The sequence below is a fragment of the Papilio xuthus genome, unplaced genomic scaffold (genome assembly GCF_000836235.2).
Source record: "Papilio xuthus unplaced genomic scaffold, Pxut_1.1 DF829758.1, whole genome shotgun sequence".
NCBI lineage: Eukaryota > Metazoa > Arthropoda > Insecta > Lepidoptera > Papilionidae > Papilio > Papilio xuthus.
In genome coordinates this window covers 1,205,042-1,277,130 of record NW_013528891.1, presented here as the reverse complement: position 1 = coordinate 1,277,130, position 72,089 = coordinate 1,205,042, and the positions used below count along the sequence as shown (strand labels likewise).

Here is a 72,089-nt window from a genome sequence, read left to right as displayed (position 1 = left end):
AAATGAAAACTTTTTTTATAATATAGGGGGCAAACGAGAAAAGGGAACACCGAGGTGTTCAACGACACCCATGAACATCAGTAATACCAAAGGAACCGCAGATGCGTTGCCAGATTTTGAGATGGTGATATGCTGAAGGTGATACGGTGACTAAGTCGTAACTTAAGCTTATAAAAATCACGGCTTCTCTTACATATACAGCGGTGTAGGGACTGACTAGTTTCAGACCCGTGAAGGTCTTTAATTTTTTTTTTAATTACCGTATAAATAAAAAAACAAATGAAATAAAGTGTACCGCGACTTTATTGCAGAAAGACTTGTAGAAAAATGTCATCACATTCTTCACTCCAGGAACAAGTTTTTGTATTTCGGTGACAACTATCCGTGCTTTGATTACAAATCTATTCACTTAGTTCAAGTGATTGAAAACTGTAATTACCTTTAAAGTACAGTCAGCGTCATAAATATGTACACATTTAACAATACGCCTTCAGTTTCAAAAATAGGTATACACGTATTCATTACTATGTATTCATGATCGGAAGCACACTTACGAAAATAAATTTCTAAATACGATGCCGTATGCAAGTTTCTAAAGCGTTATAAATGTATACATATTTATGCAGCTGACTGTACACTTCAGTAACACGCCAGCGTTGCTTTCTTGAAACTTTAACGAGATTCCGATACATGTGGTCAGGCAATATTGCCAACGCTTGGTAACTTTCAAACTATACTTAACCACCATGAGACATACATACAACTAAAAGTCTTCTTAGTTTTAACAACATTAAACGTTCTCTTCTCAATAGTTGACATTCTTTCTTGTTACTTCTATCTCCTGACTGTTCGTCCAGACTGATGAACAACTCGAATTCCTGCCACGATTGAGTGGCGATGGAATTAACAGCACCGACTAACAGTGTTTCGGTCAGGTCCACTCAACTATTTATGAAAAATAAATCTATACGACAATAATTATATCTTAGTCAAGTGTGTATAAAATGGCATATACCTTCCTAATATTAAAATGTGAAAGTTAAGATGGATGTTTGTTTGAAGGTATCTCCGGCAGAGCTCAATGAATCTTGATGAAATTGACACAGATGTAGAACACAGTCTGGAAGAACACATAGGCTACTTTTTACGTTTATTTAATGCCACGCGGACAGAGTTGCTTTCATTAGTCGAATAAACTTGAAATATTCCTGTTCAGTTAAGGCTTTCTTTTTTAGTTTGCAAAAGTTTGACTTAATTTTTTAACAAGAATTCGTAAGAACAACATAATAAATGTTTTAGCTCCAGAACTTAATGTTTTATTGTAATGAATCCTCTGACTAGAAAAGTTTACCTCCTTTCAATTTTACTTAACTTTCTAAAAAAGCTGGACACTTAAACAGCCTTCAGTAAGTTTATAAGATACTTACTCAAATCTGGAACCAATAAGAGGCTCAGAGCCTACCCAAGTGAGGGGTGACTATGCCATAGTAAACCACGTTGGCCGAGCATGGGTTGACTTTACACATAGCTTTGAATTTCTTTATAGATATGTGCAGGCACGTATAGTGAGCTGATGATGATGAAATGGCGGGGATTAAACCCGGACGTAAAGATTGTAGTCCGGTTCAATCAAGCGCTAACAACTGCACTACCGACGCTTCATACACATATAAACTCAATAAAATAAGAAGTATAGTCTTAGGCTAAGAGCCATCTGCACCCGGCCACATCAATCATGATAAAGGTATAAATGCCTCTTCAAGACAAACAAGTAAATATAAAGTCACAAAAAAACATCATAGTCTTTATTGATATAATCAACACATGATTGTTACAAAACACAAAGTTAGTTAATTAGACACAAACAACATTTATCGTGGGTTTCTGAGACCAAAATCTCCGTCTAAAACATATATTTTGTTCTCAGAAACCAACTGTTAATCAAACTTAACAATTATAATAACTACTGCTACAAACTAAAGACAAGAAAAGTATTTCACAAACATCAAACATTAATACAGAAACTTTACAACGGCCCGTATATAAACGTTAAAAACTCATAGAAAAACCAATCGAAAATAACCGTTAAATTGAAACGATGATGAAGGGAATGCAAAGAAACAATGAAACGACAAAAAAAAATAGTATTGACATCATCGTTATTGGAAAAGCAAGGAAATGTGATGATACTGGTGATGATGATAATAAAGATGAGGAAATGGTTAAAGATGATGGTGATGATGATGAAGATAAAAATTTCATCATCAAAACAACGTTAGACGTACAGTCCGACAAAGTTATCTGACCCAGTAGGCATAAGTTAAACTAAATTAAGACAGCACACTAGCGCCCCTCTGTCAATATCTAAAAATGTCACAAGATCTTTGTACTGTAGCTGGTCTTATTTTTTCCTATAGTTTTCTGTACCTATTTAGGTTTACAGATAAGATTGTCGATCTATAGCCTTCGTTTCTCATATCTTGAAACACACGAAACACATAAAGCGTCAAACTAACAATTAAAGCGCGGCTTGGGCCTGACTTTTACTTTATCAAAATACTTTCTTTGTCATACGTGACCGTGAGTAGTTTAACAGCATGACGAGGAATTTTAAAACTTGTCATGAGGGCGCCACAGTCGCCTTTGATATGGCAACACTTTACACCTACGTCAATAAGTATCTGACAGCTCTGACAGCACAATGGTAATCAATTATGTTTTTCTTACTTGAAATATCATAGATTTTCCACAATATGACAAGGTTTTTTATTTTCCTTGTCAGGCTATATTCTCGGTCACGTCTAACCCAAACCAAGTATAAGTTTTTAAAGTTAATACATACATTTCGCACGTACTGATCAAAGTTCCTCACCGCAGTTCTTCCCAGTAGCAATGCGTCCATTTCACTCTCCGGCACTGGGACAACGGCCACCGTTGGTGCCGGCCCCCCCCTTACTGGCACATTCATTGTCACTTATCACTAAATCACATCAACTATCATTTTATCTATCATTGTCTCTGCTTTCATGTCACTAGTTCTATATTCTTTGTTTTATGCATTTTTATGTCTGTTCATTTCACTTTCTTATTTTTCTACTTCTTCTCTTTCATTTTTAATTGTGTTTTGTTAATATTTAAATTTTTATATAATTAATTACACATTTTTCAATATTGTTCAAAATTTAGTCGCTAATACAAATTTTAAATACATGGGAATGTTTTTATAATGGCAATTTAATATACATCTAAAAGATCTATTCACTATTTTGATTGATTTTTTTAAATAACACTTCTAAAAGTTTTTACCTCTACAACTAGACACATTTTGACTTCATTAAATAATTTAAGAAAACACACCAGTGATATGCATTTAAGAGTTTGTATATTTTTTTGAGGTTAATATAATTTTTAAGCACACAATCACAATGTACACTTGCACAATCAGATTAAATCAGATTTATTGTATCTTTAGTTTCCACTGAATTCATTTGACTTTTATCTGGAGTGTCTTTGTTCCGCGCAATCTCGTGTTTCTCTTTTCAGTCTTTATTGTTCCAACTCAATGTTTGCTCGTACGATATATGTTGTTAATCTAATTCGTTATTTGGACCACGATATATATGTTCTACTTTTGTACAGATTGCAGAAGCTATTATGGAATTGTTATCTTTAATTATTTTACTGTTTGTTTTATTTCTTTTCTTATTTAATGGTGATATTTGTAAATATAATTTTTAATGAACACTAAAATCGAACAAATGCCTATTTAAGATGCCTTTGATTATTGTTTACTTGATTAACTACAGTCGAACTTGGATAAGGGAGAGTTCAAAGAGAGCGATATTTTTTGTTAACCAAACCGTTGGTTTCAGAGACCAAAATGTGTGTATCGTAATTAACTTGGACAAAACAGAGATAACACTATATTTTAAACGGTTATTTTGGTCTCAAAAACCCACGGTAAATTGCATTTCTCGCGTAAGGATCGTCTATTGATAGCGGACAAAGATACTCGCTTAAAGAGGTTTCTCGTGTGACTTTATTAGTAACCTATGTGTTCTTCCAGACGTTCGTTCAGCTGTTCTGGAAATACCTTTAAACAAACATCCATCCATCTCAACATTCGCATTTATAATATTAGTAAGATATATGAGAAGTATGTGGTTGTTCGTATCGAAAAACTTTGAGTTTTCATGTCCAAAAACATGTAGTCACCTACAATCTAGCTTTATGCGTACATTCATTTGTCTTCTTTTATTCAAATAAAATAACAAAATCTAAATGAATATAGGATTGTTGGAATATCTAGAGTACTAGTACTTCTCGTATTGTTTTGTTTAGTCGCAGATGGAGGCCGCGCCCTCTCCCGGCCTGTTTACAAACCCCTCGGGCGCTGCTAACGCCAGTCGAGTGTCAGCGAACAAATACATTCTCAAGGAACTTCGGAATATATTCAATATTTACACATGTCGATCAAATTAATTGTATCTACTTGGTAACAAGAACAGAGAAAGAAAGAAAACATGTTTAAACCATGAATAGAATGAAAAGGCATTAACTAAGCTAGCGCGTACCAACTTTCACATCACTTAACAAGCGTTAGTTAATCTTACAAATATTATAAATGCGAATGTTTAGATGGATGGATGTTTGTTTGAAGGTATCTCCGGAACGGCTGCATGGATCTCGCTGAAATTTGGCATAAAATAAAACATAATCTCGATCTTTTTTATTTTTCTATAATGTATCATCAAATGTACATACAACATAAATATTAAAAGCTTTCTATTTTTTAAATTTTTCCTACAAATAATTTATATAGCAGAACAACGTTTGCTTGCTAGTTTTCTCTCTAAATTTGTTCTATAATGGTCATGTACCAATAAAAATGTTTATATCGCAAAACATCGTAACGGTTTTGTGATAAAAATAAGACAGGCGCTTTTACTCGCACCGACAAACTGAACTTTTATATTTGATAACGAAAGAATTATTGCCTAACGTTACCATAACGTATAAATTCTATAACTAGGGTTGTCGATGTCTAAACAATTTGATTATTGTATATTTTATATGTTTCGGACTCAATTTTTAGTTATATGGGTTATAATGTGTTTAAAAAAGTGTTTAAAAAGATTTTTTATTATATCCCAAATATAAACAAAAGTACTAAAAAGTACCAACACGATGAGTTTTATTTTTCAAGTTTTTTTTTAAGTAAAAACCAAGAAATAATTAATAAAGCCTGAACCCGTTCGTGGTTATTTGGTCCCAGGGTAAATAGCTGTCATCCATCCATAGTTATCCATAACACTAAGCCGTTAAATTGTAAATTGGCTCGTCTAAATTATTTCTACAAACATATTTTTTATTACTAGAAATTTTATAAAAACTTTAATATATTATCATTGTTTCATGATATTTTTTTTTTTTTATTTAATGCCTACCTCGTTTTGGCCTTGTACATATTACGTACTTAACAAGCTTTCGCCCACGACACTACCCGTGCAAATTAAAACATAATAATTATTAAGCAAAGTGTTCTTCCAGACTATGTTGTATGTCTATATCTAATTTAAATGAGCGTCGGTGGCTCAGTGGTTTCAGCACTTGACTTGTAATCTGCAGGTCCTGGGTTCGAATCCCGCCATGTACCAATGTGTTTTTCGACTTTCGATTTACATATGTACATTTATCTGACGTTCTTACGGTGAAGGAAAACATCGTGATGCAACCTGCACATATCCGAGAAGAAATTCAAAGATATGTGTGAAGTCAACCAACCCGCACTTGGCCAGCGTGGTTGACTATGGCCTAGTCACCCTTAACTTAGGGTAGGCTTCGAGCCCCTCGGTTGGGACGTATAGTGAGCTGATGATGATGATGATCTAATTTCAGTAACATCCATGCAGCCGTTCTGAGATATCTTCTTACAAACATCCATCCATCCATCCATCCAATCATTCGTATTTATAATATTACTAAGACTAAGATTTTTTAAATTGTATGTTATTATAATATATTGAAATAATTTTTTGACAACCCTAAACATCACATGCGTACGTATGTTGAATCAAATCCAATATTACAGTTGAAACTTTGTTATATTTTCGATTTTTTTATATAACATAATTGATAATTTAAACATAAACAAAACATCAACATTGTTAACTCAATTAAATAACTTTGGATGAGGTAAATAATTTTTATATAATTAACTTTTATTATACGATAGTGTAATTCTTACTAATATTATAAATCAGAATGTATGGATGGATGGATATTTGTTTGAAGGTATCTTCAGAACTGCTGATTAGTCTCGTTGAGATTTGGCATCGTTGTAGTAACATAATCTTGAAGAATACATAGGCTACTATTTAAGATTATTCCGCGCGGACGGATTCGCGGGCGACAGCTAGTCAGTTCATAATTTTTAAGGCATAGTATAAATTGACAGCTAAATGAAATCAATCAAATTATAAATCTTATTATTAACCATCGAAAAATTTCTGAGACAGAAATCTCAGTATGAAACATATCGTCATCCCTGTCATTACCTTTGACTAAACAGAGATAACAATATGTTTTAAAAGATGATTTTGGTCTCAGAAACCCACCATATAGTTAACTATTAGATTCCGATTCTTGTTGGGATTATTTAAAGCAGTAACATCTTTACTTCTCCTTTATAAAAAGAGACACAAAATAATGTTTGGAAATAGCTCGCGAAATACTAGAATTATCATTGGTAAATGTTTTCTGAGTAATGCATTCGCTGGTTGCAATTCTAGGTCAATTGTGGGTTAGAGATGAATATATTTTACTACGGTAATTCAGTGTAGAGTCAAAGAATTAATTTCCATTCCCACTTAGAATAGAATATCGCACTTAGTACAAGAGCTAAAATTAACATTACTAGCAACCCGCGAACTCGTTCGCGCGTGATTAAAAAATATGTAAGTAGCCTAAATGTTTAACATCTATGCTAAATTTCAGCGTGATCCATGCAGTAATTCTGGAGATACCTTCAAACATCCATACATTCCAACATTCGCATTTGTAATATTAGTAAGATTTTTGTTGTTATGACAAGTTGTTGACAAGGCTATCTGAACCAGTAGGCATAAGTCAAACTACTCGTAAATTATGACAGCTGACTAACTCCGTTCAATGTCAAAAAATACCACAATGTCAATGCTGTCATGTCAAATTTTTTTTTAACTCACAGCTTTTAAGTATATTTTCACAGAGCTAAACACGATAACATCGTCTCTCTCACCAGTTCATATATCCTTGTTCGACTATTACAGCGTTGTGAACGTCAAATGACATTTCACCGTTATGGATAGGAAATATACGTCCTGTTACAAATCTCTGTTCACTCTTGTATTCACCAACGTTTGTTATTGTTGGCGAATCGAACAAATGTTTGTTCAAATTAACATATTCAATGAAATTCACAAACTTTTTTTTCTTTACGTTCATCACAAATGTTTGATCAAATTTTGAAACTGTTTGTGTTTTTGTTTTTAATTTAATTTTATATTATTTGATTATAATTTTAGATTTACAGAGTTGAATATTCTTGATAATTGAAGCGTCGTGTTTGCAATTTAATGTACAAAATACTTACAAATCAAACAAAATCCATAATAGCATAATATCCTACGTATTTGTATAGTCTTATAATCATCTAAAATACAAATCACTTATCAAAATAAACTACACTAATCTAAATATGATTTGGTCGAAGCGAAAAATATTTTTAAGCGCGATTTTTTTAGCGAAATAACGAAGGCGCGAAAGCAGAAAGATGCGAGCGCGGGATACGCCGCCTCGTGGGGGACTGACGGACTGACGCACGCCGCGCCGACTCTACCTGATACATTCTTAACTCTATCTCATTGTTGGAATCATTATAATTCATAATAATATTATAAACGCGAAGAAGATATACATATGTTTGTTATAGAGTAACTCTAAAATAGTTAAAGGGATCTAAATAAAATTTGAGACATAGATAAATAAGTCTAGGTTAATGGCAAATAGGCTTTCAATTTCTTATTCCCAGTGGATAGATTAAAGCTATTAAGACTATAAAACTTTACCTAAATTTGATACTTGCCTATTCCTACCCCATTAGGACTTTGTCCTGACGTAGAGAAGCTTCGGTCTATACACAATTCATATTTTAAACAAGAGTTTTGGTCTCAGAAATCCACGGTAAATGGAGTAAAGCTTGTGTTAGGAGAAGGCACACAGTGTCGTCAGACTAAAGTATTTTTTATCTTTGTCTCTTTGTAGCAGATCATTGAAAACGATTAGTCATGAAAGTTAAACAAAAAAAATAATACATTCCTTGCTAGCCTTCATGCTGTTAATATTCGAAATACAAGCAGAGTCCCAAACTAGAGTTATATGTAACTTGAAAACATTTACATTATGGACCTAACGAACCAGATGGTGCCTAGATTATGAAGGCTTTGTTTGTAAGCTACGAGTGCGTAGAACGATACTACGCTTCTGTAAACATATGTATTTTGTGTTTAATTAACTAAAGTTTTATATAGCACGATTAAATTGTTAACTATATTATATAGTTAACGATAACTGTTAACGATATTATGAAGATTTTATTATAATTGTTTGTTTTTTTTTACATAAAAGTAACGGAATGATTTAAAAATTATTTTTCCAATTACTAAGTTCTTTTAAGTAAAGAATATTTTATGAGTCATTGTTGGTTTCTGAGACCAAAATCCTTGTAAATCCTATTGTTATTTTGGTGTTTGGTGTCAGAAGCCTAAGGTTAATCTGATAAATTATACTTGAATCAGATTTTATTTCTTAATTACACTACTAAATTTTTTAAGCGTCGGTGGCTCAGGCTGGTGGCTGGTTTCTAATCCCGCCATGAACCAATGTGTTTTTAGATTTACATAAGTACATTTATCCGATGTTCTTACGGTGAAGGAAGACATCGTGATGCTACATATATCTGAGAAGAAATTCAAAGATATGTGTGAAGTCAACCCGCACTTGGCCAGCGTAGTTGACTATGGCCTAGTCACCTCTAACACAAACAGCAAATTATCATATATTAATTTTATTATGTAGATATAAAAAATTAAATAACTATGTACATATTTTATGGCACTTTATTAATGTCAAATATGTAATTTGCTCATTTAATTCATAATTCGTGATTCATCTTACATCTTGAATACAAATTATTATTATTTAAAACAATCATTTTATAAACACTTCATTACTATGTTTAAACAATTATTTTCTTCAAACAAACGTATTTAAATCGTATAAATAAACAAAAGAGTTTATATTTTCTAACAAGCTCACATACAGCTTTTGAACAAACTTTTGTTTATGTTAAAGCTATAAATTCACTTTTGTACCAAACATATTGGCATTTCTATTTAGAAGATTTCCTACATTTTCAAATACAGATTTAAAAGAAAATGCATTCGAGATTTTCAAGGTATAAAGTATAAGGTATAAGGCTGTTTAAATTGTTAGAAACGAAACTATCGTGGCTTAAAACAAAGAAATATTATTTCTAAAACTTTCTAGCTTTTATTTACAAGCGGGATATATAAAAATATTTATATAGCCTATGTTACTCAGTGATAATGGAGCCTTCTAGTGGCATAATAGTTTTTGAATTCGTTCAAGTAGTTTTTGAGTTTATTCGTTACATACAGAAATAAAAAAAAACCTCTTTACAACATTGTATTACTATGTGTAGAATAAAAAAAAGCTTAATAAGTAGCCTATGTGTTCTTTCACACTATGCTTAACCTCTATGTCAAATTTCAGAGAGATCCATGCAGCCGTTCTGAAGATACCTTCAAACAAACATACATCAATCCATCCATCTAAACATTCGCCTTTATAATATTAGTATGATTAACATCAGCTTATTAAACTACACTAAGGAACTCCTAAAATTACAATTAAGTTATTATAAGTGTGGCAAAATAAGTGTTGTAAATATATTAGTTTTAAGATTAATCCTTTTAAATATATAAAGCAATTAAAATACAGAGAGAACAGGCACAGAGCAATTTACCAACAGAGTTAGCAATGGTTTTTGGCTACGGCGAGGGAATAGTTTGGTATGCAATTAACTGCGCGGTATACCAAATAATGCTTGGATAACTATTAAAGTTGGTTTCTCATTAATCTATGAAAAGTCGTAGTTTTTGTACCGAACCGTATCTTATTATTTTTATATATTATTAGTTAGAATCCTTTCGCGCGAATGGCGGACTTTCATAACAAAGTCATGTGTCAGAATCATTAATGAGGGGACATAAACGTCGATGATTTAGTAAGGCTAGTGTTGCGCCAGTACACTGGCACAATGTCGGATTTTACTGAGACGTTCTTTAATATGATATGAATCGAATAGCATTTTGATGCTGTTTTATCCCATTTTAGAGTTAATATAGACAAATGAAAATGAACGCATATAGCTAGAGAATAGGTGACTCCAAGTTTTACTCGATTCATAAAACCATATACGATCTCCTCGTATTATATATACGAATGTTTAGATGGATGGATGTTTGTTAGATGTTCATAACGGCTGCATGGATCTCGTTGAAATTTGGCATAGAATATAGTCTGGAAGAATACATAGGCTACTTATTAATATTATTTTGATTCATGGACAGAGTCGCGGGCGACAGTTAATCAATTTATAAACTTAGAATCTTATCTTATCTTATATTATCTATATAAAGTAAATGAAAGACAAGAGGTCCGGACAAACGATGAAGGAAAACATCGTGATGCAACCTGCATATATCTGAGAAGAAATTCAAAGATATGTGTGAAGACAACCAACACGCAATGGGCCAGCGTGGTTGACTATGGCCTAATCACCCTTAACTTAAGGTAGGCTCCGAGCCCCTCGGTGGGACGTATAGTGAGCTGATGATAATGATGATGATGATGATGAGGTCCGAACAATGTTTTGCCAGTGAAAACTCTCCAATCATTGTAAAAATACTTATTCAGTTAATTCTTTTGGATTTACTAAACTATTGTGGAATAAGCTGTAAACATAAATTTAGCAATCAACGCCACTGAAATGTTACGTCGTAAACTATTCCAGCTATATACTTTAAGTCTTTACTGTTTTATCGACTACCAGGTTTTATGTTACCTTTTGTTTTGGCTTTCTAATGTGTTTTAGTTAACGTCATCTGTACAAAATAGTGATCGATTACTTCGTCGGCGTAGAATTAAAAAAATAGCCAAATATATGCCCGTACATCGTTATATCATTTATGTCAAAATGGTAAATTCTATCAAAAAATTCTTAAAGCATGTTGCTCATCATCATCATCATCAGCTCACTATCCGTCCCCACTGAGGGGCTAGAAGCCTACCCTAGTTAGGGGTGACTAGACCATAGTCAACCACGCTGGCCAAGTGCGGGTTGGTTGAGTTCACACATATCTTTGAATTTCTTCTCAGATATGTGCAGGTTGCATCACGATGTTTTCCTTCACTGTAAGAATTGAACCCATTGATTTGAACCCAGGACCTGCAGATTGCAAGTTAAGTGCTTGGCACCTGAGCCACCGATGCTCAAAGCATGTTATATATTATTAAAAATATTCAACGTACTTTTTTCTGAGAGCCTCAATTTCTGAGATATGACGATTCAATCATTTAAAATTAATTACGTGCACATTAAATACCTACACCTACACCTACATATAGAGTTATAAAAACACTATTCAATCGTACTAATATTAAAAACGCGAATGTTTAGATAGATGGATGAATGTTTGCTTGAAAGTATCTCCAGAACTGCTGAACGGATCTCGATGCATATTTTTTAATTTCGCGCGGACGGAGTCACGGGCGAAAGCTAGTGAGGTTATAAATTAATATAAATCTTGTGAAAGTTATAACACTATAAGATATTCACATAGATGTCTGGAGGATGCTTCCAGTAAATATTATATCAGTGTAAATTAGTTCAAACTCCACGAGTACGTCTTGTCAACGTGAAGCCTTAATAACTTATTAACTAAGTTTACTGCATCTCTAATGTTTTGTAAGATTAGTACTGGTATAAATTATTATTTATGCAGCTATGCAATAAGTAACAAAGATGGAAAGGTAAACTAGATTAGATGGAGGGATATGGAAGGGGTGATCTTTCTATGCGTCCACTCCTCCATCGACATTACTGTGATCCTACACCTATTTCGACTAATTTAGGTGGTCGCTTGCACATTTGCCACCTTTTAAAATAACCTTATAATAAAAGAAAGTGTTTGAATGATCTTAATTTTCAAAAGTTTAATAATGAACGTGGCTACAACAGTAAAGATGAATAAAAAGTGTAGATAGATTGTGTGAAAGAGAAAAATGAATGTTATACAGATATGACTGTTAATAGAGATGTACGGAAAAGTAGTATATACTCTACCAATACTACGGAGGAGGAGAGGCAGGAACATGATGATGAAAATACTAAGAGGTAAAACTTAAGTGACGAAATACAAGATCTAAAGCTGTAGTATCTTTATATGAATTTATTTGGATTAAAACTATGTCTGGGCAACATTAAGTTGGATGATTTAAGTGTATCATTAAGTTTTTATTACTTAATAAAACTTAATTACCATCGTAAACATTCGTTAAAGATAAATTGTATTACTATATGGGTCAATAAGTATTGCTTTAAATGCACATTAAATTTAAAAAAATGTGCCATGTCTAGACGCCAAACACAGACATATAACCTACTACCTGTCACCTCTGACTTCGCCCGTGCGGAATTATAAAAAACTTAGTAAGAAGGCTATGTTTTCTTCCAGACTATTTTACATATATTCCAAATTTCAGCGAGATCTGTTTAGCGATTCTGGAGGTTCCATCTAACAAACATCTATCTATCTCTCCTCTCCCACGATTACACGACAAATTTGTATGAAATACTACGCGCAAAGCTATTTTATTTACTCTGATTATCGTTATTTTCTTACCGGAATATAAACGAACGAATTTTTAGTACTAGTCAAACTAATCAAGATAAAAGATAAACAATCCGTCACTTTCTAAAGGAAGAAACAGACGTAAAAACAATTTTAAACAAACCGTTCAATCACTCGCAATATAAACATACTATTTATAAAGTTTCACATCTTAAATCCACTAATAAACATTCCAGTTTCATTGACCACGAATTCCTTAAGCCAATTTCCACTAAAACCGAGCAACGTCGGACGCGCACATGGTATTATAGTCACTACCGCATCAGTGGAATTGGTACTTTTAGAGATTGTTAGTTAGAATCCTTTGGCGCACGGCGCGCTTTCATTACAATGTCAAGTGTCAGAATGATTAGTGAGAGACATAAACGTCGACATTTTTGTAAGGCCAGTGTTGCGCCAGTACACCGGCACAGCGTCGGATTTTCTTCCTAACAGTACATACAGTTCAAAAAGAATAACTGTCGAGGCGCAAAATTAGAGTAATACAGTTGTGGTGCTAGTGGAAGTTGGGTTTTAAAGCTTGGTGCCAAGACACCTAGCCAAAAGCAATATCCAAATACAAGCCAATGCAATGGTCTCTGAATATATAACTAAACAATGAATGTACCGGACCAAGTCTATAAACGATGTAAGCCAGAGGTTCTGAACATTTGATTCGCAATCAGTATAAAATATTTCGTTGATAAACACTGAACTATAAGTAAGGGAAATGTATGATTTAATATCACTGACGTCACCGAAAATAGGAGATAAAATAAAACTCTTATTTAAACTTGTAACAAACAAGAACACTTTGAATTAATAATAACAAAGATCGAGCTTAGGGAAAAGATTTCTTAATACGGAATAGTAAATAAAATTTATACAAAGTACATTTCTCAGTTCAATTCTAATTTCGATTTATGTTAATTACAAAATCAAATGCAACCCACAGTTAACAATCCCTGACGCGAGGGATTTAAATAACATTCTTCGATCCATACATACGAGTTGGTTATTGGATTTGTAACAAATGTAAAAGCAATATACAGTTTAAGTGGCTTTTGTAGATTTAGAATGAATAGTGGACTTAAGCTGTGATTGTGTGTGTGATTTGTATAGCCAACCGAGAATTAAACATAAATACTATAATATAACCGTACCGTGGGTTTCTGAGTTCATCTCCGTTTAAAACACATTGTTATCTTTTTGTTGTCAAAGATAATAACAGGAATGATTTTATGTTTTATACAGTGATTTTGGTCTCAGAAAACTACGGCCAGTAAAATTAAATGGATAACTAAATAAACTACTAATGAAAAATTTTCCTAATGTATGTATGTAACACAATTGGTAGAGGATGTCATAGACTATGTATTACATATATAAAAATGTACATCAACAACTGCTCACTCCCACAGGGTCCCCTGAAGTCGTTGAAATAGCGAAGCAACCGCTGCCCATAGACATCCGCAGTTGCAGATGCGTTGCCTACCTTTAATCAACCGTGAACGGGACACAAAGAAACAGAATATTTTCCCTTCCTCTGCCAAATACACTAACCTTATAAGAAACTGTTAGGAAGGGAAAATGGACTGAAATTAGGCGTTCGACAAAGTCACCAGTCTTGGCTCTTACATAAATGAATACCACCTATATACATACTTCAAAAGACAAATTCCTTCTTTGCATGTCTCGTATAATCGTATTTTATTATCAAAATCCAACCGCAAAAATACTGTCTCGTAGAAGTTTATTACTTTAATTACATCCAGGAAGTCATAAAAATAGAAGCTTGCGGCTAAGTTCAGACATAATTCATCTTTATGGTGGACAGAGAAAGTTAGGAAATTTACTGAAAAAATAATAATGAATAAGAAAAGACAGAAATGGCAGGCAAAATTCTAGCTAACTTAAAAATTAACATATTATAACGAGGATAGTGTAGTTTACCATCAGTGAAAAGATTTTTTCAAAACGGTACAATATTTTCGGAGCCTATTCAATGCAAACAAAGAAATAAATCTTTTCTCTTTATAATATTAGTATAGACTATGTATTACTTTTACGTTACATTTTGTTCTTACGTAGAAACTTACAGCAAGTTACCTTTTTTAACAAGTTTTCGGTATATATTTTTTAAATATGTAAAAAAAGGTAAAATGTAATATATTCAGATATGAAATAAAGAAATGAAACATCTTGTACTACTTTAATTTTTATTACATCGCGAACAATGAACATAATGATTCATTTGTTCGCTACGTAAACTGCTACGCCGTAGAGACGGATGTGCTACGGCGTAACACTTTTCATTGATTTAATGTTCTCATAAAGTTTAAAGTCTGTATTAAAGTGAAGAGATAGAAAAACTTAAAAGTTTTTGTAAAACGTGTGATAAGAGATTGTATAACATTGTTGTCTTTGCTTTTTTAAGAGTGAGTAGGATGGCGAAATGAAAAAAAAAAAAATCTGTGAAAACCCACCCTAAGATTTGAATATAACGAAATAATTTTTTAAAGAGAAAAATAAACTATTATCAAAAAAGTATATCATAAAGATTTTTTTCTTATTCCCAGAAAATTGTAGAAATTCTACACTTATTCTTAAGTCTTAAGTGACATTTCACTCATTAATAGTTACTTAATGAATAAAAGCTTTTATCAAAGCTTCCGTCTTTTCATTTCCAGCATAGCGCCATCTAGTAAAGATCGAATGAAGTAAAACAAAATTTACAGAATATTAAATTATTTGTTAAAATCGAATAAAATAATTAGTTTTTTTTAACAATTTAATTATTATATAAACATAATTTAATATTTTCTACTAAGTACAATACTGAACATTTTTTCTTGTTTGATAAAAGCGCCATCTATGCTAAAGCTTACATACTAATACCAAAGAGGTTACATTTAATTTGTCTTCACGAAGTTGTTGAAACTTACCGTAGCGCTGTTTATTTCAAATCATATTTTGTGTGATATATTTTTTTAAATACTAAATAAAAAAACTAGACTCTACATAATTGTGACCCATTTACTAGACTAGAATAAAACCTTACTGACTTACTTAATTATAGTAAATGAATATTTATTTACGAGGGAAACCCAAGAGGCTTATTTATTACCTTAAAATGTCACGTAATACCTAAGAGGCTTTGTTGTAACCATTTTGTTGCGGAATAATTTTAAATTATAAAAGCTTATAACTTAAACATGTTATATTGTTTTGTTTCTTAGTAACTTGAACTGACTGTCATGTTTAACTTGAGTTCCCATTGTCAACACATCTATATAATATGTTCTACATGTAAAGCATTCAAATAAACAAATGCATTTCCACGTATCTGTTCTAAAGCAGAGCTTTAAAAACGCAACGCTATTTTATCCCGCAGTATTGCATTTTGAGCACTGCGAGGGAAATAAGAGTGAATTTAAAGCATTCATCGCTCGAGAGAAACCAACGCAGCATTTCAACTCGACGTTAAAAAACCGTGTAAACGCTCTCTTATAGTAATGATAAAAATATCTGACTAAGTTAATCAAGTTATTAAGCTTAGTAAGCTTTAATAAAACCATCACACTTTAAGGATACCGAAGTAAGTAAGGCTGAGATAATGAGACGTATCAAAGGCTCAATGTTACAAGCTTTAAAGCTTGTCAAAGGATTTTACAACTTAATTCTTACATTTTTCTTCTATTAACTTCATTCAATGCCTAATCTTACTAATATTATAAATGAGAATATTTAGATGGATGGATGGATGTTTGTTATAAGGTATCTCCAGAACGTCTAAACGGATATCGATGAAATTTGGCATACATTTAGAACATAGTCTGGAAGAACATATAGAGTACTAATTAAGTTTTTTATAATTCGTGCGGACGGAGTCGCGGGTACCAGATAGTATCTCATATAACAAGAATATTATTTTAAATAATATGTAAGATTATTGACTTTTTCTGATAAATAAACTGCAATGAGTCGATTAGTGCGTGTAGAAATTGAATGAAATAGCATATAATGTTTGTAAATCTTCCTAAAATGAACTGAATGAGGACCTCATTTTCATCCGAATGGAGTAATTTTTTTCTCAATTTATTTTTTTTGCGTGGTAGGATTCGTGTTCAGAGAGGTTTATGGATATTTCAAATTTACAAGTATAGTTTAAATTTGTTTCTTTAAAAATAACTGGTACTTAATTCTATATTGAGTTGAATCACGTAAGTTCACAAACGTACCGTGCAAAGTTTACGATCAACAATATCATGCCGGCAACCAATAAAAAATGTCGTAACTTTTTACTTAACCAAAAAATGAACGATAAAATTTTATTCATCGTGAACAGTAATGAAATCCATTTCTTATAAAACGCAATATCGCCAAAGAATATCCGGCCAGGTGAAAGAGGCGCTACTATCGCTTGTAGTTTTGTCACAATATTTATAAAACCTAACGCACACAAAGAGCCAAAAACAAGAAACAACACTAAATAATTAGGCACAAAAATTTCGCAAAAGAATACGAGTACAAGACAGCTGCAGTACAACAAAGATCTTGCGATCATTTTTTGGCATTATCAGGGTGGCGCTAGTGAGCTATTATAGTTTAGTTTGACTTATGCCCACCGGGTCAGATAACATTGTCGCTGTATACTTCGTTTCAGTTGAAGATAGGTATCGAATTAAAAAGATAGAAAAAAAAATACTATCCGAAAAAAATTAAGTCCTTTAAAAATAAGATGGAGCAGTTTGTATAGACTGTTTTTTAATCTTACTAATATTATAAATGCGATTCTTTAAATGGATGGATGTTTGTAAGAAAGTATCTCCAGAACAACTGCATGGATATCACTGAAATTTTATATAGGTATAGAACTTCGCTTGGAAGAACACGTAACTTAGCTGTTTGGTTATTTTTTAATTCAGCGCAAGGAGTCGCGGGAGACAGCTAGTAAAGAATGAAGCTCACAAGAAACAAGTAGACAAGTTTTACAGCTGAATAAAAAAACACTTATTACGTGTTGCTTAGAGTTGACAGTAAAACCCTCTGGAACCTTTGGGATTTAGTAAATTACATCGCATCCGTATTTATGAGGCGAAGCGACCCAACACGATAGCACAACGTACAAATATCTGTTGCTATTTCATTTTGATTTTCATTTGTATACTAATAAAAAAAGAAAATCTCGAAAATCTTTCAACAAAAGGAAGTTAATAAAAGTATTGCATTAAAAGTAAGCAAGGTTATCTTTGCATTAATCGTATATCTGTCTCTTTTACACTACCAGTTTACTAGTATCTTCCGTCTCTTTTCATGTAAAATACATGCAAAATACGTCTACACTGTGGGTTTCTGAAACCGAAATACCCGATTAAAGTATAATGTTATCTCAGATTTGTGAAACGTAATAACAAGGATGACGACATAATTTATACAGAGATGTTTCAGAAACCAAAGGTTAATCAGCTGAAAAATATGTTAAATTTTATAGTAATTTCTAAATTAATAAATCTACTTTAAGTGATTTTACTTACCTCAGCAGTCACCCTGTAGTTTCCCTTCTGTTTCCCGTGTTCAGGGGAATGACGAAGCCCTTTCGTGTCTATCTGGACATTTGTCTGCATCTTGGCACTTCACAATCACGAACAATAACTAGAATAGTCTAAATCAATTCAAATCACTAATTGGATACATTTTCATTATAAAAGCTATTAAAAAAATTACTTTTAATAAAATAAAATTTGCACAAATTATTAAGTATGAATTTTCTTTATAAACATTTTAATTTTATATATATTTTTGTCTAAGATTTTTTTTTATTTAGAGATGACCGAATGTTGTTAATATCTGAAACAAATGAAAAATCTTTAATGTTATACACAAGATCAAAATTCAATGTTGCCTTGGCTCCTTAACTAGGAAGGCCTGTACTTAAGGAGCAAAGGACTTCCCATACATATAAATTTAATAATTGTTTGTGTAGAAAAACAACTAATTTATGAATTAATAATTATAGTGTGTGTGTGTGACTGCGTGTGTGTGTGTGTGTATGTGTATATTTATAAGTGAATATGGATGTGATGACTTAGTTATAACGTTGGAATAAATTTTCACATGTGTTATAATCCAACTCCATCAGCCATTCCTTTGTAATTTTTTCTTTAATAAAATTATTATTACTTCTTTAAGAACATAAAAAATTAAATGTTCCTCAATTTGGACACTCTGATTTTGTACATGTACTTTCTAAAATTAACTATGTTTCTGTTCGTAAAAAAATTTAAAACTTTTTTTTAAAAAAGAAAAACTTTTTCACAGAGTTTCTGGCCAGTAACCTTAATCAATCATGGATACTGTTTCTATTCTTTTTTTTAAATACATAACAGATTTGATAATAATTTATTACAATATCAAAAAAGAGAAAAAAATCTAAGCGTTTTTTTAAAAAATGGCCTTCTTTTATTATGACACGTAAAGAATAATTTCAACTTGAAAAAGTCCTTTCTTAATCTCAAAGGGAATTACTTGGGAAATATGTAAATAATAAGTAGAGGGGCGACTGCGAACAAAATGAACATTCCAAGGATACCGTACCGAGGATCGCATTCCAACCAGGCCACAGGTAACGCTTACTGATGAGTACTTTCCAATTGCAATAATTCAATTAAATATTCTTTCTACGATTATCTCTTCTTTCTAATATTAAAGAAGATTTTTTCTTATAATATATAAGTAGGTGACAAACAAGCGGGCACATGGAATCGCCGAAATAGCGAAGCGACCGCTACCTGTTTACATCCGCAAATGTAGATTTTCCTATCTTTAATCGATGGAGGAGGGGACGCACAGAAAGAGGAATCGCATCTCTTTCTGTGCGTCCCCTCCTCTATCAAATCTACTCCCCCTTCCTATCCGTTCTTTATAAGAAAAGGATGGGAAGCGAAAGAAGACTAAAATAGGCCTCCAGCACACTTCACGCCTATCATCTGTGTGGTCGTGGTATTGTAACGGACGACTCAATCAATTCGTGCAACAAATGTTGTGTCTACCACTATTAAATAACATAAAACTGATACATTAACGAACAACTTTAACTAAGCCTAGATATTTTACACAAAGAATTGTTATTTAGAAGACAAGTATTTCGTGTGTCCCGGAGGCCTAAGTTAGTCCTCTTTCCTTTCCCACACTTTTTCTTATAAGCAAAAGGATGGGAATTGGAAGTGGACTTTCCGGATAAGAGGATGCATGGAAAAGGAAGATATTTTCTTTCTGTGCATCCTCTCGTTGCGTATATTTAAGGGCAACGGTCACTTCGCTATTTCAGCGATTTTAGGTGGACGCTCGCTCGTTTGCTACCTTATGATATAATAAAAAAAAATGTTAATCTCCTAAGTCCAAAGTTAGAATGAATGTTTGTGTCTTCATTGAAGTTTTTTTTTTTAAATTCATGTTGTACACGTACTAAGTAATACCAACAAAATATTCTGAATACATTGTATGTATGTCGAGACGTTCGTAAGCACGTCATCCCAACTGATAATGAAATCAAATGGCATGTTTTATTCATGACACTAACGTGTAGTAGAGTCGTCGAGTGCGAAGTAAAATAAATTAAATTTTCCTGAAGATCATATAAAACAACGTGTTATAATAAATATTTTAGAAATACTTTTTTTTTAGCAAACGACAACTTTAATTTGTTAAAATAGCAACCTGACCTTGCCCACAGACAGTTGTCTGTGGGCAAGGTCAGGTGTGGCTACGTCTCTGCAAATGCAGTTGCATTTGCAGAGACCTAGCTTACCTTTAATTAACAGAGGGGAGATGAAGGGGACACAGAAATATAATATTTCCCCTTTTTTTATAACAGAAGGGAGCAAACGAGCAGCGGGTTCAACGACGCCCATGAACATCAGCAATACCAGAGAAACCGCAGATGCGTTGCCGGCCTTTGACATGGTGATAAGTTCGCTTGTTTAAGGACTCTAAGTCGTAGCGGTTTTTAAATACCACCAAGTACAGACCATTCCACAACGCTGTGCGAGGCAGGAAGTTCTATACGTCACGTCATTTATCAAATTTACCCTTCCCTTCTTATCTTTAACTTATAAGAAATGGGTGGAAAAGGAAAGACTAAAAATGTGTCTAGAGAAACTAGAAGAAATGTGGAATTACTTCCAATTTACGCCTATGTTCTGTAGCTCTAAAATTCTTATAAACTACTAAAATAAAACACACACAAAGGCCTTGTTTCCTTGCTATTTCCGCAACATAAACCTAACATACAAACATAGGATAGTTGTAATATTCGCTGGGTCTGTTCTCGCTCGTAAACACTCTGGGACTTTATTTATTGAGAGAGGAAAACTTCTTTATAACGCTCCGGAATTCCGCGAAGGAATTTATTTTATACCATTGTTAATTAATTTCGTGTAACACATCTTAATATTATTATAAATGCGAATGTTTGGATGGATGTTTGAAAATATATCCATAATGCCTATACGGGTCTTGATGAAATTTGGCAAACATATAGAACATAAACTGGAAGAATGGAGAAGAATTTGGCGCGAATGGAGTCGCGGGCGATAGCTAGTATGCTTTTGAATCATTTAGGGTAGGTAAGATTGTAGTAGGACTACTTCTAATCAAAAGTAGATTCTTAATCTAGAAATTGTAATTATCTTTTTATTTTTTTTAAATATGATAGTCACTAAACTAATAAATTTGTAGTTACTTAGCAGGTTCGGAAAATAATAAGTTATAATATGAATTTACGATAATAGACTCGAATGAATATTCCAAGATATATGTGAAGTCAACCCGCACTTGGCCAGCGTGGTTGACTTCTTTATGCATTTCAATTATTTATTCTTTGAATTTTATAAATAAAAAGAATAAAGTCTTAACGAATGGTTTAAGACAATTTTAATTACGACAAAATTAATACAGAAGGGTCTTTGAAATATTTCGTCCTACTTTCGTATTTTCAACCAGAACAAGATGATACAGGAAGGGATTTATTTCGTTTTTTGTCGTCCCTTAAGTTGTTGCGGCAAAGCTTATTTCAATGTTAAAATAAATACACAATGACTAGCTATTACTCGCTACTCCGTGTGGAATAAAAAAACAAACATAATTAGTAGTTATATTTTCTTTCAGAGTATCTCGCTGAAATTGTCATAGATGTAGAACATAGACGCGAAGAACACATAAGCTACTAATTAAGTTTTTTTACTCCACTGAGTCTTGCCACGGCTAGTTGAAAAGTAAACTTGTCACTGTATTCAGCTATCGTAAATAATAAAAATTGAGTTCGAATCTCGCCATGTAGAAATGTGTTTTTCGATTTCCGATTTACATATGTACATTTATCCGACGTTCTTACAGTAAAGGGAAACATCGTGATGCTGCACATATCTGAGAAGAAATTCAAAGATAAGCGTGGTTGACTATGGCCTAATCACCCTAAACTTAGGATAGGCTCTGAACCCCTCGTTGAGGACGTATAGTGAGCTGATGATGATGATGAAATAATAAAAACAAAAGTTCTAAAAAACTCTGAAAACCGATATATTGATTTTTTTTTAATGTTCACTTGTTTTTTTATTTTATTCTATTTTAACATCACATGATATATGAACATCTATGTACTACATGTATTCACTGACGATCTTATTCATTTGTCTTTCCTATACATCATTCATTCGCTATACAATAGAAATGAAAAATTGTCGTTCAAACAAATGCGTACTGAAAGCTTCAGTTCGAATACGTAACAGTTGTCCTAGCACGAATATTTGTGACAAGCGTCATCGTATCGTTATCGACAAAGTATTAAAATTTGTGCAGCGTTATTGGGCGTAAAGTACTCCGAAAATGGCATACTAATCTTTCTAATATTATAAATGCGAATGTTTAGTTCGATGGATGTTTGTTTGAAGATATCTCCGGAACGGCTGCTATGACCCCACTGAATTTTGGCATAGATGTAGAAAATAGGCGGGAAGAACACATATTAAGATTTTTTTTAATTCCAGGCGGACAGAGTCGCGGGTGATAGCTAGTTTTGGTATAATTGACAATAACGATACGCAGACGGTTGTCACAAATCTTGATATTGACAATTTTAACCACATACAGATTGAAACTATTAGGGGGTCGATTTGACCCCGTACAGAGAGTGTGTGAGCAGCGGCATCATATTTAGAGTAGAAATTCATATAAAGTTGTTTCGTTAACAAGTGATATATGTTTATAGTGAAAATAATAGGGGGTCGAATTGACCCCGTGCGGGACGTCACAAGGCGCCGGACCGACGCGACCCGCCACCGTGTTTACGAGCTTGTTTACCTCGCGTTTTTTGTTTGTTGTAGTGTGGTCTAAGTCGAATATATTTATTTAATCTAGACGCCTTGAGATAAATAATTTACGTAAAACGACAAGCGTTCAAAGAGATAAATACTAACAAACATGTTAGAAATGAAATGAAAAAGGATTTAACATAACTTTAATTTTCAAACCGATGGTGCGCAATTTAATATCGTTCTCTCTCATTAAATGTTGTTCCTTTAAAGAATTAATTCAATAGCATTTATTTATACAAGTGTTAATTTAAATTCGGAGTCTCATGCGTAATGTCTTCAGTTAAGCATTAACTAATAATATAATAGCAAGTAATTTTCCTTCTATCTGAATTCACGCCCTTCTTAAGCATATTTACTTAAAGCAATTCGGAATTAAAGGATTGGAATAAGTTGCCGTCGTCAGTGTTTCCGTCCAACTATAACGTGGGTGCCTTCAAGAGTAGGGTAAATAGGTATTTACTAAGCTAGTGTCTCTCGATCGCATAGCCACTTACTATTAAGTCGGTTTGTGGTCAAACACTGGTTTTTACAATACTAACTATCGCCTGCAAGGAATTAAAAAGAAACCTAATTAGTAGGCTATGTGTTCTCCTAGACTACGTTCCATATGTCAAACATCGAAATCTTTTGATCCGTTCTGGTGATACCTTCAAACATCCATCCATCCTAAACCATTGGTTCCCAAACTTATTTTGTCTACTGCCCACTTTGAAAATAAATATTTTTTTAGCCCCCCATATTTTCACATATTTAAAAACCACTATAACTTCAAATTAAATTAATTAATTATTGTGACCTATATATGCATATTAACGGAGAATTCTAAACGAAACTTTTACTATAACCCGCAACTTGAGACCTGCAGCGCCCACAAGGGGACGTTATCGCCCACTTTGGGAAAGACTGATATAAACATTCGCATTTATGATATTAGTAAGTTAAAAAAATTGTACGATGATATTGTCATTGGACCATACATCATTCTTTAACTACTGAATGAACGGGAGACACTATGTGCCGGATTTTTGGCAGGAATACTTTTACGTGGGCGACCCCTATCAGCAGATAAAGAAACTGAGTCTTTGTTCAATGCCGTTGCATAATTTTACTATTTATAGAGCTATAAATCTATTTCACTGAACTAAAACTACATATTTCTTGTTATTCATGACTACATGCTAAGTTAAGACGTTGTTTCTTTTTTTGTAAAACAAACAAACGACGATTTATGCGTCGTACAATTTAACTAATACTGCCAGCGACTTCGTTCACGCGAAATGTAAGCGAAATCTCACACATCTAAAATCTTAAGCAATTATTATGATATTTTATATGCATGAATAGGTCTGGAAATCGACTATTATCTATTTTTATGACAATTAATCTAGTTTTAAATAAAGCATATGTTACCCGAATAATGTAGCGTTCTTTTTTTTATATCATAAGGTGGCAAACGAGCGAGCGGCCACCTGAAATCGCTGATATAGCGAAGTGACCGTTGCCCATAGACATACGCAGTTGCATATGCGTTGCCTACCTTTCATCGACGGAGGAGAGGATGCACAGAAAGAAAATATATTCCCTTTCCATGCATCCTCTCATCCGGAATGTCCACTTCCACTTCCAATCCTTTTCTTATAAGAGGACTAAATTAGGCCTCCGGGACGCACACTCATCAGACGAAACGCGGAATTGCTTCCACTTCACGCATGTCTTCTGTGTGGTCGTGGTATTTCACTAGGCGAGCCGGGCCGATTCGTGCGAAGATGTTAAAGCGGGCTCTACCACTGAAAGTTCCAACAGTGAAAGAATATTTCGAATGGGTCAAGTAGTTTTGGAGTAGCTACAAGCAATGGACTGGCAGGAGAAGGCGCTAGACAGGTGACTTTGGCGATCTCTTGTGTCGAAGGCCAAGACCCACTTTGGGTCGATGCGCCAGCGTATTAAGTAGTTTCGGAGTATATTCAATGCAAACAATTTTTTTTTGTAATATTAGTATCGAAAAAAAAATCGAAATTTTGTCGATAAATAAATTATATTTCACATCCTATATTGTAACCACTTTACTAGTAAATGAACCATTGGTTTATACTATTGAAAAAAAATTACAAAAATAAATAGTAAACACGTTCATTCTATAATAAACTAGCGGACCCGACAGACGTTGTCCTGTCTACACGTCTTTAATTCGAATATTATTTAAAATTTGACACTGCGATGGTAGCGCCGTCTGTCGGATACAATGTAAAACATTCCAAAATTAACAACTATTAATAAATTAAAAATTAATTAAAAAAAACATTGTCCAGCGGACAGAATTGTGAATCTAAACCATTCCCAGATCCCCTTGAACACACACAAAAAATTTCATCAAAATCGGTCCAGTCGTTTGAGAGAAGTTCAGTGACATACACACGCACAGAAGAATTATATATATAAAGATATATTTTTCAAAGTTAAATAAAAAATAAGCTAAGGACGATAAATTATGTCGCGTTTGTTCTTGTAATTTCCGTAACAGCTGGACTGATTTAAACGGGACTTTTACTGGACTGTAAATTATGTGTGCCAGTTACATTTATTCTGCGCCTATTGCCTGCCTATTCTGCGCCGTTATGCCTAAAATTAATGCTTCAAGCATAAATTTTAGGCATTTCTTTTATCTAAATCTAATCGAAACCTTAAAATACAATGTCTAGATTATAAAAGTTAACAAGCTTGTGTTATTTTTAACTAAACAAAGTCTAGAAAGGTTAAAGTTGATAAAATCTCGCGTGACCCTTCAAGTTTCATTTCGGCAAAGAAAAATTGTTTCATGTGGAAATGTCAAGATGTTTATAAATTGTATTTCTTATTCAAATAATCTTATAAATTTATATTAATACTAGATGTCTCGCGCGACTCCGTCTACGTGGAATTAAAAAAACTTAATTAGTAGCCTATGTGTTCTTCCAGAATATGTTCTACATCTATTCCAGCCGCGAGATCCATGCAGCTGTTCCGGAGATACCTTGTAACAATCATCCATCCATACAAACATACAAGAAGAATACTAATTGAATAATATCTTACTCGTCCAAAATCTGTTTAGACGTTAAGGCAATGAAAAAAGGACTTACAACTTATCTTACTAATATTATAAATGCGAATGTTTGGATGGATGGTTGCTTGTTTGAAGGTATCTTCAGAATGAATGTGAAACATAGTGTGGAAGAACACATAGACTACTAATTAAGTTTTTTTAATTCCACGCGTCCCTCTTTAACTGTGGGTTTCTAAAACTAATATCTCCATTTACAACATATCTTTATCTCTGTTTTGTCAAATATAATGACAAGGATAACGATGATTTATACAGAGATTTAGGTCTCAGAAACCAACGATAAATGACTTTAATTTTCTTCTATTAATATATTAAAATAACATTTATTCGTGGACTGATGAACGTAATATTTGGAATATATCTTTGGTACATTGCCAAAAATGGCAATTCATTTGCACAGTGTAAAAATTTTTAATCATTCAAATTTTTTAGACAAAAGATTTTTTAGCAAAGACACAAATTAATTTTACTTTTGCCATTAATGTTTTCACATATTCATACAATATGTAAGAAGGCCAAATTTCTGTGACTTTTTAACATTAAAAATAAATGTTTCTTTCAGTATAATATCTGTAGAATGCAGTAAATAAAACTGTTCGTTTCAATAGTTTATCGAAGTCATTGAGGCATTAATACAATAGTGCTTAACTTTTATAATATAAAACTTTTTATCATAAATTTTATGAACTGTCAATAACAAGTTTAATTATTCTACAACATAGGTGAAACATTAACCGTGGGTTTCTGAGTCTAAAAACTCCGTCTAAAATATATTCTTATCTCTATTTCAGTCTCGGAAACTTATTATAAATGATGAAAATTTATATCTATTTAAATAAATAACATGTCTTTAACACATTTTTATAATAAAACCTTAATATGATTTTATTTCGATAAAAACAATTGAAAACCATTTCACATTTTTCTTAGTGCTTCGAAATCGACAAAATGAATGCACGGATTTTCGATTTAGTCTTTGAAATATCACACAATTTGAATAAAGTTTGTCTTTTACCTGAGAGAATGTATAAATCACGTAGCTATTTCGAGGAACTAAAAGTCTTTTTGGTATATTCCTTACATGTAGTACGCGCGACAGCGTCGGTGGCTCAGGGGTTTAAGCTTGACTTGTAATCTGCTGGTCCTACTTTCGAATCCCGCCATGTACTAATGTGTTCTTTGATTTCGATTTACATATGTACATTTATCTGACATTCTTACGTTGAAGGAAAACATCGTGATGCAACCTGCACATATCTGCGAAAAAATTCAAAGGTACTTGTGAAGTCAACCAACCTGCATTGGAGTAGCGTGGTTGACATAGTCAACCCTAAATTACGGTAGGCTCCGAGCCCCTCAGTGGGGACGTATAGTGAGCTGATGATGAAACGTAGTATGCCACTGTCCCTACATACAAAAATAGTGAAGAAAACAAATCGAATCTTTTTAAGACCTACTACGCTACTCATAATGTTACCCAAATACATAAATCTGAAAATAACTCCTATAAATTCGAGAAAAATCTTGTGAAAAAAAAATTCTCTAAAAACGGACTGATTTAAAAAAAATACTGAAGAGTCTCTACATTTGATTGCTCTGTGGCGTTGATCAATTGAATCAATATTGTTGTTTACCCACTTTGTTTGTCGCACAGATTGCATTTCAATCCACGAACTAATTCAAAATACGTCACGTCGACGTCACGTAGCCAACAAATTTCTTTAACCGCAGATCTTCACAAAAATTGAATTTAAAATTAATTTTATAGAATAATTTAAATAAATAGAATAATAAACCATCAAACTGATGCATACGACAAAGATTAAATTATTCAAACTTTCGTGAGATATTATACTAAAATGATATAAAAACGGCTAAACACTCACGTATATTCGTCCGGTGGCGGCACCGCCTCTGCCGACGACAAGCGTGCGAAATAATACTAGTACCACTCATCCTGATGAAGGGCCCCCGATTGGCTTGTAACTAGTCGGTGCCGCCACCGGACGAATATACGTGAGTGTTTAGCCGTATTTATATATCAGTTTATTACGACAAAGATGTTTTTAAATTTTCGTATATATTTGTTTCAGTTCGATCTCCTGTACTTAAAACATGATATAGTGTGGGTTTTCATTGTCGGAGGAGTTACGTAAAATATATTATCATTCTCTTAGTGAGAGCACATAGGAAAGAGAAATATTCTTATTCTGTGCATTGTTATAAATCTTGATTAAAAGTAGGCAACGTATCTGAAATTAGAGGTAACGGTCGCTTCGCTATCAAGGCGAAGTCAGGTAGTCGCTTGCTCGTTTGTCATTTATGATATAAAAAATATCGAATGTATTATGTAGTATATCCATACGTGGATAGACAATTATTTAAAAAAAATAAGTGAAAAGACAATATTGAATCTTGAAAATATATGCTTCAGTTGATTGTAAAATATGAAAACGAAAACGGAAAGAGCAGCGAAGAGAATTTAAAATTCAAAATCTACCGACACTTTCTGATTCGCTTCAGACCGTTTTAAATCTCTCGAATCCGAGAAATATTACAGAAATGTCAATATTAAGAGCTCTAGTAAATTGAAACATTAATATTACAGTGAATAAAGATTTTTTTAATTAATATAATACTAGATGTCGCCCGCGACTCCGTCCTCGTGAATATATATTATAAAAAAAACTTAATTAGTGTAGATCCGTTCAGCCGTTCTAGAGATATCTTCAAACACGCATCCATCCACATCACATCCATCTGAACATTCGCATTTATAATATTAGTAAGTTAGATAAAAAGCAGCTCTTCAAGGCATAAATTCGTAAAAAAAAATGAATAAATAATATCCTATGTCCGTCTCCAGGCTCTAAGCTACCTCCTCACCAATTTTCAGGCATATCGGTAAAGCCGTTCTTGAGTTATAAGTAGTGTAACTAACACGACTTTCTTTTATATATATATATATATAGATTAGTTTAATAACAACTATTCGCCCATTGTTTTTTTCGTTAGGTAAAAATAGCTAATACATCATTCATAGTAACTTTAATTATGTTAAATTACTCGTTCATCGATTCTCACAATTTAGGTACAGTTACAAAATATTCGTTCACGTATTAATATTTATAACATTATTAATAATATATATTATTAATATTAATAATATTATTTTCTAATAAATTATATCATTTAATAAACTATACTAATATTATAAAGAGGAAAGATTTGATTGTTTACATTGAATAGACTCCGAAACTATTGAACCGATTTGAAAAATTCATATATATTTATTTAAATTTTTTTTAATTCCAAATAACTAAAATATAAAAAAATACTTACCGAATAGAATCACTTTAACTATGTTAAATATTTATGTCATAATAAATAAATTATTATATGTCACGCACTTGATCTTTGAACACGCATAATACAAGCGACATCGTCTACGGTTGAGGACAAACTGAAAACTCTTTGCTTACTTCGCGTAAACAACAACAGCCTCATTAATTCATATAAACAAAGTCATTCAGAATTACTTGTATCACATAAATAAGTCAATTTTTAGGGTTACGTACCTCAAAGGAAAAAAACGGAACCCTTATAGGATCACTTTGTTGTCCGTATGTCTGTCAAGGCCCATTTTTTATCATAAACATTTATTTATGAAATTTATCTCTTTTAATTTCCTTATTATAAAGAAGATTAATGACAATGGAAATCTTATCTTACTAATATTATAAATGCGAATTTAAAATGTTTGTTAGTAGATATCTCTAGAAAGGCTCAATGAATCTTGTTGAAATTTGGCATAGATGTAGAACACAGTCCAGAAGAACACATAGGTTACAAATTAAGTTTTTCTTTTTAATTCCGTGCGGTCGGTGTCGCGGGCGACTAGTTCACTATGAATGATATTTTTAATAGATTGTTTTATAAGACTGATTCATTATAGCATATTAAATATAATTAAAATTACTTTATTTATTTACTATTAAAGCGATGCTTTCATAATATACATATGTAAGTCAAAAATATGAAAATCTTTATTTACTAATAAAAAAATGTGTTATATAAACTCCTAAATACATAATAGTATTCTTAGACTTAATGTATCCAATAGACAGGCAAGTTATTCAGTTTTATTACGAAAACTTTTACGACGCCTTTCGTAGCAGTAATTATACAGAAGTCAATTTTCGTACAAACGAAGACTTCGTAGACTCGTAGCACTTCGTAGCTCTGATAACGTTGTGTAATAAGTAATATATACTTAACTAGCTGTCGCCCGCGACTCCGTCTAGCGTGATTAAAAAAGAGATAGTAACCGATTCTTAGACTTACTGAATATGCATATAAAATTGCGTTAAAATTGGTCAAGCCATTTCGGAGGAGTGTTATAACTCACATTTACAATTTTATATATCAAATTTATCTTACGTATTTAATTATACATAAAAACAAATCCAAATACTTATCATTGTAAATGATCTTTACATAGTTAATCAATCTTTTTTGGCTTACAAAAAGTATAATGTTTGCCCACTCTTGATCTCTGATCGATTTTTAAAGTGTTAGCTGACATTCGATTTTTGATCTTATCTGCAACACCATAAGGTGCTTATTTGTTTAACAAATAACTATTCGATTTATTAGATCTTAAAAAAAATCCTATATAATAAATTTAATTAAGCTATTTTAATATAATTATATTTTCAATACGAAAAGTTTTCATTGTGAATAAATTTTATGCCAACACCAGAACTTCGGAGTTGCACAGCCAAAGTTTCTAGAATAGGTTTTCACAGAGTTCTAACTTCCGTTCAATTATAACCTATCTTTGTTAAGCTCGTGAAAAGTTTGCGTTTATAAATTTAAAAAAATCTGGATGAGTTTTGCTCGGTATTTTTTTTAAATTGTGTTTTTTGGAAATAATATTTAAGTACGAATTACTAATAAAATGATGAAATATGAATAACATTTTTCGATCTTACCGATAGAAAAAGTTAAGTTTATATAAAACGCGAATAAAATGACATTTTCTAAAAATCATTCCTAGCTAGATCGATTTATCGCCCCCGAAACCCCCTATATACTAAATTATATGAAAATCGTTGGAGCCGATTCCGAGATTCCAATTATATATATACACAAGAATTGCTCATTTAAAGATATAAGATTCAGTCATTGATAACGGGTTATTAAACTTAAGAAATTTCTTTTTACACTTACTATACATAGTTTTAATTGATTAAGGGTACGGATTTCCGATCACGAGGTCGGGGGTTCGAATCCCGCCATTCGACTATACTCGTAAATCGATATGGTTTCAATTTCAACCATTAAATAGATATAAAATGAAAGCCATACTAATAGCTGATGTATATAATATATAGCTATGTAAAAGTAGCATCAAATAATATATAAAAAATATTAAGATCCCGGGAACAGAGTTATAGAGGACCTCATCAGAAGGCATTACAGTGAATTCCCGAAGGAATATCGTCTGATCGAGAATTTGCATGACCTCTTTTATATAAGGTTTTTTTATATACTTTTATTTATAATATTAAATAACAATACCTAGATAAATTATATGCAATTCTAGTAAATAGCAAACACAAAGTAATTGGTCGTAATCGTTTTTCTAATATCGAATTTAAATGTACTTCGAGGCTAGATAAAGTGCATTCGCTCCGAAGCGAATTCTATAACGAACTTCAACAATGTATAGAATTGACAATAACTTTCGATTAGTCATATGGTTGTGCAATAGTTCCGCACATTTTTGAAATTCCTCATGGAATCGCTTCGGTGTGAATGCACTTTGCCTAGCCTCATTGATAATTTAATCAGAATTGTAACATTATAATAAAATTTACAAACTTTAGCAAGCCCTTAGGTATTACTTTAAACCCCAATTTAATAATTCCAATAATTGTTAATATTTACTAATTTAATAAGCAATTAATATCGATTATTAGGTCATTAATTACTAAACCATAGCAAAAGAGTAAAGTAAATTGATAAATTATTCGAGAGTAGCTGTCGCCCGCGGCTCCGTCCGCGCGGAATTAAAACTATTAGTCGCAGCGTAATGTTATTTAGCCTAAAGCCTTCCTCTTTAAATGGACTATCCAACAAAAAAAGAATTTTTCAAATCGGAATAGTAGTTCCTAAGATTAGCTCGTTTAAACAAACAAACTCTTCCGATTTATAATATTAGTATGGATATTATACGTACATACAAACGAGATATTCTTTCACATATTGTCAATCTTGTACAAATAATAAACTCCAGTATTTAATGATAAGTTAATTTATAAAATGTCCATTTTGTCGAGTTGGATTCAGTCAACGTCAGCAACTCGTTGGGATATTAGTTAGGGATAATTGATTGCATTTCAGACAACTTTTAGAATTCAAAGTTTATCGAGTTTTAACTGTACTTTATATAATATAACTTAATCAAGTAAATAAATTTTAGAATGATTAAAAACTTATATAATATATTACCATACTAGCTGTCGCCCGCAAGTCCGTCCGCGTGTATATATAAAACACTTAATTAGTGTAGCCCAGCCCACCCATCCATCCATCCACATCACAACCATTTAAACATTCGCAAAAAAAAAAGAATAAATAGTATCCGTCCGTCTCCTGGCTCTAAGCTACCTCCTCCCCCAATTTTCAACCATATCTGTAAAGCCGTTCTTGAGTTATAAATAGTGTAACTAACACAACTTTCTTTTATAAATATAAAGATTATGGTACAAAACTTTGTGTTATACTATTGCCCGCGACTCCGTCCGCCCAGAATTAAAATAACTTAACCAATATGTTCTTCTAGACTATGTTCTTAATATATGCCAAAATTTATCGAGATCTATGCAACCGCTCTGGATTTCTAACAAACATCCATCCATCAAAACATTCGCATTTATAATATTAGTAAGATTTATATTTCTTCTTCGTATTGTAATAGCGGGATTCGAACCCAGAAATTCCAGATTGGTATTCCGTACACTTGATCATTGGGCTATTAACACTTACCTATGATATTTGCTTATTAAGAAATCTTTTAAGTAAAATTATGATTATTCTCACTTCTAAATATTCTTGAATTATTAAAATTCATTGTAGATCTGTAGAGTACATTTGAACATTTCAATTCCCAAAATCCCCGACGTCCCTTCAATGGTACTTAGGACAACTTGCAAGTATACTTATGTTCAAAAGCTGACATCGAGTCTTAATGATATTTTGACATCAAGCAAAAAGAAATTCAATAACTTTAAGCTACATTCAAAATATTAGTGTGATATAAACAGAATGAAATCAAATACTAAAACATGAAATAGTCGATAGGAATATCTCTTAAAATAAAGTTTGAAAGCTTATTGTGCACTTAATTCAAAATATTTGAAATGCTCGGAGCCTACCTTAAGTTAGTGGTGACTAGGCCATAGTCAGTCTCACTGCGGGTTAACTTCATACATATATTTGACGATGTTTTCCTTCACCGTAAGAATATCGGATAAATATATGTCAAGTACTATACTGAAAATGTATTTAAAAAGGTATAAATATATATTAAACTAGCTGTCGCCCGCGACTCCGTGCGCGTGGATATATAAACTCAATTAGTGTAGCCCACCCATCCATCCATCCACATCACATCCATCTAAACATTCGCATTTATAATATTAGTAAGTTAAACAAAAATCAGATCTTTAAGGCATAAATTCGAAAATAAATGACTAAATAGTATCCTATGTCCGTCTCCTGGCTCTAAGCGACCTCCTCACCAATTTTCAGGCATATCGGTAAAGCCGTTCTTGAGTTATAAATAGTGTAACTAACACGACTTTTTTTATATATATAGATAACTAACCACTACAAAACAAATGAATTAATTAGTACTATATTAAATAAACTATATACTAAAACTAAACCAAACTAAAAATAAAACTAAATATTATAAAAAATCAACCCCAAATCGATGCGCTCGCACGGTAGGGCTCCCAAGAGGCTGGCGGCATTTCCCCATTGAATGGCCAATGGACTATTATACTCATAAAATAAAACCATTTTTTTATTTTCATATACAACAATACTACTATGTTTAGGCGACACTTATATATCACCTAAAACTCCCTACAGTACAGTAAATAAATGAATAAACAAGCACTCAAGTTACACCGACAAAGTATTACAATTTACATAAGTATTTTATTTGGCCTAGATCCAAACAATCATTAAACACGTCTCAACAACTTTAGTATCGATAAAATGTTACAATTCTGTCGCCTTTGTTTCTAAATAACGCCTGTACCACTCCACCACGAACCGAAACAGAAAACCGGAATATGAAACCAAACGCAGAATTTTACCTATAATAGAACTAGTTTTATGTACCAAGTCTGACAGTGATGTGAACCAAATTTAATACATCTTATCATCATCGGCACACTATAGTCCCCACTGAGCGAATTCAGTCAACCACGCCGGCCCAATGCGGGTTGACTTCACACATTAATTTCTTCGCAGATATGTACATCGTCACGATGTTTACCTTCACCTTAACTTGGATAAGTACATATGTAAATCGAAAAACACATTCGACAGGATTCGAACCTAGGACATGCAGATAACAAGTTGAATGCTTAACCCCTGAGCCACTGACGCTTAATACATCTTATACAGGATGTAATATACTGAGACCATTTGAAATTAATCATTGACAATTAAAAACAAACTATCAAGGTCATTGTTGTTCTGCAAACAATTGGTAGTAATAATATGGTAATGATTTTCCGAATTAGTTTTTCTTTGCCTCAATTAAATTGTGATATAAATCTACTTTCATTTTCCACTAAAATAGTTTAAAACTAATAGATTAAATTAATGCTGGTTTCTTATATTAATTGGAGACTCTAGTAGAGGAAAGAAATTAAGATACTGTCATAGAAAATCGAGCTTATCCTTTTTCTCTACAAATTAGAAAACTTATTCCGCTTTAATGAATTTCGTTAATTTTGTCTCTTTAGACCAGACTTAGTCCAAGCCTTTTAGTACTGATCGATAAAAACCTCATGTGTTTGATTATAAGTTTAAAACTGAAGTATTTTAATAAGAATGTTTTTTTTTTATAAGAGAAGGGGGCAAACGAGCGACGGGAACACCGAGGTGATCAACGACACCCATGGACATCTGCAACACCAGAGGAACTGCAGATGCGATGCCTTTAAGGAAATGGTATGCTCGCTTCTTGAAGGTCCCTAAGTCGTATTGGTTTGAAAATACCGCCGAGGACAGACCGTTCCACAACGCGACTGTGCGAGGCAAGAAATTGCGCGAGAATCGCACCGTTGTGGAACGCCAGCCATCCAGGTGGTGTGGATGGAACCTGGCGGTCTGTCGTGTCGTCCGATTACGGAACTCGGCGGCAGGAATCGTTCCAAACAGTTCTTGTTACTTTAAATTAATTTAATTACTGTTTTCAATGTCCAAAATAATATTTTATATAAAATTCTCGTGTCACAATGTTAGTTACCACACTCCTCCGAAACAGCTTGACTGATTTTTATATCATTTTATATGCAAATTCATTAGGTCTGAGAATCGGCTAGAGTTGCGAGCGACAGCTAGTGCTCTATAATTTTGATATTAAAATTCACCCTATGACGCTATTAACGAGTTGGTAATTTACAAGTTAAGGTTCAGGCTCAAGTTGGTTCAATCTGTTCTGAAGTTAATTCTTACACTCGACTGAGTGGAACGAAACGCTAACAAGTTACGAGGATGATAGTATATGTTAGGTGCTATATTTTAACATAAATACTTTTGCGTATATCAAAAGAATAATGCATTACGTGAACATTTATTACTTACGTCCAAGCGTGGACCATGAAATAAAAGATACGTGTTGTCAAAACAGAGTGTATATGTGTGTATATATACAAGACGGCATACAACTAAGCTGCAAACTAATATTTCTGCTAATATAGCCTACCATAGTATAGCATATACCATAGTATAGTAGCTATAGTAGCCTACCCATAAACATTTGCAAGGTTAATAGGTTACAGTTAAGTTGTCTACCATTAAGCACCGGAAAATACACATCACTTCACCACTCCATCTGCTACACAAACCATTCTTTACATATTAGAGAACAGTATGAAAACGAGTACAATTGGTCTCGGATAATCCTAAAAAAAAAATAACATTTAACATTTTAGTAGAGTGATGTGACGTCATAGTATAGTATTATGCAAATTGTCACATCTAATCAATCTTATAATATGTAAAGCATGTCTAGAATGAAGATTTAAAGACTTTAAACTTACCTGACTGAAAAACTACCATTTCTTCGATGTGAGGAAAATGTTTACGCATATCCGCCCTCGCGGAGGCAAACTGACTAAAAAACTACCTAAATAGAGCATCATACTAATATTATAAATGCGAATGTTTAGATGGATGTTTGTTCAAAGGTATCTCCACAAGAGCTGAACGGATATCAATGAAATTTGGCATACATATAGAACATAGTCTCGAAGAAGACAAAGGCTACTAATTATGTTTTTTTTAATTCCGCGCGGTTGGAGTCGCGGGCGACAGCTAGTTTCCTACTAAATGATAGTCTATGAAAACTTTTTAACTCTGTCAGTGTTTCTGAGAAGGGATCGAGTTATTAAATATTATTTGTTAAAATAATCTCAAGTTACGTGATAACTTTAGTTCAATTAGTTCGATATTTTTCACATTAAAGTTGACGACGTCTTATCGGAATGGAATTTTGAAACTTAGAGAGAGCTATATTAAAATGCTGAATGAATCTAAGCCCTTATTGAATGATATCCAATCAAGTGGAATCTTATCAGGGTGAATGAACGAATGAATGGAGAGTTAACTGAACGAATGCACTCGTTCGCACGAAGTCGCCTCTCACGTCCCAGACATTCTCGACATCTTTAATTAAATATAGAGGGTGTTTCTTGTTATTTGTAGGGCACAGTCAGCTAGATCGTTTTGTAAGGTATAATAACTAGTGTTTCGTATGTAAAATAATTCACAGATAAAAAATAAAATAAAATCTTAGGACTTCCGCGCTGTACTGCAATTTATAAACTACAAAACAACAACCAAAGGATGGGAAAACAACTTTTTCACACATAATATCAGGAGTCTATCTGTATCTATCTACAATTAAAGGTATCCCTTAGTGAGCTATTAAGGAATGTTTAAGTAGTAGTAATAAGTTTTGGGAACTTAGTTTGGTTAGGAAAATTATATAACTAATCTACGTTTAAAAAGATTTTCATTCATCACTTTTGATCAACTATCCGTTCCAAAAGCAATGGTCGATATACAATGCTCCTTATGTTCACCAATTTTGAGATTCTCTGTTTATAATTTATTTATTTAATAGCAATGGAACCACGCCTCTTGCCTGCTGTCTAAAACAAAAATCATGCTTGAACGAATATCGTTTGAGATAAATATCGCCTTCAAGAACGCAAACAGAAAACTGTCTATTGCATTAATTGGAATGTCACCGTTCAATTGTTAAATACGTCAGTTTATAATCTAACTATGTATATTGTAAACTCATAGAAATAATACAATGTGATCTGTTTTAATTTATTAATACTATTAAATGAACTTTGGATACGATAAAAATTTCTACTATGTAAGTTAAAGTCCCAAGTAATTGTAATTAATATTTAAAAGATCGGGTTCTTTTTCAACAAAGTTCTCTTCGGATTCATTACTGATTGAAGTTCTAACCTGTAATAACATTTTCCTTTTCTCTTTATCTTAACAATTGGATAAAGTTCTATTTGAAATTATATGGATCTCATCATCATCAACCTGCCTTATCCCGATCGAGGGTCGGCACAGTATGTACTACTCCTCCATACATCTCTACCAGCCGTATCCGAATCTACCCCCTTCCTACGCATATCCTCTTTCATATAGTCATTCCATACTTTTTTTGGTCTTCCTCTACCCTTGTAACCATCCACATTCAATCTCATTACTTTTTTGCTTATATCATCATCATTCCTCCGCATAACATGTCCAAACCACCAGATATCGCTGATATATCGAAGTGACCGTTGCCCAAAAACATACGCAATTGCATATGCGTTGCCTACCTTAAATCGACGGCGGAGCGCGGAACGCGGAATTGCTTCCACTTCACGCCTGTCTTCTGTGTAGTCGTGGTATTTCACCGGACGAGCCGGGCCAATTCGTGCGAAGATATTAAAGCGGGCTCTACCACTGTTAAAAACCTCGTGACCTTTGACCTTGAAATTTAATAGTTGCCTACACCCTACCATATATAGGTTTTCAGACAACTTTTAGGGTGTCAATACATACAGACTTACAGCTGGGTATCTCGAATTCCGAGGTGAACTTACTATGATGACTGGATCATAGTCAAGAAGTCATTTCGTAAGCCTACGCATAATGTCTTCAATAGGCACGATATGTCAATCCGCGCCGGCCGTTATAGTCACGGTATCAAAAGGTTGATGTAAGTTTAAGGTAAAATATAGAAATTATCATTCATTTTATTTAAATAAACAATTGCAGTTAACGTGTTCATTTGTTTATCTTTAAATCTCAATTAAAAAAATAAATGACAATGAGTTGAATTACTTAAAGAGACGTACTTTGGAAAAGGTTTGTAACCTGAGAAGGATTTATGTTGAAATACTGTTTTAAAGTACTGCGCCCCGTTAATTGGACGGCAAGTAATTATTTCTGGACTCGGGATCTATCAGATGTATCGCTTAGTTGACAGTTTACATTTATTACCAAACTGAATTAATGTCTTTGAAAAAGGACATAAAGGCAACAGTTTCACTTTAAATTAATCTTCAATATTAGAAGAGCGAATGTTTAGATGGATCGATGTTACAAGATATCTCCGGCTCAACGAATCTTAAGTAAATTTGGCACAGATGTAGAACATAGTCTGGAAAAATTAATTTTTAATCTGCGTTGACTAATTCGCGCGATAGCTAGTAGTTAATACATCTAATCAATCTATACATAATAATAATAAAGATTAGTTTTACGATTAGTAAAACAAAAACAAAATGTTACATCGCTGTTTCGCATTCTCTATATAACATAGATGTATTACGAAGAAAGTTTTTCATTTATTCATCAGTAGGACTATCAAAAAAAACATAATGAGATAAAGAAGGAAAGAACACGTATCCTGTGAAACTTTGCCCGTCCTCAGGGAGGTTCGCTGACATAAAAACATTTTGGGAATGAAAATTTATACGAAGTAATGCTACGCTTTTGTTAACGAATAATTGTAAGGAACTGGACATCGAGGACAATGGGCCGGAATTAGCATTTCAAGCGCCCTGGGCGCCCTGGGCGGGATTTTTGCGGCGTATTTAATGTCGGAAGAAATCTTCCAAAGATAGGTTACCTTAGGAGATACTGCAGGCGGTTCTTTATCTTATCTTTATCCGACTGGGGCGATGCCCTCTTATAACCGGCGCCCTGGACAGTCGCCCTTACCTTACCCTACTCCAACAACGCTACTAACTTGACAGATCGCAAATTACAGGTCTTAACATCTCAAGAGACGAAAACTATATCAATACATTTTGTTACTACTTTTGGTAACCCTACAAACTTATGAGGCTGATGTTTTGAAAGGCGGTATTCGAACCCAGGACCTGCAGATTACAAGACAAGTGCCTAACCGACAAACTATCGTCGCTAAGAACATCTTTTATTTACAAGATATTCGTTGAAGCAAGATGTTTACAAATCAAAATTAACATAGCACTACAATTCTAATCGACAGCATTAGTTCTCGTCACGCGAACGTACATTTGAGGCTTTCCATTAATCCCTATTCCGTTGCGAATGAAGCTTGAACTGTGTATTACAATTGTCATTACAATTCAAACCTTATGCTTATAATATTAAAGTCTATTTTAACGTAACGGTAAGTTCAACACATAAACAATGATATGGGGTTTGAAACGTCTTAAGATAGAACATGATCGAAACTGTATAGGTTATGTGGATTGCAAATGGTTATTGCCCATTCTGTGTACATATTAAAATAAATTTTCCTAATATAAAGGTGTTCTCAGGATGCCAAAAATAACACTTGCGCCTTATCTCTTTTCGAAAGTATTATAACTTCAATAAAAACTGAAGTAGATGATTATTATCTGTAATAAAATAACGCCTATTAAAAATATCTTGTTGAACTTTGAATGTCAAGAACAATCTTTGCCGAGCAAAATGCCGCAGGCGTAACATAATATTTGACGACAGCACTTATATTAAAACATTGTTGTCTTTGTTTTTTTTTAAAGAAAGAAAAGGATGATAATATGTTTTTATTAGTGTTTCGACAGTGGAAACTTATAGGGACGCGGATCAAAGAACACATGAGATGCCATCGACAAAGACTCGCTCGAATACATATTTTTTTATTGCGTAGCTAATTTTATTTGACCGAAAAAACTAGTCTGTTTTTATATGAAAGTATGTTGTTTTCGTTTGATTAACTTTCTTTTGTTATATATCTGATGTAACATAAGAGAACAGACATGTATTTTTCTATGCTTGTAACAATTAAACTCAAAAATAACTGGACCTTTTCATCGCTACATTATCTAAGTAGCAAAGGCTATATTTAATATCGTCATAAAATATTTTATTATTAAAAAAAATAAAGACGGAACGTTCAAGTCCAATGTTACTTACGATTCAACTTATTAATTTTTGTTTTTTTTTTTTATATTTAAATCGAGTACAAGACTAACAAATCTTGTTTTCTATCTTTCGTCCCAAACGTGACAAGCGCTGATCCTAAGAGATTATCACGTCCACTAAATCCCTAAGTACCATTTAACACGTGATTGACGTTTCACTACAAACAGAATAATTGATGATTTGGAATACCGCAACGCGATTAACACGAGAGCGATTAGAATGGAAATTTACTACTTAGATTAAAAATTACTTAATGTAGAGTTTAAAAAAATGTTTATTGTGAAAAAACTATAATAGATATGTATATGCTATCGCGCACTTTAATTTAGGAAATTTAAAGAGCTACAATTCGTTCATACATCATTTTTACGTAGGTTCTATAGTTTAGCCTACGTAAGCGAAGAAAGCAAAAAAAGTCCTAAATTTTCGGAACGCATTTTTAGCTTAAACTAAAAATCTACTAAACTTCTAGTCAGTTTAAAAATTAATTTAAAAAAATGGCACACACTAACACGCAAAACTTTTCGACCAAAAAAAATTTTCAAAATCGGCGCACCAGGGGTGGAGTTACGCGGTAACATATATAAAAAAAGGAACATACAGACGAATTGATAACCTCCTCCTTTTTAAAGTCGGCAAAAAAAATAGATATGTGCTTCTAAAAATCTCTATAAATGTAATAGTTTTTTTACATTGCTTTAGTTTGGATGGCTAATCCATTCATACCAAAGGCTCTTTCTTCAGCCTTATGGGTAACTTGGTCTTACTTAACTACAAAGAACAGGCCTGTTTGATTGTCTACAGACTTTTTTCTCTACAGATATGTGCAGCATCACAATGTTTTCCTTTGCCGTAAGGACGATGGATAAATGTTCGTCATTAAGTCGAAAGTTCTAATCTCAGTTTGTGCTAGTTATTAAGAATTTATTGTCATATAAATTCTTCACACATCATTGCCTTAGTTCTAGGAATATAAATAAGATGAATTTAACTCTAATTTAAATGCATAACACTGTATGTTCCGAGCTTTTCCGTCGTAACTGGATCACGTAGCTTCAGCGTAGCTTGTTTCGTAGCAAAAAGCTACGACATTTTTCTAAGTCAATGCATTGTAGATTGTAATACTAGTAAGGTACTTCCGGATTTGTCTCTAAGTTATATAGACTAGGTTAATTATTAATTGTTAAACCTTTTGTCATTTCACGCAATCTATAAAAAAATTAAGAACCAAAAGGTTAGTGTCGTATGTAAATATTATGTAGAGAGATGATAATATACATAAGAAAATAGTGAGTTTGAAAATGGTTACAAAGGTAGAAAAAACCTAAGTAAGTATAGATTAATTGTATGAATGAGGAAATGCATAAGAAAGGGGTTAATTCAGATATGACGGCTGATAGAGATGTATGGAGGAGTACATACTATGCCAAACTTGCCTAAGGATAAGGACAGGTTTGATGTTGAAAAAAAACCGAGATTTCTTGATCTGTCAAGTTATAGATGTAGCTTAAAATTAAATAAGGGTCTTGACAGACAGACGGACGAAAAACAATATTATCCTATAAGGATTCCGTTTTTTTCCATTAAGGTACAGAACCCTAAAAATTAATTAAAATTTAAACATAGATTCCGTATTCTCTATTTAAATAAATTTTAAAAGTAACGTATTATAATAAAGCGGAAAATGTAGAACATATTTAAACCTTATGATACCGCTACAAGAAAATGTAAGACGAAAACTTAAAGGATGTTAAATGGAAAATTCGCCAAGAAAATTGCGTCTTCGCTCAAAGGATTCTGTAATCGTAACACAATTTATGTGAAGGTAACGCAGCCTTCGACATGCGTGAGTGAAGACATCCGGTCGCGACTTACATTTACATTTTAACTTACAAAAATATAGAAGTCAAAATACTTCGTACTGTTTTAAGATTAACTATTGCGACGTCGTCCGTCTTATAAAAAAAAAACTGGTAGGTCCTTTGCGATTTTCTAGGCTGTATATTATTAATTTTAACAGTGATAGATCCGCAAAAATATTACCTTCACAATTGGCTTTATGACTTAATACGACAATCATACAGAAGACAGACGTGAAGTGAAATTAATGTTGCGTTTTATCTGATAAGTATGCGTGCCTAAGTACTAAATTTAATCCTCTTTCCCATCCTTTCTTTAGAAGAAGGGAAGTGGATTTAACGGAGGAGTGGACGCATAGGAAGGGGAAATATACCCTTTCTGTACTATGGTAGAGGGGATACCCTCTTCCGTCGATGAAAGATAGGCAACGCATATGCAATTGATGTCTATGGGCAGCGGTCGCTTCGCTATTACTGCGAACTGGCCGCTTGTTTGTTTGCCACCTTATAATATAAAAAATAATAATATTGTAAGTATAATGATCCGAATCATTTTTTCGGACCGATTTTATTGAAGCGCTACCATGACTCGAATGTTTTTTTTCTCTATATGCTTATAAAAAAAATAATATTGTAAGTAGAAATCACTTGCCTATAAATTATTCTTCATATATTTTCAATAATAATCATTTTATTCGAAATGTTTTAAGTTTTAAATTAATTAACAAATTTTACTGAAAACATGTGTCACTTCACGTTTTAATAACAAACACCAATACACGCATTAACTGTTATAATTACCACGTTTGAATTCTTTGTCACGTCGAACGTGTTACCGAGTCACGTCCCGCGTGCTCCGTGACACGCTCCCGACGCCCGATGCGTCCGGATGGGCACTGCTCTCTCCCGGCGGTAGCTATACATTTTTGTTTATCGTTCGCAATTTCACGCACACAGACTAACTAAAAGTTTAAATATTATTTTTGCATACCTTCTTTATGTAGAGATTTATTTATGTACCAGTTTGTTATGTTTAGAATGTAAGCTATATACATCGTCCCTTTTAGTTAAGAACCCTACATTTTTTGGATAAAGCTATTAAACTATTATAAATAGTCTAATTTTAAGTATGTTTTATTTAAGCACTGATTATTTCGTCGCGGCCGACTCCGTCCGCGCGGAATTAAAAAGCATCCTATGGCTATGATCTACATATATGCCAAATTTCAGCGAGATCCGTACAGCCGTTTTAGAGATACCTTCAAACAAACATTCATAAATCCATGCATCCATCCAACTAAACATTCTCATTTATAATATTACTATGAATAAGATTTGTCGTACTGATGTAACTACTCTGTGGTACAGTTAACTTGTTGCTGTGTAATTTGTTTTGTCGACTCCCGAGAGATTAGCGAAGAATAAGTCGTATTAGTTTGCATTTGAGTGTAACAAATATAAAGGAACTTTACTCCTTCTAGGGTTGTCAAGTCCCCAAAACTAGTAGCCGTACATACCAGCCAGTTTGGCCGGACATTTGGGTAGAAAGACCGGACCTACATGCGACCGTCAGTCGACACTAGTCGCCCTCAGCCACTCTCGTTCGCGAAGTTTAAAAAATTAATAAAAGTGACACAACCCACACGTTTATTTTGGCCGGACACGTAATCAAAAAGCCTACCTATGTCCGTCTTTATGCGGACGCCTAGCAACGCTAACTGCAACAATCGAATCTTATCCTGTGAGCGATGCGCTATCACCCCCGGTTAGTTATATCGGAAAAAGAGGGTTGTTATTGTAGTATAATATCACCTAATTCCACCGGGTCAGTTAAGTTTATCTGACTAACATTCGTATTGTTATTAAATTAATTAATTAAAAAACAAAACAGTATAGATAATTTGGAACGCGCGCAATTGTGACGTCATAGTTCCCAAATTGACATTGTACGTAAGATTATTAAAATAAATATTTATTTTTATTCTAGATACCGCCAATTCATGGTCGTTGCCAAGTATTCTATTTGAAATAAAAAAGAGTTTTTACTAGCAGCCCCTTGAGCATCGGTTTGTGACGACCTCGCATTCAACACAAACATTTTCTTAATCTATACTTCTCTTCTCTCTTTTTTTTAGAAGAGAGGCCAAAGTAACATATCTCGGGACCCCGACTGGCCGCCGATCGATCGGTCGGCTCAGGTACCGCTAGCGAGACGCCGTAGTGCTGGATCTGCGGGAGCTACAAGCGATGGACTGGCAGGAGAAGGAGCAAGACAGGCGACTTTGGTGAACTCTTGTGTGGGAGGCCAAGACCCACTTTGGGTCGATGCGCCACCGGAGTAAGTCTACAGATAAATGAAATCGAAACTCAGAAAATCATACGAGTTATTTGATTGGTAATTTTTTATCCATTTAATTAAAAAGGCGACAACACAAAAAATAACAATTCATTTTGGATTATTATTTTTTTTTATTTGTTTTATTGAAATACAGACAATAATAAGTTATTATAATAATAAAAAAACAAATGTAAAAATTATATCGTAGTAAAATGAATCGCGTTATTTAAATTCATGTTTTTAAAACGAACATATTACAAATTCTCATTTTGTTTTTTTAGGTCGAATATCGAGAAATAATGTTCGATTCATTTGAACGAATCGAAAACTTTTAAAAAAACTTTCCTTACAAGTTTTCTACTAACTTTACTACGAAGTGTCGGCAAAGCGTGCTAGTAACCCTCAAAAGTTTTTGTGAACAAACTGTCTTAATATATCTAAAAATAACATGTTTTATGTGGATGTTTCGGCAGTGCAACTGCTGGATGTTACATAAATCTTGTTCAACTAAAACTGTCCTCAATTTTCATTTCAACCAAGTTCTCAAAGTTTGTCTATATGGAAATTTGAGCAACGTATTTGCATATAGTATGAACTTTATATGCTGAATAACTAACTATATGTTTTTTTAATTATCTTCTGTTTACTTAATAAATAAAGTGAATAGTGTTAAACACTAGGAATTTCTTTGAGCTTACCAAAAGTTTTAGCAATGAAATTATTTTGATGCTCCGCTAATAATTTTTCGCAGGCGCTTAAGAAATTTATTGATTTGGTAAAAAGTACTGAATCTTTTTCAACATTTATTTATTAGCGAATAACTTAACATATAATTATAAAATCTATCTCATTTACCAACTTGCAAGATCTATTCTGGGACAGATAGAGACACGATAGAGTCCTATAACAGTTAACAGTTTCAACAGCAAAAGTTCGAATAGATTTACGAATGTATGATACCACATATCAGACCAGTTGACTGAATCTGTTATAAATTAGGAACAGGGATAATTTACAGTCTGGAATCACAGACAAGATACGAACACAACTATTTTTTATTCCACGCGGAATAAATCGCGGGCGTCAGCTAGTGTACAAAAAGGGAGAGAAGTGTAAACATAGACTTTGAACACCAAGGCCATGGACCTAGACAATGAAATGGTCATATGTTTGATAAAGTTCAGTTATCAGCGCGCGTGCGCAGGTCAAGAACAAAGATAAAGTATGACCTAAAGAAAGTAAACAGAATTGTATGAAGAGTAAAAAAGAAAATTTCCATATTAGAAGGCTAACGAGAAAAATACCTGATAAATGCTTTTGCCTATAGAAATGTACAATTGAATTAAAATGCTACAAATGCTTTGCCTATCAATGAACAGAAGGAAGAAAAGATATTTTATCCCCTCTCCATCATTATCAGAAAGGGATATGATGGTAAAATGGATAATTTGAATAAATGCCTCCTTTTCACTTTTTCATCAGGTAAAACGCGGAAATACCACGGCGGAATACACTCTGTATTATGTACGGGCTTGGTTTTGCATTGATCCTTTCTAAGGCATTTAATGATGCTGTAAATTTAACTACATATTTGACTTCGAAAAAATTACATTTAAAGTTTTTTTTTTTTATTAAAATCTGTAAGCACTTTTCTATCGATTTTTGTTAGACCACATTTTTATATCAAATAAAATGCATATAAAATTAAATTTTATATTTAAACAGTTCTTTAAATTAATATGTTCTACATATCAAAGAACTTTACGTAAATCAATCGAACTATCCGGAGTCACAATTCATTAAGATAGTTAATTAGCTCTCGACATAACTTATTACTCATCGTTCATGCATGAATATCGAGAGATATATAATTTACAGAGAATTTCATCATCATCAGCTCACTATATGTCCCTACTGAGAAGCTCGGAGCCTACCGTAAGTCAGTGACTAGGCCATAGTCAACCACGCTAGTCCAGTGTAGGTTGACATCATTCACTAAGTGATAGTGTAGCGTCCCAACAGTGACATTTTCAGAATCTATTCAACGCAAAAAATAAACAAATCTTTTCTCGTTATTATAGACTAGCTGTCGCCCGTGACTTCGTCCGACAATTAAAGAAAAAACATTTAATTAGCCAATGTCTTCTTCAGTCAGATCCATGTAGTCGTTCTGCAGATATATTATAACAGACATCCATCCAAACATTCTCATTTATATTATAACATTAGTAAAATTACATAATATTTCTTCTTTAAAACAAAGCGTATTATATCCCCTACGTTTATGCATTTCCAATAAATCGATGATTGCTCCATATATTAAGTGCCATTCATTATTCATATCTTTATGTACGAGAACATAGCAATCATTTAACGAATTTATAGTACGAGGTTACGTATAAGAAATAGCTTACTGACGGGTTTCTGAGAACGAAATATCCGTTTTTTTTAATAACAATAGGGGGCAAACGAGAGCAGGAACACCGAGGTGTTCAACGACGCCCATGGACATCAGCAATACCAGAGGAACCGCAGATGCGTTGCCTTTGAGATGGTGATACGCTCGCTTCTTAAAGGACCCTAAGTCGTAGCGGTATGGAAATACCGCCGAGGACAGACCATTCCACAGCGCTGCTGTGCGAGACAGGAACTTTCGCGCAAACCGCACGGTTGTGGATTGCCAGCCATCGAGATGGTGGGGATGGAACCTGGCGGTCTGTCTTGTCGTCCGATGACGGAACTCGGCGGCAGGAATCGTTCCAAACAATTCTTCAGAGCACTCCCCGTGGTTTTAAAACATATCATTATGTCTGTTTTGTCAAAGATAATAACAGGGACGACGACATGTTTTATACAAAGATTTTGGTCTCAGAAACCCACGGCCAATGGAATACCCAATAATCGTTCTTAACGATCGATTACTAGGTTCGGCATTTACGCTGACAATTTGTGTACAAATGTTTCCTCAGAAACACACAGTTAGTTCTTACAATGTATTAAATTTTTAACGTGACAAAGTCTTTCCTTTTCAATACAAGTCATTGGACTTTTAGTCAATGCTCTAATCAAATAAAGTAACTTGTTAACTCAAGTTAATCGACCTACGTAACCTTTATGTTAAGTCCCTCATTTTCCTTAAGGAAACATTATTTTGAAATAATATTATGTTTAGACATAAAATATTACTGATTAACATCTACATATCTATTTGTAGGAAATCAATAATTTTATTTACGACACCGTATGAATTTAAACAATGAAATATTAAAATTAAATCGTACTAAGTAATATTATAAATTAGCCGTCGCAAGTCTTCGTCCGCACGGTACTAAAATAATTAGTAGCCTATGTGTTCTTCCCGATTATGTTCTACATCCATACCAAATTCGGTACAAAAGAAACATTACAATCTGCATTTTTTATCCCAGCATATTTAACGGCAGACCCGTCTTAACCCAGAGTTGTAAGGGCACCTGGTTATAGTGCCTAAATGGGCGTCGAGCACCAGGGCCCTAAGCGATGTCAACTAATAGACGGGCCCCAAATATTGTAAATACGGCCCTGTTTTTTGTTCTAGATCAGTCTTTCCCGAAGTGTGCGATAACGCCCCCTTGTGGGCGCTGCAGGTCTCAAGTTGCGGGTTATAGTAAAAGTTTCCTTTACAATTCTCCGTTAATATACATATATAGGTCACAATAATTAATTAATTTAATTTGAAGTTATAGTGGTTTTCAAATATGTGAAAATATGGGGGCGCTAAAAAAATATTTATTCTCAAAGTGGGCAGTAGACAAAATAAGTTTGGGAACCACTGATTTAGATTGTCTATTAAATATCTGTATGGGAAGATTTTTATAATCGGTCGGAATATGAATTAATAAAAACCGGTGCGTATTAGTAACAGTTGGATATATTTAATGAAACTGATATGAACTAATCATTCTATTGTCTATTGATTTATCTTTTATTGATTTTTCCTTGTACAATTACAACGTTTATTAAGGGCACTGTTTGTTATTCATATTTTTATTCTAAAGTTTGACAGTATGTACCAAATTTAATATTAGGTCAGTGTGATTAAAAGTAAAAATAAAACTAAAGTATCATTTTACGTGTTGATAAATAATGTAACATGTATTTATATAATTAATAAATATTATGTCAAATATTAAAAAAAAATCATCAAGCGAATTAAAAATAGGAATCAAAAGATCATATGACTTTGTCTCTAAGTCTTACTAAGTAAACTAATGATAAATGCGAATGTTTTGATGGATGGATGGATAGAGAGATGTTTGTTTTGAAGATATCTCAAGAACGGCTGAACTGATCACGACAAAATTTTGCGTACATATAGAATAAAGTCTGGAAGAACACATAGGCTACTATTTAAGTTTCTTTTTAATTCTGCGCGGACAGAGTCGACAGCTAATAATCGCATAATAAAACAAAATGTATCGCTTTATTTAAAATTATATTATCTTTTTTAACTAGTTAAGTCACTAGTTAGCCAGTCGTAATTAAAATAATTGAAGAATACATAAGTAAACAGTTATATATCATCTTAAAAGATACATAGGAAAGTCCCGAATGTAATGAGGAAGTGTGATAAAACTTGCAATATTAAACGCTTTTGGTCTCATGAAAAATTAACACGTTGTTTACCATAGAGTTTAGAATGAAAACGTAATAGAGCTGTTACCGCGGGTTATAAATTGTAAAATAATATGTCGTCCCTTTCAATTTCTTTATAAAAATTGAGACAACAATATGTAAGGATACTTAAATAGTTGAGTTAAGGGCACAGTTGTTACAAATTGTGCTACCTTTTATAGAATAATTAGCTTCCGTGTGCACTTAATTAGTAGCCTATGTGTTCTAGAGTATATTCTACATCTGTGCTAAATTTCAACCGAAATCTGTTCAGTAGTCCTGGAGATATCTACTAACAAACATCCATCTATCTATACTTACGGATTTATAATATTAGTAAGATCTAAGCGAAAACTTAATACGTTTTTACATGCGTTTAGGTCATGAAGCCGTCGGTTATAATATATTATTACGCGTTTATAAAATTGGTAATAATTAAGTGATACCTCTATATTTTTTAAACTCTATGTTTTCTTCACAATGTAGCATCTTAAACAACCAATTAACATCATAAAAACAGCTGTGATCTTTGACATATCTATTATTTGACTCATTTAATTTGAATTGAATTTAATGACTATAAAAATTGACCGTCTGAAAATTTAACATGCGGAAATTACCATGAAAATATATTAAAGTATTAGCAATCGCTCGTGACTTCGTCAGCACGGAATTTAGTAGCTATTACTAGTAGCGCGTGGTGGCACACTAGGTTAAGCACTTGACTTGCAATCTGCAGGTCCTGGGTTCAAATCCCGCCATGTACCTACGTGTTTTTCGATTTTTGATTTACATATGTACATTTATTCCGACGTTCTTACGGTGAAGGAAAACATCGTGATGCAACCTGCACATATCTGAGAAGAAATTCAAAGATATGTGTAAAGTCAACCAACCCGCACTGGGCCAGCGTGGTTGACTAAGGCCTAGACACCCTTGATTTCGCGTAGGCTCCGAGCACCTCAGTGGGGACGTATAGTGAGGTGATGATGAATTATTAGTTAAAAAATAGCCTATAACATGCCCGCGTCCTTCAACTACATTCCTATCCAAGTCTCGACAAAATCAGTCCAGCCATTCCGGAGATTCCCCGGAAAAAACACGGCCTTGCGACACACAGACAGACAGACACTTTAAAAATTGGTTTTTCGTTATCAGACGCAATTCATTTACATTACATACAGACACTCCAACTTATATTAATATACATATATGATTACTCTTTCAAACAAACTTTGAAGGACTATTCTGAGAGAAGTCAAGCGATTTATCGCAATTTCGAAGTTTTAGGCTTACTAACTAGGCTAGGCTAGTAATTTAAACATTCCTACTTCCTTACGGTAAAGGAAAACGTTGTGATGCAGTCTGCACGTCTGCAAAGAAATTCAATGATGTGTAAAATCAACCCGAACTGAGCCCTCGTGATTGATTATGGTCTAGTCAACACTAAATAGGGTAGACTCCCGTGTATGACCTGATGACGAAGTATTGTAATATATGATAAACCAGGTCAAATGATAATATTCCCAATGTATGAAGCTGGGGGGATACCCTTGCTGCAAGAGTAAATATTTATCACAAGATATTGATAAAGAAGCGAGTGATTTTAAGTTGAGGGAAACGTCCTTATTCTTGAACATATCCTAGAATGTTTTAATTTTTTTTTAATTTAACTTTACATTAATGCGTTTGTGATTTTTTGTGTAGGGTCCATTGTTAGTGGTACAAGAAAAGATATAAATTCTTTACAACAAGAAAGGAAAATTACATTTTATTGTTGCTCAGCCATAAGTCGCCCACTGGTGGGCATAGGGCTCCCCCAAAGATCGCCACGATGACCGGTCCTGTGTGCATCCAGGATGCTCCCGCAACCTTGACCATCGATCCATCTTGCGGGACGCCTGCCCGTGGCCGCTACTCCAAGACTTTGCGGCCCCATCGACCGTCCATTCTGCGGGAAATATAAATTTTATTAAAAATTCTAAATTCCTGTATTTTATTCAAAGTAAAATCGAACAATGAAAAGAAATTTCATTATTGTTATGCAAAAATCAAAATATAAAATTTCTATCTATTTGTATTTCGTCCTAGCCTGCAACATGTCCGAGAGTATTATGAAAAATCTAGTTATAAATAATAGCCTATGTACATCAGGGATAGTGTAGCTTTGCAACAGTAAAAGAATTTTTCAAATCGGTTCACTTTCGGAACCATTTCAATGCAAGCAATCAAATCTTTATAATATTAGTAAAAACAAATAAAACCTATAGATACCAATAACCGAACATCACCTCACTACATTTTTACGCAAAGAATATTTTAATTTCTGTTACGCGATAGCGAATCGTTTATAAAATAAATTCGTGTATTGAATCAGAATAAGACTGCACAGGTAATCCCCGAGTTGATTTTCCCGTTCACGCAAAAGGCAACATGCGTACCCATTTACGAAACAAGTGAGTGAAAACATGCTGTCATCTTTTTCATTATCTTTATTAAAACAGAGATAGCGATATGTTTTTGTAAAGCGTCGATAGTACAATGTTTATTTATCAATTAGTGTTTTTAAAAAAAATATTGAGTGCTCTTTAAAACCTCTTTAAAACTATTGTTCTGGACAAGTTTTTTGTGACGATGCAATCATACTAATATTATAAATGCGAAAATTTGTATAAAATTTTATTAGAAGATATCTCCAGAACGACTGAATGGATGTCCATTGATTGCACAGATGTAGAAAATACTCCGAAACTAAACATAGTCTAATTTTTTTTTTAAATTTCTCGTGGACGAAATCACAGTCTAAAGCGTCTCATACAGTTTAAATTGTTGCAAATAAAAAAAAATCTGCCTCCATGAATCTTCTATTTAAACTAGCTGTCGCCCGCGACTCTGTCCGCGCGGGATTAATGGATGTTGGCCGATTCTCAGACCGACTCAATATGCTCACAAAATTTCATGAGAATCGGTCAAGCCGTTTCGGAGGAGTATGGGAACGGAAATTGTGACGCGAGAATTTTATATAAAAGAATATATCTTTAAAACATAATTATCTTCTCTGTGACAAAAAGAGATAACAATATGTTTTATATTGTTATTTTAGCTGTGGTATCTCATAACGACAGACAACATTAATAAATAATTTTATATGAGAAATATTCCTTATTTATCTATATTTTGTTCTTTTTTAAAACCCCTTCTTTTGTTTTAAACCTATCTTTTTACCGACTCCTTAGAACTAGACAATGTATATTCGATTCGAAGCGATTTCATAAAAAACTTCAAAAATATTTAGAACTATGTTTCGATACGAAAAGCGTCAGTGGCTCAGGGACACTTGACTTGTAATCTGCAGGTCCTGAATTCGAATCCCGCCATGTACCAATGTGTTTTTCGATTTACATATGTACATTTATCCGACGTTGTTACGGTAAAGGAAAAGCATCGTGGTGCAACCTGCACATATCTGAGAAGAAATTCAAAGATACGTGTGAAGTCAACCTGAACTGGGCCAGCGTGGTTGACGTGGTTTACCCCGGTGGGGACGTATAGTGATTGTCGCGCGTCAATTGCGTACATTTTTGATATTCGTTATGGAATCGCTTCGGAGCGAATGTACTTTGTCTAGCTCCCCTGTAATCTCAGGGATTCCCTACTAATGTAAATATTTATCAATTAAATTACCTCTTATTGTCTTTACTACGTGCAAAACACAAAACATAAGTACACGTAAATAAAATTTTTGTAGTATTACTTAGGTGTAGCTTCGGGGAAGCCCAAAGATTACTTAAAATTACCAACTTGTCGCCAATTTTAGTGACATACAAAGAGACAAAATCCTTTTGTTTTTAATCACAACAAAGATAAACAGAACAATATTTTTTTCTCTTTATTTTTTTTTAGGGACTTTTGTTCTTTTGAACATGTCAGTCCCAGAACAATATTTAAGACATCTCAATCGATACTAAAGCATTTCTATGCGTGCGGGATTTACCATTGATTTCAGTGACCAAAATCTTTGTTTAAATATTGTCATCCCTGTCATGATCTTTGACAAAACATAAATCCTGTTTTAAACGAGAATTTTGGTCTCAGAAGCCCATAGTTAATGGTAGAGAATTGTTTATCATTCTTAATTAGTAGTGTTGTGTGCTTTATTTATTAAACTAGTCATTGCCAGACACTCCGTCTGCGTGGAATTAAAGAAAACTTAATTAGTATCCTATGTGTTCTTCCAGATTATGTTCTACATGTATACAAAATTCCAAAGAGATCCGTTAAGCCGTTTTAGAGATACCTTCTGCCAAACATCCATCCATCCATCTAAGCTTTCGCATTTATAATATTAGTAAAATTAAAGTATGTGCTCAATGTTTTCAACGTCCGATTACGAGGCCAGGAAGAAGTCCTCATTTACAATGTTTCTCGGAATTACATTTACATAGATATTATTGTTTCCGACAAAAGAAATTCTATGAATATTTTTATTGAAATTCCGATAGAAAGTTGAATTGTGAAAATATTGAATGCCCAAGAATTTTGTTGATATAACATCTGCTTAAGATTAATAATATTATCTGTGATTTGTAAAAAAAAAACTCATGTGCAGACAAAATAAGTTCGATTAAACGTCAAAATAATGATCTAATCATAATTAAGTATGGATGAAAAATGTAAAACCATTGTTTATTTTTAGTTGGAAGATTAGAAAAAAACAATATAACATAATGTTGGATCAACCCTTAGTTTGCCGCGGTTATAAAAGCGCGGGAAAACGTACATAAATGTCAGTGTACGAACGGCCGTTGCCGCGCGATTTGCGCCGAAGTTCCGTAATAAACCGGGATTAATTTATATTTTAAAATAAAAAAGAATACTGACCGCTTTTAAAATAAGTATTGTTTAAAATTAATTTATTGTCGTTATTTAAATTTAGAACAGTTTTATCGGACATTTAGCGAATTTACTTGTTTTTTTTAATTATTAAAAAATGGTGAATAAAGTGTACGAAGTAACGCCAAGCAAAGAAGAGAAGAAAGGAAGCAAACATAATCAAATATTAATGTCTATTGTTGGTAAGATTTCATTAATTCTACATTGTTTCTTTATAAGACCAATAATATATAACATACTAGCTGTCGCCCGCGACTCCGTCCGCATGGATATATAAAAAAAACTTAATTAGTGTAGCCCACCTATCCACATCACATCCATCTAAACATTCGCATTTATAATATTAGTAAGTTAAATTAAAAGCAGCTCTTCAAGGCATAAATTCGAAAAAAAATGAATAAATAGTATCCTATGTCCGTCTCCTGGCTCTTAGCTACCTCCTTACCAATTTTCAACCATATCGGTAAAGCCGTTCTTGACTTATAAATAGTGTAACTAACACGACTTTATTTTATATGTATATATAATAGATTATATTAGTCAGATTTAATATTAAAAAATTTAAAGAAAGACAGTAATTATTTGATATTGGCAAGTAATAATTTATGTAATTTTATTACTAAACAAATTTACAAATTATTACAAATCTTATTCGACGTAATGGCACGTAAATATTAAAATAATTAAAAACTAATTCTTATAAATGCCTATACATGTCTGATATTATTAAAAAAAAACATAATTTTTCACTTAAGTTTAACAGAGAACAGTATAAAGATTTATACTCCTATGTTTGTAACGAATAAACTCAAAAACTACTAAACTGATTTTAAAAATTCTTTTACTATTAGTTTTACTATTAGAGAATTAGTTTATTACTGAGTAACATAGGATATATTTAATATTGTTGTTTTTTTTAATACTGTCATAAAGACGTTACAAAATTGTTATTGATGAAAGCAATACTAACTAAGAAAAAAAAAATATTCACGAAATAAATTGCTCCACCTGTATTGCCGATACTGGTCAATTTGATAAATTTCCAATATCTATATATAAAAAAGGGTCTTGACAGACAGACGGACAACAAAGTGATCCTATAAGGGTTCCGTTTTTTCCTATGAGGTACGGAACCCTAAAAATAAATTACTGTTCGTTATTCTCGCTAAAACTCGAGAACTGCTGAAGGTTTAAAAGTTGAGAAAAAAATCGAATAATTGCCGGGAACTAATTATGTTTTTTTTTCATTCCACGCGGACGGAGTCGCTGGCGTCGGCTGGTATTTAATAATAATAAAATAAATATTGATTTATTCCGTAATTATTATAAAGAAAATATTTTTTTTTAGAGTAATCAATTTTACTCAACATAACCTTAAATATTTTTAATATCCTTCAAATTATTGGGGTTATTGACTTCTATTTTTCCGCGTATACATTTATATATAGAAAATCTATTTAAAAGTTACAACAAACCCTTGTGATAATAATGACAAAGATATCATTATTCAATTATGAGCAATCATTAACCGATAAAGATTGTGTAATTCTTTTTGCGATATAATGAAGTAGCTGTCACCAGCGACTCCGTTCGCATAAAGAAAAAAGAAATAATTAGTAGCCTATGAGATCTTCTACACTATGTTCTACATCTATGGCATTCAGTTAGATTCGTGCAGCCATTTTGGAGATACCTTTAAACATCCATACTAACATTCGTATTTATAAAATTAGTAAGACTTCTATTGATTAAGGTACAGCGGAGTGTAAGGGTAAAGAGTAAAAAAACTATTTTATGCAATAGATTTTTAACCTTTTTAATTTAAATCTAACACCAATTAATGGCAATATAATTGAACCTTGAACCCTTGAATAAAGTAGGCTCAACTTTACTATCTATTAATCCGAATTAGGTGATCAAATATCAATTTCTGTTACTAATGTTATTAGATGGATGGATGTTTGTTTGAAGGTTGCAATCTCACATAGGCTGAATGAACACGTAAGCTATTTTTTTTTTAATTCCCCACGGACGGATTCGCGTGCGACAGCTTGTGAAAACATGACAAAATGTTAAGTGGGATTAATTCTATGAACTCCTAATTATTTACAAACGCTAAACAAATTAGCTAAGTACATTTTCCTCATTCATATTTAGATGTACCTGTGAATCTAAAAATAAAGGTGCAATAAAAATAAATAATTATATAAAAATGGATGCGGCATTAAATTTGATACGTACTTTATGTTTTGTGTAATTTATTATTATTTTGAACCTTCTATTACATAAATTAAATCCTTATTATTTTAAAATAATTGAAAATTATGGAAATAAAGATTTAATTTCATCTAATTTGAGGAAAAAAACATACGAACAATCTAATCTTGTCTTATCCAAAGTATTATTTCTAACATCTATGGTCAATGGTCTATCGAGCCAAATTATTTGAAGGAGACATGTGGTTTGTTAGATCACGAGACATCTCTTATCTTTGTTGACAATAACATTGAATCGAAAAATAATTCAACTAAAGGCCGACATCTTACTAATATTTTATTATAAATGCGAATGTTTAGATGATTGTTAAAAGGTATCGCTAGAAGGGCTGCATGGATTGGCATATATGTAAAACATAGTCTGGAAGAAGACATAGGCTTCTATTTTTTTATTACGGTCGGAGTCGCTGGCGACAGTTATATGATTGAACTGTGACTTATTTACTTATTAATTGTCGTTATATAATAGTTATTAATAACAATTGAATTAAATACAATTAACTATAGAAATGCAAAACAAATTCGTGTGTAACATCGCTTTGTCAACGTCTGTTGAATTGGTTCGTATTGCTTCGGGTGACGTAATATATGTCACAGATCAATCGAGAACTTCGTCCCTTTACAATCAATCTAGGCGTATCGAATTTTACAGCTCACCGACACCACACCACTTGTAGAATACCATACAGACGCCTTCAAAGGACGCCTTGCTCGTCTGTCTCGAGTGACAGCTGTCAAAACTGACACATGACGTTGGCGCTTGAGACACGCCAATACACTACTTTTTTATAAATGTTTTAAGACGTTATTTTCATTGATAAACTTTTAATCTAATCGTTGGCTTCTTCAACCGAAGTATGCGACAATAAATATCTCGTATATTCTCTTAAAAAAAACTGTTGTAAAAAATATTTTAGTACTTGTACAAAACCATACTATGTTATTTCTATATTTCTAAACTTTTAATAAATTGCAGGTTTAATCTTATCTCATATAAATTTGATTTGATATTAAATATGCCTAGTTCGATTTGCAATTGGCGTAAGTCAACAATGACCGGTGACATGCACTATCTTTATAATTACGTCATCAATTGAATGAAGGATTGTTGTGACTAGGATCAAGATTGTTTACACGTATTTTTACTCAATATCGTATAGAAAGAAAAATGAAAAAAAAAAACATGTCCATTTTTTTTTTTAGTATTAATAGGCAAATTATCAAGCAGCTTAAATTCGATAAAATTGCGAGATAACCTACCTTAAATCGACAGGGGAGAAGACAAACAGAAAGAGTACATTTCACCTTCCTTCCGTTCTCTCCTCTTTCATCTCTTACGAGTATAAGGAAAGGATGGGAAGGTTAGATGATCTAAACTAGGCCTCCAGCACACTCATCATACGAAACGCGGAATGACTTCCACTTCACGCCTTTCTTCTTAAGATTACGTGGAATCCTCATTGTATTTATGTTTATTCAATGACGAACCTCCTTGATGGCTGCATACGGTACAATGAACTTCACAAGAAGGTAATCCCGTCCGTACTATAAATAGAATGGGAATCATAAATAGAAACGCAAGACTGGACGCATACCTAGGGTTGCCAGCTGTTTTCATCACGGACGTGTGATAAATCCTTTACAACCTCTTAGAAAATACAAAGACCAAGATGTCTAAATGTAACGGCATTCGAAATCCACATAGTAAGGGAAGGGGGGAAGTTTATAGGTAGGAGTAGTCACGTGATTAATAGACGATCTTAAGAGTTAGACTTTGTATTTGTCGTTAGCTCAGTCGTGTCCCTACCGAGGTGCTGGAACCTTCCCTAAGTTAGGGTTGACTCAGTCACGTCAGGTCCAGTGTGGCTGTCATATCTTTAAATTTATTCGCATTTAGTATGTGCACTTCACTTTAAGAACGTCAGATGAATGTACATTTTGAAAATCGAATAAAACGATACATGATAGGAATCGAACCCGGACCTATATGATAAGTGTACTTACGGTACTAGGGTTAGCTAGTGGTATTTACTAGATGACAAGTCAAAGTTTTTTACGCCCCCTGTGTTCGACATGTTATTTGATTGTTGGCAACCCTAAGAGAACTGGACTCTTAGAGCCAATTTTTTGCGTACGTTCGCATGCGTTTACCTTTTTATTGACCTAACTGTTAGCATAATTATACTCTGACTCACTTTATCTAAAGTAAAATAAATAAAGAAAAATAAGAAAAGAAAGTATATTACAGTAACTCTATTCAAACTTTCGTGAGACATTATAAACGATGGCGGCACCGGACGAATATACATGAATGTTTAGCTGTTTTTATATAAGTGTACTTAACCTGTCAAGCAATTAGCAACCGGTCACAATTGCTTGAACATATACAAACCCTTAGTAAGAGCTTTTATCTTTGAATTTCAAGAACTTTTTTAAAACAAATATATTTATAATCAGTATAGCAGTTCACAGATATTTTGAAATCTCTAATTCGCGCGAATCGCTTTACAGAACGCATTTTTAAGTGTAGCAGGGTTTAGCGGGGCGCTGGTGGTCACCACGCAGCGCTGACCTTGGGCTGATGATATATTTGAAAAGGATTATATCACAAATACTTGAAATAGAATTACTGCGAACCAATCAAGGAAAATAAATTCTAATAAAACAACGCAAATATGATGGATAAAGATCACGTTTTTAGTAGCAAAAAATTTTTTTGGAGAAGCGTTTTATTTATATGATTAAAAATCATGCCTAAAGATGTAATGTTTAAAAGTCTGGTGTTAATACTCTACTGTATATAAATCAATCTTACTCTTACTAATATTATAAATGATATTGTTTTGATGTATGTTTATTAAAAAGAATCTCCAGAACGTCGGCATGAATCTCGCTGAAATAAGGCATAGATGTAGAACATAGGAAGAACACATAAATGTTTTAAACCCACGCGGACGGTGTCGTGGGCGATAGTTAGTTTAAAATAAGACTAAACTTAAAGACTTCACTTAACTTGTAAACTAATTTTCATACAATTTTCAGTAACCAATGGTTTTTCAGTAATGCTTAAATTAAAAAAAAAACTCATAGTATTTTTGTTTTAGTGTGTATGCCGATCTTAGCGTATGGAACAGCTATGGGTTGGATATCACCAAACAAGGCTCTACTTATGGGTGAATCCTCACCTTCGGATGCTCCGCTTTCCGAAGAAGATGTATCCTGGATGGCTTCCATCATGTTTATCTTCGCACCAATAGCTGTCTTCATTTATGGAGTAGCTGCCGACAAGTTTGGAAGAAAAAACGCATTGTTATGCGCCTCTCTACCAATTTCTGTGAGTATTTTTAACCGACTTCAATAATCAATTCGTCGGTATTATTTTGTTCGGCGATAACTCCGTCCCTAGTGGTCCGATTATCATAATTCTTTTTTTATTCGAAAGGTGTTGCGTGTCATTTGGTCCCATTTGAAACATTAAAAACTATCCAGTATTTTTTTGTCATTAACTGGTACTAATAATCTTTTATGGCTTATCTAAGGATAGACATAGTAAAGTTTAATTTAAACTAAGGAAAGGATGGGAAGTGGATACTTTCCGGATGACTGGATGTATGGGAAGGGAAAATATTCTCTTTCTGTGCATCCTCCGTCAATTAAAGGTAGGCAACGCATATGCAGTTGCGTATGTCTATGGGCAACGGTCGCTTTGCTATTCCAGCGATTTCAGGTGGCCGTTCGTTTGCCACTTTATGATATAGAAAAAAGTTGTGATTGAAAAAAAAATAGTTTAGAGTATTAACCTCCTTATACGGCCCGTCTCGACAATTTATTTCGAATGAATTAGAAGAAAAAAATAAAAATCATTTTCCGACCGATCTCAAGGATCCAATATGAATTTCTGTCAGTAGTCGATTCTAAAGTATTTTAGGTTATATCTTTAATTTGTTTATTGTAACCATAGCGTCGGTAGCTCAGGGCACTTGACTTGCAATCTGCAGGTCCTGAGTTCGAATCCCGCCTTGTACCAATGTGTTTTCCATTTACATATATACATTTATCCGGCGTTCTTACGGTGAAGAAAACATCGTGATGCAACCTGCACATATCTGAGAAGAAATTCAAAGATATGTGTGAAGTCAACCAACCCGCATTAGGCCAGCGTGGTTGGATGGCCTAGTCACCCTTAACTTAGTGTAAGCTCCGAGCCCCTTAGAGGGGACCTATAGTGAGTTTGTTCGCTGGTATTATTATTTAAGTTAAATCAAATATTCACCTATTTATAGAAGATTTCTATATTACAAAATTTTCTTGAATCGAACCCAAAACTTACACAATACAATCTATCAAACCGCGTGGTAGAATTACTGATGATTACGACTATTAAGGCGGCTACACACGTCACAATCCAGATAAAGGTACATACACACATCCGCATCCTTACGAAGAGTTGAGATAATATGACCTATTCCATGTGACATCGCTATGAGCTGTCATATCTGAATTTACTATGTTCTTGTATATATTTTAATTCATATTACCTATCTATACTTTCTTCGGTCTTCTACCTTTTTAACCATACAAATTCAACCTTAAAAGCACTTTTTGTTTTCTTTTACCCTGGCAAGACAGTCATAGACTTTATTATCTTTTATTTATATTACTTACTATCTTACTAACATACAAGATACTTACATATTTTTATACATACATTTAAAATTAAAATACATTAATAGAAATAATAAACTTGACGAATATTTAAAACTATTAAGATAAGTAAAACAAATTCCAGCTTGAAAGCTTTACGCGTTTTTGAGAAAAAGGTTATTGTCAGACGGACGGACAACAAATTTATTATAAGGGTTCCGTTTTTTTCCTTTCGAGGTACGGAACCCTAAACATTAAAAATTACATTAATGACTAAATTCAGAAACTATGTGCAATTGACTAAAAAATAAAAAAACTAGCTTTAGGTACACATATAAAGTCACCTTTATATTCCGTTGAATCTTGCATTTACATATTACGTGTCAACTAAAGGCGCCTTCACACATTAAGCATTTATTCACCAGACATTTATAATTGTAGGGTTCTAAAATTAGCCAACACGCATTGCATTTAGTAGAGAATGGCTCGCTTTGCGTATAGTTCCGTTATACTAAGACGTTTTATTGAGACGTGAGTTTGCGGAGAAAGTCAATAGCCCTTTCGATTCCAATCATGCGCTTTTATAAGGCCTATACACACGATCCCTGGCGATATTACGAACTAGCTGTCGCCCTCGACTCTGTCCGCGTGGATATATAAAAAAACTTAATTAGTGTACCCTATGTGTTCTTTCAGACTGTTTTATACGTATGCCAAATTAATCGAGATCCGGTCAGCCGTTCTAGAGATATCTTCAAACACCCATCCATCCATCCAAATCACATCTAAACATTCACATTTATAATATTAGTAAGTTAAATAAAAAGCAGCTCTTCAAGGCATAAATTCGAAAAAAAATGAATAAATTGTATCCTATGGCCGTCTCCTGGCTCTAAGCGACCTCCTCACCAATTTTCAGGCATATCGGTAAAGCCGTTCTTGAGTTATAAATAGTGTTACTAACACTTTATTTTATATATATAGATTAAGTAGATAAATGGATATTGTACTTTCATAATTTGTATAGCAAATATACAGAAAAAAATAAGTGCTAATATTTTTCAATCTATTAATAATATTAGAATAAAAATTATTATACAAACTTTCGTTTTAAGTACATCCTATAATTTGAATCTTACAGTTAGAAATGCGACGTTTAAAAAGCGTCTGTTATAAATAGTGCATACGCAGAATCTATATAGCCTTAATACATTTAAAATTAAAACTATAATAAATGTAAATATAAAAAATTCTGCTTAATATGTTGAAGATATCTCCTTCAAAATTAAAAGATTAAGAGAACTAAACATAGATTTCAAGTTAAATAGCAACTAATAAAAACAAATTTCCAAACATAACCTCAAAATTCTTAAACAGTCGTGTGTAAAATACCTTAACAGTAAAACTACGAAATAACGCGTGTTTAATGGATAGAAACGTCCGGCGCCTTGCAGTATTTACTAGCCAGTCTAATGCTATAACGGTTCATGCTGTTTAGCATCTTTTAAATTAAACCGATACCTCAAGACAGTATAATGAACAATGAAAATCGTATAAATTCCCGTTTAACAAAATAATATTAACACAGTTTATCAAAGGTAAAAAATAACTGAGATTCAATACTGTTATAGCGCTTAATATTTTAACAATACATAGGAACTCGAAGCTTACCTTAAGTTGTTAGAGACTAGGACGTAGTCAATGCTGGCCTAATGCGGGTTGACTTCACCCATATCTTTGCAATTTCTTCGCATATAAGTGCAAAAAAACACGATGTTTCCTTCACCGTAAACGTTGGATAAATGTATATATATCGAAAAACACATAGGTACGTCGGGTTTCGAACTCTGGAACTGCATATTATAAGTCAATTGCTGAAACCCTGAGCCACTGATCATATAATTGTTATATTTACCTCGATGTTTCTTCTCCAGCTGGGTTGGGCTATCAAATTGATCTGCACTCACCCGATAGCATTAATCGGTGCACGTGCACTGATAGGCTTCGGATCTGGCGGCGGTTTTGTCGTCTGTCCGCTCTACGTCAAAGAGATAAGTGAAGATAGCATCAGAGGAATGACTGGAACGTTTGTTATATTCTCTCAGGTAAGATTACTTCTTACATTTATAATTATTAAGTTTAAATAAAGACATTGGCACGGGTGTTTTGTTAACGCGCTAAAAAAAAGCGTTCGAAATGTCACTAACATTAGCGCCGAGTTTTATTATTGTGGCAACCCTGGAATTGCAGAGTAATTTACTCTTTGAATATTGTTAATTTTTAATCTATGATTAACCGTTAGGTAAAAAATAATATAAATAAGAATAATATTAGTGGGCTTTTAATAACATAAATGATTAAAAGAGAACAAAATATAGACATTGCAAATACGGCGAGAAAAAAGCGCTCGTACGAATGTGTTCTAATAGTTTTAATATTAATGTATCCTTAACTAATGGTTAAGGGGAAGTCCAACTCAGTTATGTCATCTTGTTTAGTAAACGCCTGAACTTTGCTATTGTTTATTTTATTACAATAAAAACGGTTTTCCTTGTAATTGTATATACGTTGAATACAATACAAATAAATATAGTTTGTATAAAGAGTTTGTAAACTTTTTGGTACTATCAATTAAATTAAACACTGATTAGAACTTTATTAGCTGTCGCTCACGACTTTATCCGCACGGAATTAAAAAAAAACTAATAGCCGACGTGTTGTTCTAGACTATGTTCTACATCTATGCCAAATTTCAGCGAGATCCATCCATCGAAACATTCGCATTTATAATATTAGTAAGAAGTCGTTAGAATTTTTAAATCAATGCCCATGTCTTTTAACCTTATTCAACCGAATAATATAATAAATGTTACGTGTATTATAAAACATTAATTTAAAAATCTTTACAGACAGTTGGCAACCTTGTGGTATTCGTACTGGGCGATCTTCTACCATTCAACACGGTTCTTTGGATACTTCTAGCAATACCCTTGGTTCATTTCTGTATCCTACTGAGGCTGCCGGAGACGCCGTCGTACTTAGTCAAGTGTGGAAGAAACGAGGTGAGTACTGACATCAGAATTAAACTTCAGTGAACAGTAGATTTTCGATGGCTTCTATATATATGTTTGAAAGAGAGTCGGTGGATCTTGTAATCTGCAGGTCTTGGGTTCAAATCCCGCCCTGTACCACTGTATCTTTCGATTTACATACGTACGTAATGTGAAGGAAAACATCGTAGTGCGAACTGCACATATCTGAGAAGATATTCAAAGATATGTGTGTATTTAACCAACCCACATTGGGCCAGCGTGGTTGATTATGGCATAGTCACCCCTAAATAAGTGTTCCAAGCCACTCACTGTGGAGCCGATGATCAAAGTATCGTACTGTTTTTATTGTATACCGACATACAATAATCAAATGGTAAAATGAATAAATAATATTTCAATAACACAACATTATATGCAATTTACATTTCAATAGGAAGGAACTAGACTTCGCTTTACATTCATTTAGTTCATTTGAAGGCAATAAAGAGCATCATACAAAAGTCATGCAGCTCCATACATTTAATTGATTGATGTCAAGTTTCCCGCAACTCGTTCGCTATACAATCACGTCGTGATTGTTATTAAAGGCAAACACATTGTTGTGATACGTTTATTTACTTATGTAAAGAATATAATTGCTATTATGTATTTAAATAACATTTTTATTTCTTAAAAATTATTAATCCGTTGTTTACATATTGTTTATGGATTACCATCGCTAGCTCTATGGTTAGTGGTCAATAGCTTATGGTTAAGAGTACGGATTTTCGATCACGTGGTCCGCAGTTCGTATCCCGCCGTTCGACTATTGTCGTAAAACATATCCTAGCACAACCATAGAGCTTAGTTGGAATGGTACAAGAAATATTAGTAAATTAACAAAAATCTGCTATTTTATTTAAAAAAAATGGATTAAGGTGGATTTTAGATGTAGAAATGGATAGGTAAAGATTGGAAGAAACTTTCCAGTCTTCTGTGTGTATTTTGAAGATCCCCTAATGAAAGAAAAAGGCGCATATACACGTGACCTACACTTGATTTTGCTATGATGTACCCTTAAATAAATCCTGATATTTTTTCACAGGATACAGCGAAGGTGCTGGGTTGGTTGCGATCGCTTCCTCACACTGACAAGACGATTAGCGAGGAAGTAGACCGACTAATCATCGAGCAGACCACCAGTGAACTTAAGTTCTCACCGAGACTTTTGTGTGAGTTATTTTTCATCAGTAGAGTAGCAAAATACTGATAAACAATGGTTTCCGAGACGAAAATATCTGTGTATAAATACTGTCCAATATTCTTGATAAGACATAGGTATCAAATATGTTTTTAACTAAGATTTAGGTGTCAGAAACCCACAGTTGTTGCAGTGTAGTGTCAAAAATACAGAATATCGACCCCAAAAATGCTTCCCACAGTGGCATTGCGAATTCAAATTTGTCATTATGACGTCGTCGACCGAATGACACCACCAATTGACCCCTAGAGTGGCATTTGACACGCAACGAACACAAGCAACCGAATTACTTACCGACGCGAATTGAGAATAATGGCGGGGGCTCAAATATCAAGGGCATTCGCGTCCACTTCTCAATTGGCATAATAAATCTGTTTGCTGTATGACTTTGTCCCAATAGTTCCGTATTATGTTTGTTTATATTGATCGATAATAATTTTAGTGTACGTTTGGTGAGCACAATCTTATGGGTCTTCCGATAACCGAGTGATGTTTTTTAGCTTTTGACACCATGATGTGGTGATGTTTGACTACCCCTCTATTTAGGTATATAATCATGTGTTTTTTAGTACAAAGTAATACTCAAATCAAAGTATTATTATTTGTTTATTATGTATGCTAAATAAAATCCAGATAAACAACCATTAAGCACTACCACACATAGTGTTTAAGTGGAACCCTTAAGTGTAGGTTCAGTAAACAATACATTAAAGATACCCTTAGTTACTGCGACAATACTCAACTCATAACCTTTTAACCTTTCCTTGTTTCAGTTTCCGACAAAACAGCTGTTAAGGCATTCTGGGTCGCACTAATTGTGAACTTAACGCGTGAATTCTGCGGTTGTATAGCCGTTTTGGTTTATGCTAGTCATATATTTGCTGAAGCCGGGAAAGATCCTGACACCAGTATTGCGCTGTCACCCAACAAACAGTCAATCTTACTTGCTGCGGTGCAAATTATTGGCTCATTCTTGGCTTGTCAACTCGTCGATCGCGCTGGGAGGAAGGTAAGATATTATGAAGCTGATTTGTTCCCGCTAATTTCGAAAACTATTGAATCGATTTGAGTATTTCTTTTTGCATTTGATAACCTGATTAGTAAGGAAGGTTAAACGCTATTTATAAACGGAAGGACAATATAATTAATACGAAAAACAAAGTTGTAATATTTCAATGTTGCAGCGGAAAATTTTAAGAACAGCGCCATCTATTGCCTTTTGTAACACACATGGTGTTTCAAATTTCTCTTTTTTTCACAGCCTCTTCTAGCAGTAACCAGCGTGGTTGCTGGCTTCAGTATGTGCTTGCTGGGCGTATGGTTCTACCTGCAGAGCGTCGGCGTTTTGATGCCAGGCTGGGTGCCTATTGTCGCACTCTGCGCGTGTATTTTCGCTGATGCGTCAGGGTTACAACCATTGCCGTTTGTGATTATGACTGAGATGTTTAACTTCCAGGTAAGGCTATCTTTGTAACGGTGAATTTCCACTGTCGATACGTCCCTTAAAATATGCCATCCCTCTTCTTTCATTTGACAAAAAGAGATGGCAATAGTCGAAGATCGAGTTCTGTTTCTTTGTATTATAAAAGCAAGGTTCTGTAGAACATTGTCTGGAAGAACACACAGACTACTAAGTTTTTTATGTTCCGGGCTGACGAAGTCACGGGTGACAGTTTTCAATTTTGATGGATTTAATGTCTCTAATGAATAAATACTTGACTGAGTAAATAATAAAGTTATATTTTCTTTCTTTTCAGCTCCGAGGAACCGTGGCGACCCTCATCATGGCGATATCTCTTGGTACAGACTTCGCGTTACTAAAACTGTTCGCACCTCTAAACACGTGGATTGGATATCATTCAACATTTTGGATATTCAGTTTCATCTGTCTATCCAATGTCTTTTATTTAATCTTCTGCGTACCAGAAACTAAAATGAGAAGTCTAGAAGATATTTACGTTGATCTAGAAGGAAAGAAGAGAAAAAAAGGGGAGAAAGTTGTAGAAACGAATCACGTATGATTTTGAAGATTTGTAATTGGTTATTTTATTTGAAACATTTTCAATGTCATTTGCTCATGATTATTTCGTTTTAAGGTAATTTTAATGAGTTTACTTTAAGGAATTTTTTCCGTAACAAAAATGTAAAACATCTAGAAATCTGTTTTAAAATCATTTATTAAATAAGAAGACCAAAATATATACAAGACAGATTTCTCTTTGATATTTTCTTAGCATGTTTTTACCAGTTATGAAGTTTTATTGTCAACAACATAGTCTAGGAGTTACGTCGAATTTTCCATATCGATAATTATTTTGTCTTTTTATAATGTAAAAAAATAGATCTGTGCCATTCACATAACCTTTAAAAACCTAGGATATTTTTAATGGATACAAAATCAAATTAATTGCCATAAAAATTGTATTTAATTTAGTCAAGTCTTATAATAAAACCGAATAAGCTATCTCTTTCTACTAGTTTAGTGTAAAAATGAAAGATGATGTATTTCGGCAATATATTTCTGATTTTTTATATGGCAACATTTTGAATTGTCGCCTGTCAATTTTCAATTTAGAAATTATTCTTTAAACAAGAATTATTTTGCTAATATATTAAACTTTATATTATATATTTCATAGTATATAAAAATGTTTTTTGTTAAACTGCAATTGTATTATATTGTTATTTAAGGCAGCTATTAACAAACCACATTTATTTGTGATAATAAAAAAAATATTTGTACTTATATAATTTTTTATTTCAAATGGCAACCAAAAAGCGGGAAAAAATTAAGGACTTCCTTTTAACATAAAGGTTAGGTTAGACCAAAATCGCCGTGTAAAACATAGCGTCAACAGTTATCTTCGATAAAACAGAGACAAGAATCAATATTTTATACAAGGATTTCGGTTTCAGAAACCAACGATAAACGAGTGGGAACATTTTTTTCATACAAAATATGGGGATGGTTGTAAAAATAAAACACAATGATAGGGTTTTTCAATATTTACTTAATATAAATAAATAACCGGCATAATTTATACAAAAGCTTATATTTTTTTTATGATTTTTTTCAATTTTTTTTTTTACAAAATATCCTTTGAAATATTCAGTAGACATTTACTATATTGCCAGTTATGATTTTAGTTATGGTACTTAATTAAAGACTAGTCGAAAACAATGTTCTTTTGAGTTAAAAAAAAATATTACGATACAACATTTTTTTGTTCAATATCTTTAAAAAGCAGATGGAATAATTAATGTTTTTTCCTGTGCCATAAAATAAAAAAAACGCGATAGTTCTTCTCTTTGTCATCTGTGACATCTGTCAAGTCTACTTTTTTTTTAAATGCCATAAGTACTCAGAAAATATATTGACGAGTCAATATTTAGTCGTATTTTTGTCAGACAAAATTATGTAGGATAAAAAGCAAAAGCAATTTGTTAAACGAATATACACATAATGCCTTTAAGAGCGGACGAAAAAAGATAATATAATTTCAGTGTTGCATGTTTAAAAAAAAATTTAAAAAATTTCAAAAATTATTACGAATCATTTCTTCATCTTTTATATTTATTGAATTTTAAGTAGTTTATGTAATTTTGAATGTTTTTTTATTACGATTATTAATTCCAAAACATTTAGGCACATAATTATTGCTTATATTCAAAATTCATCGTTCACAAAAAATCCATACCCAATTTTTTTTTCATAATATTTTTGCATAACATGTCTTTAGTAGGAATACTAACACGTTGAATGCCATATTTTCACGTTAAGTCAGAGTGGATAGCAGTGAACGTGTTAAAACATTACCAATCCGTACATATCTATACATATATGTGCTTATTTTACTTTGTTGGTTATTTTATAATTATATTTAATTGATTTATTTATTGGCTGACTTTAATATTGTCCTACAATTATTCACAAAACCTACAAACCAACAGTTTTCCTAAAATCTAAAATATTGGTGTTACCATATATTTAAATCCCAAAAATCTCATGTACTTTTTATAAATAGCAACATTGACACAACATTGCATAATTGTCCTAACAACCTTAGCAATAAAGACTTATTTTAAGACAAAATATTTTTTTCCACACATTTTAAAGAGCATCCCCAAAAACTATGATTCCTTTAATTTATATGAAAAATTCATAATTATTTGAATACAGAAAATACGAACACAGCCAAATAGTAAATCTATATGACTGTTGAAAGTGGTCACACATCAAAAAACTAAAAAAAAAATGCCAAGTAATTTAATTTTTTTTTTACAATTTGACTATAGATTATTATTTGTGCGATTAGAAACCCCATTATTAATCATCATCTTCAGCTCACTATACGTCCCCACTAAGGGGTTGAAAGCCTACCTTAAGTTAGGGATAACTAGGCCATAGTCAACCACGCTGACCAAGTGCGGGTTGACTTCAAACATATCTTTGAATTTCTCAGATATGTGCAGCATCACAATATTTTCCTTCACCGTAAGAACGTCGTATAAATGTACATATGTAAATCAGAAATGGAAAAAACACATTGGTACATGACGGGATTTGAACCCAGGAACTGCAGATTGCAAGTCAAGTGCTTGACCACTGAGCCACCGACGCTCTTTTAATTATTACCATTATTAATACAGATAAAAAATACATGTTTACTCCACAATTTTTTTTTGTATATTCTTAATTTTTTCTATGCATCTATCGATTATAAACATAAAACTATATTTCCCATACATACATAAATTATAATTTATATTAATATTCGCATTCAGACAAAAAAAAACTGGAAAAATAAAAAAAAATGTGTGACCACTTTCATAATTAAAAAAAACTATCTTCCACTACAATATTTAGTTTCATATCTCTCATACAAATTTATTTTTACCAGTCAGGCGTCTATTATATTTTCTGTGACGTCACCTTCTGCGATCTTCTCCGTTTTCTCTTCTGCCTCCTTCTGTACGCTCTCCAAAGGTTTATCAGATGTTGAACTAGAGGTAAGACTGTTCGGCTGTGATGATTCTTTACTGGCAGGCTCTTGCGAACTTCTGTTCTCTTGTGTTTTATCTTTTGGTTGTTCTATAAAAAAATAATATTTATTTAAGCAACCCTATAGTGTAGATTAAGTATTTCTACTACTAACCGTAGGTTTCCGAGACCAAATCCCCGTTTAAATTATCTCTGTTTTGTCAAAAAAAATGACGATATGTTTTATACTGAGGTTTTCGTCTTAGAAACCATCGGTTAAGACACTACTTAACAATTTCAATCGTTGGTTTCTGAGATTAAAATCTCTGTATAAAACATATAGTCATCTCTATTATTATCTGACAAAACGGAGGTAAAAATATGTTTTCAACGAATTTTGGTCTCAGAAATCCACGGTTAAAATAATTATATTATGATTTTTTACAATCGACAATCTTCTAATTACATTAATTACGAATAAATTCATACAAATACATAAATGCTAAAATAGAGTTAATTTAATAAGAAATTATGACAAGATTTAACATTTCCATCTATATCTGCATAAAAATTTGAATCTTAGATAAAATTATTTCAAGTTCTAATTTACAAACTGGATAAAAACCTAAAAAAAAATCAATAAAATTACTATGAATAAAACTACAAACCAATAGCTAATTTTAAATAATTTTTTTTTGTAACAAATATTTAGGACATACATAAAATAAAATTGAAACTTAAAAACCGATATCTCCTTGGTTGAAAAAACTTTTTGTGTTTTAATTATTTACATCTTCTGATGAAATCTAGAGTTGAGCCAAAGACGCATTTTATATGCGTGTTGTAACTTCGCCCAAAACAAATCTTTATAAAGAGAACAATAGA

General features: G+C 33.0%; 2 protein-coding genes and 1 long non-coding RNA gene across 5 annotated transcripts in view; 1 reads left to right on the top strand and 2 right to left on the bottom strand.

The window, feature by feature from the left end:
* Nucleotides 1-51,902: 51,902 nt before the first annotated feature.
* Nucleotides 51,903-63,935, bottom strand: LOC106128286 (uncharacterized). The gene is made up of 3 exons (XR_001228434.1): nt 63,846-63,935; nt 60,472-60,564; nt 51,903-52,068 (listed from the first exon to the last, which is right to left on the bottom strand). It is a non-coding gene; the product is annotated as an uncharacterized LOC106128286 (long non-coding RNA).
* On the top strand, nt 55,032-68,771 carry LOC106128276 (facilitated trehalose transporter Tret1). The gene is made up of 8 exons (XM_013326586.1): nt 55,032-55,192; nt 60,391-60,620; nt 63,865-64,035; nt 64,840-64,992; nt 66,068-66,194; nt 66,997-67,232; nt 67,485-67,679; nt 67,981-68,771. The coding sequence occupies exons 1-8, from the start codon at nt 55,108-55,110 to the stop codon at nt 68,242-68,244; spliced, it is 1,461 nt and encodes a 486-aa protein (XP_013182040.1). The 5' UTR covers nt 55,032-55,107; the 3' UTR covers nt 68,245-68,771.
* A 2,231-nt stretch (nt 68,772-71,002) lies between these two features.
* The window catches only part of btz (CASC3 exon junction complex subunit), a 21,883-nt gene continuing 20,796 nt past the window's right edge, over nt 71,003-72,089 (bottom strand). For all 3 annotated transcript variants that reach the window (XM_013326560.1, XM_013326569.1, XM_013326576.1), the window contains exon 18: nt 71,003-71,315. In XM_013326560.1, the coding sequence (XP_013182014.1) occupies nt 71,125-71,315 (191 nt within the window). In that variant the 3' untranslated portion in view covers nt 71,003-71,124. The remainder of the gene's footprint in view (nt 71,316-72,089) is intronic.

What these genes read in the sequence shown, in the direction of transcription:
- LOC106128276 (XM_013326586.1), top strand. Translation starts at nt 55,108, where the DNA reads ATGGTGAATAAAGTGTACGAAGTAACGCCAAGCAAAGAAGAGAAGAAA. An exon ending in AATATTAATGTCTATTGTTG is followed by an intron (nt 55,193 to 60,390) that starts GTAAGATTTCAT and finishes TTTTTGTTTTAG; the next exon opens with TGTGTATGCCGATCTTAGCG. An exon ending in CGTTTGTTATATTCTCTCAG is followed by an intron (nt 64,036 to 64,839) that starts GTAAGATTACTT and finishes AAATCTTTACAG; the next exon opens with ACAGTTGGCAACCTTGTGGT.